The sequence below is a fragment of the Bidens hawaiensis genome, unplaced genomic scaffold, assembly GCF_021521415.1.
Source record: "Bidens hawaiensis isolate Kalapana, Puna unplaced genomic scaffold, B.hawaiensis_p1.1 tig00003698_1, whole genome shotgun sequence".
Taxonomy (NCBI): domain Eukaryota; kingdom Viridiplantae; phylum Streptophyta; class Magnoliopsida; order Asterales; family Asteraceae; genus Bidens; species Bidens hawaiensis.
This window is the reverse complement of record NW_027491212.1, coordinates 228385-300473: the sequence shown is the minus strand read 5'-3', so window position 1 is coordinate 300473 and position 72089 is coordinate 228385. Positions and strand designations below refer to the sequence as shown.

General features: G+C 35.1%; 3 protein-coding genes across 3 annotated transcripts; 2 read left to right on the top strand and 1 right to left on the bottom strand.

Moving 5' to 3' along the window:
- The first annotated feature begins 13655 nt into the window (after positions 1-13655).
- LOC143624140 (uncharacterized protein At5g01610-like) lies at positions 13656-15494 on the top strand. Its single transcript, XM_077094867.1, has 2 exons — positions 13656-14407; positions 14500-15494. Exons 1-2 carry the CDS (start codon positions 13931-13933, stop codon positions 14572-14574), a joined length of 552 nt encoding a protein of 183 aa, XP_076950982.1. The 5' UTR covers positions 13656-13930; the 3' UTR covers positions 14575-15494.
- Positions 15495-37701: 22207 nt separating this feature from the next.
- Positions 37702-40623, bottom strand: LOC143624178 (uncharacterized). The gene is made up of 5 exons (XM_077094901.1): positions 40556-40623; positions 39813-39951; positions 39611-39739; positions 38671-38761; positions 37702-37918 (listed from the first exon to the last, which is right to left on the bottom strand). Exons 1-5 carry the CDS (start codon positions 40621-40623, stop codon positions 37755-37757), a joined length of 591 nt encoding a protein of 196 aa, XP_076951016.1. The 3' UTR covers positions 37702-37754.
- Positions 40624-62367: 21744 nt separating this feature from the next.
- Positions 62368-63136, top strand: LOC143624139 (uncharacterized protein At5g48480-like). The gene is made up of 2 exons (XM_077094866.1): positions 62368-62649; positions 62736-63136. Exons 1-2 carry the CDS (start codon positions 62372-62374, stop codon positions 62959-62961), a joined length of 504 nt encoding a protein of 167 aa, XP_076950981.1. The 5' UTR covers positions 62368-62371; the 3' UTR covers positions 62962-63136.
- Positions 63137-72089: the final 8953 nt, after the last annotated feature.

Here is a 72089-nt window from a genome sequence, read left to right as displayed (position 1 = left end):
AAACATATATATAATTTTTAACCAAGATTTGGAAACGATTAGTTAATATGACGGTTTTATAAAACATTGATTCATTATTATATGTACAATATTAGTAATATAATTAAATCGATTTAGGAGCTTTAAATATAACAAAAGAATGATTAAATAAAAGAAACTAAAATTTCGGGCTGGGGGAGGCTTGAACCTGCGCCCCCAGCCACACAAAACCTTACGCGCGCACCCTTGTGGGCTAGGGGTTTATCTAATTACAACCCAAAACAAATTAAATATAACCAGACAGTTGATGCGCATAATGAAGAACAAACCCTAACAACCTTAATCGATGAATTCCTTAACTGAAGATTCGATTTACGTTAGGGTTATTAACAAGGAATAAACGGCGATCAGAACCATAGTTTTAATTACCTCAAACGATGCTTACTCAGGTGTTAATTTGGATGAAAAGGGCCGACGGTGCTTAATGACGAACAAACATACAACGGCTAAATATAATTCAATCAGATAGACAGTTAAGCATCGTTTAACTAGGGCCGTTCCAACGATGGTGGTGGGGTGCCGAGACTAGGGTCGTTCCAACGATGGGCGCCGATGTGAGTGTGGAGGTGGCCCCCCCTCTCCAACGGCTAGTTAACGTAAATCTAAAAAAAATTAATTTAATTATTTTCTATATAATACAAACCATATTTCCAATTTTTACTCAAACAAATCTCAAATTTCACTCAAATAACTCTAAAATTTCACTCTAAATTCTCTAAACTTTCTACCATGGATCCTTTGTTAAACCTAAACCTGAACACAATCTCGAGCTCAAACCCGAACCCGTGGTTATATTTTTTTTTGTTTTTATTTTAATATTTATTTGTTTTTAAATTTAATTTAGTTTGATTTTATTATTATTGTATTTAAATAAATTTGTTGGTTTTTTGGTTTATAAAAAAAATTAAAGGGGCATAGAGGGGCATCATTGGGTGAGACTTTGATGCCCCCAGTGCCCACGTGGCGCTGTGAAGGGACATCGATGCTCCTCCCCATAGAGGATCGTGTAATGTAAATAAAATTAAAGTGTATGACTTATGGATGACTTGGCAGCCCGCAAGCTAGCTAGCGGATTGTGACCAGACAAGTAGACAACCTTAATCTCACGCAGCCATCAACCATTTGGATGATGATTCTAATTTTTCCAAATTTCCAACTCAAGTTAATCTAATCTTCCCTAATTCAAATTCTAATCAAACTGAGTTCAAGTGTTTTTTTTTAACATTTACTAAAAAATCTCTTTAATATTTTATTTGGTTATTGATTATTTACTTAATCATGCGATTATTTACTTGATTAGATGTAGGGCTGACAATTCCTAAACCATTTAAAACAAGATTAAACATGTTTAACAAAATGTACACTATGTACAAATATGAGATATAAAGTAGTTAAAATGTTAAATAGCTAGTATTTAGGTTTGATACTTTTGTTAATCCTGTCATCCCTAACATTTTTAGCACGATAACACCTATTTTTCTAGCCCTAGTTAGATGACTATTTAGTAGATTTTGTATATCTATTTGTGTGTGTTTTAGTTTTTGTGTGTATTTTTGGATACTTGGGTTGAAACTTGTTTGTAGGCTTTAGATTATTATATTTAGGAAATATGAATGTGATAATGGAACAAGGCCCCCGAATAAAAAAAACATTAATGCTCAATAAAATTTTGGCTTGCTTGAGATTCTAGAAAGAATGCATATCATTTATTAAAGTCTATTTCGGAAAGGCTTTTGATAGCCGTAACTCGGATTTTTTGAATTCAGTGATGTCTCAAATGAATTTCCCACAAGTATGGAGACTTTGGATTTAAAGCTGCCTCTCATCAACAAAAACTTAAAAGTCATCACTAGGGGTCTCCAACACATGAACTCAAAGCTGAAACAGGTGTAAGGCAAGATCCTTTGTCACAGTGTCACCTTTCCTTTTCAACATAGTTAAGGAAACCCTTTGCCGTGGTATAATTTGTCACACACCCACGTTTGATAATTTGTTTCATTTCCTTCCATTTAATAGCAGCGATTAGTTTCATAAGTAGTGGGTAGGTATCAATCGTATTATGCAACGTTCTTTATAGATTCTTAACTATTGATTTTTATTTGGAATGAAGTTATGAATTAAGTCTCTTCCAAAAATCTCCGAATTCTCTCTGGTTCTTTCTATTTTCTTGGAATATCAATTTGGTACTCATCAGATTTCAATGGGATAAAGACACCCAAAAACAGTTTGTTTATTTCTCACTTATGTACATGGATGACGTAATGTTTTTGGCGAAGAGGCTACATCAAATATTTCAAACTTAATTGGTTAGAATACTTAGAGCAAGATATTCGAGGGTCGTTGGAGTTGAATCGATCAAACACGTATGTATGACTAATAATTTAGGTGCCAATTGGACTCCCTTCCCTTAAGGTACTTGGGACTCCCAGTTGGTACCAATATGAATCTTACAAATGAGAAACCAGTTATCAATAAGATTGGAAACAAGCTCTCTTCATCGATATCTTAAATGCTATCGTTCGAAGGTGAAATCACCAATTAGTTAAGGTTGATATGGACCGCTTATCTTTGTATTACATTTCCCTTTTCAAGTTCCACCACGGGTTATTGGTGTGCCTGAAGGAATTCGAAGGCAATATCTATGGGGAGGTGACACCCAACCCTTAACTTATGTACGTTGGATTTCAATGGATAGAATTGTGGCACCAGAATGATCATGGGTCTGGGACACTTCAGCTTCCTTCTTGGTTTGTTCTCCATGCAGATTGACTAAGAATTTATTTGGGCAAAATCATTACATTCACATTTGGTTCAGCTGTGGGGATCGAAATACGTAGATTTTTTGGTTGGAGACTCGCTCTAAACAGGTTGCCAACGAAAGAGGTGCTATCCAATGGATAACTCATATTAAACTTGATGGATTGTGTTTGATGTCCAAGTTCGGATGAGTCATTTGATCATTTATTTATTTCTTGCACTTTTGCAAAGGGTATTTGGGACAAAATTAGATATTGGTGTAGAATATCGATATGTTTGGAAGTTCGGTCTTGGAGATTCTCTATAACGTTTTCACTGGCTTCAATTTGTAGATGTTAACGAGAGTGATTCTGTTATCTGGAAGGTACGAAATGAAAAGATATTCAACAACAAATATAGTCATTCGGCGAAGATTGTAGAGGAGATAAAAGTGGTCACATACTAAGGGACCAAAAGCCGAGCAAAAGCTCATAGTTGATAGTTTAGATTGACCAATTTAGTGTAATTTGGCTTTCCAGTTTTACATTGTCTGAATGGTAGTGATGCATTGTACTGATGTACTCTGTTTAGTCTATTGTACTCAAATGTTAATGTAATTTGTTATAGTTATGTCAACCTATAGTCTTTGTATTAATTACTAGAAAATTTCAACCTATTGTACTCAAATGTGAATGTTATAGTTAAATGTTTATTTTTTCGCAACCAAAAAGTAGTTTTTTTTCCAGAACTATCTACACAAAATGTCATGTGAAATGTGAATGTGAATGTAATCTATATTTGAGTGGCATGCATGTGCAATTTTCAAACAACCAAATTATTGCTAACAATTGGGTTCGTTAAATCATTAATATGTCCAACAACAATGAATGATAACAAATTTTGTAGAATAAATCCAAGTCCATACATCTAGTCTACATTTATTAATATAACAACAAAAGAAAATTATATAGGGGTGTAATATTGTATAAAAGATTTTTTAAAAAATTAATAAAAATACATAAGATGTCATAATGCAATGCATGTGGGAGATTAGTAGGTTCTTCTGCGTCATAATTACACATAAAATTTAGGGATATTGGTTTTAAATACTCTCAACTTTGACTCATTGGTAGATTGCACTCCCAACTTACAAATTGTTCTCCAACACTCCCAACTTTTAACATATTTTCTTCTGGCACTCCTGGAGTAACGAGACACTAACTTCGTTAATGTTTTGGGTACAAAATGTCATTTTTCAAAGTTCAAGGATTAAATCATATTTTATTTATTATAAATTTCAACGTCTATCTCCACCCACAATGTAACATCCTACTTTCGGTTATAATAATAAAATAAACTTCGTCTATTTTATAGTGGGTCGTTATCGGTTTAGATAAATAGAATATAAGTTGGGCTAGCGTTGGGTTAAATGAGTATGGATTATGGACTTGGGTTATAAAAGAAAGAAGGAAAAACCATGGTCTTAAGCCCATGATCCCTAAATATATAAACCATAATCACCATTAAATCCCTCATTTCACACATATTCCATACACCACCAAAACACACACTTAAGATCTCTCTCTAGTTCTTCTTCTCTCTCTAGCCGAAATCACCAAGAAACCCGAGCATCAACCCGAGGTAATGATAATTTATTATTGTATGAGCTTAACTCGTTAGATATAGTCACGAAACGACGAGCCGACACCGTTAAACCGTTTAAGTCACGAGATCCAGGTGGAATTGGGTATAAACCGAACCTATGATGAGCTTAGGGATCACCCTAGCTCAGATCTGGATCGAATGGGACGAAAAACGGTGAAAAACGAGTTAAAACTCGTTTTTCCAGCGTGTTCGCGGTTTTCCGGCGGCAGCGCCGGAAAGGCAGCGTGTACGAGGAAGGGAATGTTAGAGAATGTTTCTGACATTCTCTGACCTAACCCTAGTTCGTTATGGGAACTTAACGAATTGGAAGGTGATTCGTTAGTTGATTCGCATAAGAGAGCACGACGAACTAACTCTAGTTCGTCTCTGATTCGTTAGGGGAAAAGGGTAACGAACTACCTTTGATTCGTTATGACCAGTTTGTTAAAAGAGAAAACGAATTAGATGGACTGGTTCGCTATGGAACTGATTCGTTAAGGAGTCCAGTTCGTTAAAGGGTCCAAATTCGTTATAGGAACTAGTTCGCTAAGATAAGCCAGTTCGTTATGAACCAGTAACGAATCAGAAGTTTAACATAATGACAAGAACAATCCTTGGACTTAGAAAAGAATGATTTAATTACAAAGAAACCCTTGAACTTTTAACTTAGCATATTTATAATGATTCAAAATTCTAATGGAAAATGTGTTACGACGGTTAATGGAAATAAAATTTTTCCAAGCTGACCTGGCAGCTCGACCCCAGCCAGGGGCTCTGCCCCTAGACCCCGCTGCCAGGAGCGCTGCCCCCGGACCCCGTTCGTTGAGGATAATAATTATGACTAGAAAGACGATATAAGTAGTGATAGTTAATTGATACGTGTAATTGTTATACAGTTAGTCGTGCACAACTCAAGAAAGGAATAACCATAAACGATGAACGTAACCGCATTCAGGTTAGTTTCTAGCCCCATTCCTTGTTATGTTTTCGGGGCTGTGTGCATACTCGATGTGATTAGTTAATATACTTATCCTAAGTGATAAGTGTATGCCATATATGTATTATGTGAAATGTATGAATGGTTTCTTGCCGGTACATGAACGATCTTCGGAATTGCATGTACTGCCAAGAAATGGTTGATGTTATATGTATGTTGTAAAATGAAGAGTGAATGATGTATGTATGTGCGAAACTTACGATTATGTATATAGAAAGTATGTTAAGGAGGCATGGAAGAAAGGGTACCGGACCCTAATAATATCCGAGGATGGAGGGTGCCGGACCCTAATAATATCCGAGGATGGAGGGTGCCGGACCCTAATAATATCCGAGGATGGAGGGCGAATGCTCTTTATAACGTGAGGTTAGTTATGTATGTGTATGAAAGATTGATGGGCAGGTTAAGTATGTAATGCGTACCTTCGGGCACGTATATGTGTATGTAAAGTAAGTTATGTGATTAACTAGAACTCACTCAGCGTAGCTGACTTTTAGTATGCACGCAGGCAAATAGGTTGAAACCGAGTCGGTAGAAACCATATAGGAAACACTCCGAATCAATCCCACCCACCGACCTTTCCGGGTCAGAATTCACCGACGCCACAAATGCCGCCGGAATATGGCCGCCAGAAAAACCCAATTCGTTATCATTAAAACAGTTTTACCTCCGATAATATGGCCGCCGGAAAACCCAATTCTTCATCATCGCCACCATTCTCCTCGTCGCCGCCACCATCTTCCTCCCAATCATAATCACCGCCGTCTCCCACCCACCACACCATCACCACTACCACCGTATCCCACCCAATAACAACAACCACCTCCTCGACTTCCCATCCTACGCCTCCCAATTCCTCCGATCCAACAGCTTCAACTTCATGGCCAACCTCATCCACGTCTCACCGGACCTCTTCCTCTCAACCTCCGAATCCATAATCTTCGCCATCCTGGATTCCGCCATGTCCAATCTCTCAAACCCTTAGTGGTCAGTGGTTGGTGGTTGTCGGCAGGAAACATGGAAGAAGAGTGGTTGTTGGGTTGAGATGGATGATGAAATATATAATAGATAAACTTTGATTTAATCCTTGAACTTTGAAAAATGACATTTTTTTACTCAAAACACTAACGAAGTTAGTGTCTCGTTACTCCGAGAGTGCCAGAAGAAAATATGTTAAAAGTTTGGAGTGTTGGGAAAAAATTCGTAAATTGGGAATGCTATCTACCAATGGGTCAAAGTTTGTAGTATTTAAAATCAATATCCCTAAAATTTAGGTGTGTGCACCGCAAGGTTTTGGGCAAAAGCCTAACCGAAAACCAAATTTTCAGTTTTTTAATTTCTCAAAACCGTCCGGTTTCATTTTTTTGGGTTTTCGGATTCCATTCGGTTTTTGACTTGGTTTTTTCGGTTTCGCTAATCGGGCTAAATTATTATGGGCCGAAAAAGGTTTGCCCAAAGATATTAAAATTGGGGTTTTTTTAACTAACTATTATTAGTATATTGAGCATTTGGCCTAAAATACTATGAGGTAGTAAAAGATACTTACATTCAAAGTTAAAGATAAAACTCATAAATTAACATAAGTCATAATAAAACCATCACCTATTCACCTAAAAGCCATTCTTGCAATTCGAGGTGTCAAAGTTTGCCAATGCGTGTACTGTTAGAGCAACCAAAAAAGTACAGACCGCCTCTTGGTCAGTTGCAAGTTCGCTGCTTACCCAGGCTGGTCCATAATCGCAGCATGGTGTGGGTTACATTGGTCTATTGATTGCTCGGTCAAATTTAACAACTCCGAGAGAAGACATCGTCGCATTTTCTTGTTAAAGACATAAAGAAGCATGCTCATTGGAATCTTTAATATACAAGTTTTTAAAATATCACATTCTTTTAAATTTATCTATAACTTTTATTTAACCTTTCAAGTCAAATTCTCCACCTCTACCTTTGTATTATCATATTGTTTAGTTATTTATTTCATGCTTAAGGTGCAAACCTAAATACTTTATGTATAAACTAAAATGATTGGATTACAAATCAAAATGCTAATATGGAGATTCATTATTACAAATATCTATATTTAGGATTGAGATAGAGTTGAAGGTGGGAGATTTATGGAAAATAAACAAAATTTAAAGGAAAAAAAAATACTTTTTAGTTAAATTATGGAGTTAGAGGTGAATATTTCAATGTAAATTAATACTCTAGTGGGATAGTTTTGTTTTTTTTAACAGCAAATTAGGATCACTCACGAACCACTGGAGTATCATCATGTCACCAGCAGAACCACGCGATCATATCCATCTCCACTAGGCAATAATGCCTAACCACCAATTCAGGAGGAAACCCAATAAATCTTGGGAAAACCCCCTTGTGGGATTCGAACCCAGGACCTTATGGTCCCTAAGCCTTATCCCACCACCAAGATGCCACTATAGTTGGTAGGGTTGTTTTCAGGTCTTTGTATGCCATGTTGGCGTCTAGCCTTATTCTCTTGTATCCTCATTCTATCTTTTCTTCGCTAGTTTTTAATTGCCATTTCAAGAAAAACACTATTAATGTGTGGTCCAGCATGTAAAGCCTTAATTATGGCCAGCATTGCCTCATCGGCACATGATGATGATGATGCCTTATTTGACTTACTTGCTCATTATATCTTCAATGTTATATTTTAAGAAAAATAGATTGGTGTGGTATTTAAGTCCACATTTGATTTGATAATCTATCGTCTTCTGTTCCTGATTATCATAGCACGTGAAAAAAAATATCCTATGAGGACGATCCTATCCACATTTGTTAAAAACAAATTAATAAAAGCAATGTTATAAACAGAGAGAAAATTAGACCATTCGTTGTATGAATATGATGTGAGAAATGAACATCTCATATAGACGTTACATAGCTATCTTGACCTGAAATATTTTAATCTTTTTTTGAATGATGATTTTTTTGTATTTAGGCTATCGCACTCTTTAAATTTGGAGAGCTCAATGTTTCACTCTGGCTAGACTATATTGTCTTAACCGGGCACACGTTGGTTTCAGAGTTTAGCTTGGGACAAAAACCCGGGTGTGCTCGGAATCCGAACAGACAGCCTTGAACAAAGACTAGCTCAAATATTTTATTAACAATATCCACCCAAAGTGAGACAAGATCAAACTTGAGTCTCCACTAAAGAACCCAAGAAACCATACATTCTACCACTAGACCACAAATAAGGAATAAATATTTTAATCATTAGACGGTTGTTATTAGTTGTTAAGGGTGTGCAACTTAACCGTCATAACCGTTAACCGAACCATAACCACACCAATTTTAACCGATAACCGTCATAACCGACGGTTTAATAAATTTTTAAAAACCACCAAAAACGGGTCGGTTTTGGTTAAAGATAATTCCAAAACCATCATAACGGAACCGACCCATTTATTTAACCAACAATATGTTTGAGATTAACTTCCACCAACATATTGTTGGATTATATCATCTTGATGATTTTGGTTCTACATTTGTTATAAAATTAAGTTGAACTTCATATTTGAATTATATAAAGTCATTCTCTTTTTTAATAGAGTAAAGTGCTATTTTCGTCCCTGTGGTTTGACAAATAATGCGAATTTAGTTCAAAAAGTTTATTTTTTGCATATGGACCCTCCGCGTTTCCCAGTTCTTGCCAATTACATTTTTTCAAATTTGAAACTACTGGACTAAGACTGCAAATTTGGACAAACCAGAAGGACGAAAACCGCAGTTCACTAAAATAAGTATTAAAGTATTATATAAAGAAAGAGTGAAAAGACATGTCTACCCCTGACTTAACGATTAAATTTAACGGGGTTAGTGATTTGGATGTAATTGGCAAGAACTAGGAAACGTGGAGGGTCCATATGCAAAAAATAAACTTTTTTGGACTAAATTCGTATTATTTGCCAAACCACGGGGACGAAAATGACACTTTACTCTTTTTAATAATTTGGTATAAATATTATGGATTATATATTTTGTTGTATTATGTCATATTGTTTTTTTGTAATAATTTGTGTCAAACTTTTAGGCCCAGTTACATTGTTTTGGTTATGGTTATCCGACCCATAACCAACCCACTATAACCTTTAAAACCAATTAACCGAAACCGCCATAACGGGTCGGTTATGGTTATGATTATCCATTAACCAACATGTCGGTTTTTGTTATGGGTTTGGCTCAAATCCGTCCCAAACCGACCCACGCACACCCCTATTAGTTGTTATCATTATATTTATTTATCACTTAATAAGAAGTATTTAAAACCATTTAAAAATGTGTCAATGACAAAAAAAACAACTAAAATTCAGTAATATCTTTTATTACTACAAATAATGAAAATGAAACTGAAATAAAAATAATCACAAAAACAAACACCTAAAATATTAGTGGCGATGTTTTAGACGAATAAGCTATTTGTGTTGCTCAATGCCCTTGGACACGTCCACCCAACTCCCAACATTGAGCCTTAGGGACACTTCCACTCAAGATTGTACAAACACTATTGAGTTATTGACTGATAACTAATATTGATAATGCAATTAATGGCACTCTAGAGTTATTGTCTTTAACAATCACACTTGCGTAATTAAGAAACATTTGCACTCGATTTTGCTTACTAGAATGTTTATGAATGTATATTCATTCCTTGTGAGTGAAATTGAGAAAAAAAACCAAGTGTAGAATCTATGACTATTATGTGAAAGAGATTGTCCTTGTCAATGAATTAACATTAAAACTGGCACCGATTAAATTATTAGTATGGATTATTATTGACAAACACATCTAGATTAGCTTATTAAAATCCAATTAAACATAAAAATGGTTTTCATGACCATCTGTGCATAAATAAGTTTATGTAAGTGTAATAATATATGAGTGTTTTCTTGATATTTTTCAAATTAATCTTGTATAGTCCACGCTTATACGTTTAAATTACTGTTTATATTATTTTGAAAAGTATAAAACCCTCATACACACGCATTTCCTTGCTTAAAGGCACAATGTGGGACCATTTAACGTTTGTGGTCTTTTAGATCATTCCAAAAGAAAACCACATGTGTATAGTGTAACGATTGTTTTATGTAGTACTTTTGTAGATTTAAAGTTAAAAAGACTTTTGACTTTCAGGTCAAACCTTTTTTTTTCTGGTACTCCTGTAAGAAACCAAATAAAATTAAATACCCGTTTTATTTTTTACTTTTTAGTTAGAACAAAATTACTTCATCACATAATCTTTGAGCCATATTTTGGTTAATTTGTATGGAAGGTACGTAAAGCTTTGGTGTTGAACAAAGTTATATATTCTCACTTAAAGACAATCAAAGTAATTAAAATACAACTATTCATTCTCATGGGTAAATCAGAGATTAGATTATAAACCTATAAGCTAGTCAAATTGATGTTGCTCCATGTGCCCTTGTTTTTAATGCATCAAGTTTATGTACGGTGTTTCCAGTGAGATTGATGTATCTTCAATTCGCATGTTACTATGTTATAAAGTTTTCCCTCTCTTTTTAAATTTTAATAATGTTCTACAGTCTAAACATATAATGAATGAACATTCATACAAAAGAAATTGTTATTTTATATCATATTTAATACTAATTTGAGACCCGTGTATTACACGGGTAATTATTGAAAATTTTAAACTTTGATCATTAAGTGAAATACATTTAAAAAATTGATTACAATTACAATTAAATTAAAATTACATAAATTACATAACTAAGATTACACAAATATGTTACAAATAGGTAAAACTTTCTTTTACACTACATTTGTGATTGTATTAGCAAGTATACATTGTTTATCAAAAATCAAAATCTTTAATCCATGTCTGTTTAGAACCAGGGTCGGCCCAATAGTTTTAATGGGCCAAGCTATGTCCTGAGATCTCCAAACAACAAAGGCCCCCATTTTTTAAAACTTGTTTTTTTAAATATTATTGGTTTTTTTTCTGCAATTGACGTTTAAACTGAAAAATGCTGAAAAGTCAACAAATATGAATATACACTCTGCTGAAATGGAAAGTGCAATTAATCATCAATCAAGTTAAATTGCAATTAATATTGCTATTGGAAATTGTTACTATAAAATATGAATCGCCAATTGCCTTCAAATTAATTAAGTTATACTCATTCTGCTGTGTAGCTCAAACTTCCGGTTACCAAATTGCCAAGCATATACAACCCTCAAGTAATTATGTTAAACTTGTGTCTAAATCTAATTATCTATTCAATTATGAATTATGTGAATTTCTTGTTATTTGTTACTTAGGGGGTGTTTGGCCTAGCTTTTTTAACCAAGTTTATAGCTTTTTTAGCTTTTTTTTACAAAATAAGCTTAATTTTGTGTTTGGCTTAGCTTTTTAAGCTTATTCTTATTAGCTTATATAAGCTCATTTGAATAAGCTTATTTGAAGATGGTTTTTTAGCTTTTTGATATAAGCTTATTTCAAAAACCATGTAAAGAATATTACTTTAACAAATTAAAGTAATTATTACTTTAACAAATGGTGGTGGATTAGTAATTATTACTTTAACAAATTAAAGAATATTGGATTTAACAACTTATTAAGACATATAATTAACTTGTAGAATATAAGATAATCCAAACATTTAAAAGAAGCTTATCAAATCATAGAAAAAAAGCTATAAGCTAATTTTAAATATAAGCATAAGCTTAAAAATAAAAGCTAGGCCAAACACCCCCTTAGTGGTTAGAACATTGTTAATTTTCTCTTTGCTTTTTAGTAGAAAACTTTAACATTACAAATTAGAACTTTATTAAATAATTAAAATTATTACTAATAATAATGTTGTCGGTATTAAGCTCAGGGAAACATGAGGATTTATATCAAAAAGGTTTTGAGAAAGGGCCCAACTTTTTACTTTGACTGTGGCGTCCGAAAACTTTGGGTCGCCACTTCCTGTAACTATTAATAAAGTAACATATATGCGTGCTTATAACTCTTGATATAGCCATATATAATTGTCCGTGTGACAAAAAAGGTTCTCCAAGTACATACCAACTCTAGATAAATAATAATATATATCTATGATACATAATAAAAAAAATATTCAAACACATATAATATCATGTCATTTGATAATATATACTCATGTTTATAAAAAAAACATGATTATCTCAAAAATCATATACATGAACTTTGATGATATAATCATCCTTAGAATCTTTACGATTTGAAATTGATTGACATTGTTGTTATCAATATTCTGTGTATGACAAATGTTTTAATTAACTTTATATTTTACAATTAAAAATTATATAATCAAGCAAAATAAAAACCAAAAATTTAAATATAACAAAATGATTTGTTTGTTTCGTATGAATGTAATTGTCAAGAAAATGAAAAATACATACTAACATAAAAACCATGTTCAAATAATAGTGATTATTCTGAGTTAGAAGAATATTATAAAATTTAAAGTTGCATAAAGTGAATGTAGTGATTCTTATATATAATTGTTGAAAGTAGGGCTGTCACTTTTACCCGTAACATGAAACCCAACCCAAGAAACCCGTACCTGATCCCAAACTAACTCGACCCGAGAAGCTCGAACCCAAGAAAATACTAACCAGAACCTGAACCGAAGTAATTCGGGTTGGTTAATTCTAGGTTTCGGGTCAACCTGAAAACTTTTAGTTTTAAAATCGTATGTAATTTTAGGTATTAAAGGCTAAGCCTTAGCCGCTGACGTTATCCGGATTTAGTCTAAGTTGATTCTTCTCATTCCACATGTTATGAATCGAATGTTTATTGTTTATTATTTTAAATATAAACCATAATAAACACTAATGACTAATCGTCTCTTGTCAATCCATATAAATAATACTTATTATATGTAGTAACGATTTAGTTGGAATAAATCTATAATTTTAATGTCATATATTGAAATGACTTAAAAGATAAGGACCATATATGAAAATTGGTTGGAAAAAGGTGAGGAGGGCTATGATGTTGACAAGTGACAAAAGTGATTGACTTTTATTAAAAGAGATAGATTAGAATTTCTACATCAAACATAATATATATTGTTTTAGTTAAAATCATAATCTTTTATATAAAATAATATGTCCGCTTAGCCTCTGTGATAACTAAAGCTTACGCTCTGGCTCAAACCCTTTATCAAACAAGCTTATTTTCATACTTTAACTCAAGCTCATTTTGGTTCGACTCGATTTAACTTTCTAAATATTGAGTTGCTCACAAACGAGTCTACTCGTATTTCTAGAAACGTTTCACAATATATTAAGTGATGACAGGAACGTCCACATGTACGCGCCCGATTGGTCATGGACCACCCAATCAAAGCCCTAGAATACAAGCATCAATAATTGATCATTCTCCTCCTAATCCCCTCTGTATTCTCACTGGCACACTGTCTTCTTCTATATCCTGAAAGCATTTCATCGAACACCTTGCCTGCACCTCTCAAATCATCATCAAACTGACACAAAAAAAACATGTCAAATCTTCAATCACCAATCATCATCCTACTCTGCACACTCACACTCGCCACCACATTCAATCTTTCATCCTCTGAACAACAACCCACCACCATATACGAGATCCTCAAATCAAACGGGTTGCCAGTTGGGTTATTACCCAAAGGTGTCACTAATTTCACATTCGACGATTCGGGTCGGTTCGAGGTGCATTTGGATCAAGCTTGTAATGCCAAATTTGAAGATGAATTGCATTACGATCTGAATGTATCCGGGAATCTGACGTTCGGGCGGATCGATGGGTTATCGGGTATTTCGGCTCAAGATTTGTTTTTGTGGTTCCCGGTTAAGGAAATCCGGGTTGATATTCCGAGTTCCGGGTTGATTTACTTCGATGTCGGTGTCGTTTCGAAGCAGTTTTCGTTATCGTCGTTTGAAACACCGAGGGAATGTGTCGCTTCTTCGGATCAGATCGTTACTCATACTGTAATTAAGGTGATCCCATCATCGTTGACTTTTTACCGTTGAGTTTGACTTTAAGTTTTTGATAAAGTTTTAATCTTTTTGTGTTATGATATGATATACAGAATCCATCCACAAAGTTGGGAATCCGAAAGGACCGAAAGCGCGACCGTAAAGAAGATTTAGTGACGCTTTTATAAATTTTAAGTTAAAGATGATTGGAAGTGCACGATTTCTCAATCAAGATATGGGTCTGGTTCTTGCATCTACACGAATGTCAGCTTCGGTCTATGCAACATTTTGGAGAAGCGCTTCATGGAAGCCAATGACGAAATGGGTTTGTTGCTACGATCCAGTGAGATTCAGTCCTAATTTATATAGATTCGTTAGAAAAAACACAAAGGATGCATGTTATTATACAATCGAGACAATAGCATGAAGGTTAGAAATAAGATGATATATTTTTATATTTTATATTGATGAATTCATTACAAATATGAAAATAAAACATTTGTTGGCGGATTAATTCTCTTTATAAGTTTATGTGATATAATAATAAATGAGAAATAAATAGGTTCTTATACAATGTCAAAAGCAGTTGGGTGGTAGGTTCATCTAACCTATTTAAACAGTTTGAATACTATAGGATAGTTGATTAGAAGTATTGTCTTTTAATAAGAAATCATGTTACCTTATATATTAATCCATATTAGTTGGGTCCTATGAGATAATTTGCAATGTTTATAGATGTCTATATGTTTAAGAAGATGTATATGTTTGAAGCTTTCTTCTTGTATCAATCATGACCTACCGTTGGGTCCAAAATATGCTCCTTGTCTAGGGAATATGGAGGAAATGGCGACAAGCTTTGTTTGGACCACATTGGAAGGGTTGCTTACAAGACCTTCTATTTTATTAATGTGAAATAAATTATTCAAAATATATATATATTTTTAAAGTAGTGTTTTTCGTATTGCTATCCGCAAACTGGAGAATCCATTTGACGTAACATTGGTTTGTGTGTGCATATAGATTAATATCGGGTGTTAAACTTGGAATTGTAGGAATTATAAATATTTAGGTTAAGTAATGAAATGTAGTGGATTGTCTAAATCTGAGTTTCCTAACCATATATGTTGCTTAGCCCTAATGTTAGACCAGGATTGAATAGAGTTGAGTAAAGATCTAAATAGAAGGGGTTGACTACTCAATTTTAATGAACACAGCTTGTTTAGTAATTATTATTGATTTAAATGAATTACGTAATTGCTCTAGCGTAAATTAAACAAACAATTGAAACAACTAAATAAGAGAAACCTTTGAATCTAGAACCATATAATCTTGACAAACTCAGAGCATTCACATCTCATCCCTTAAATTTATGTGAGGAGAGTATGTAAATTATAGGGTGAGGTTTTGAGTGGTTGTGAGTGTAAATTATAGGGTGGAGAGAAAAATGTAAAGATTTTTTGTAAATTTGGTGAAACATTTGGAGAACATTGTTTGCCCCTATTTATTTTTTAATATTTGTTGGAATAGTTGTGAGTAGAGTAGAGAGAAAACTGTAATGATAAAGATATAAAAAAATATTATTTAATTGAACAAGAGAGAGAAATGTAATTTATTTTAATGTAATTATAGAGATAAGGATGGAGAATGAGATGAGAATGCTTTCATATTTCTCTCTAAAGAATCTCTATTTGTTAGTATCTCATATCCCTTGAGGGCCATCAAATAAGTTTGACCTTTAGTATCTCTGTTTTAGTTGTTCAAAGTTTATTTGATTTGAATATTCTTGAGAAGTCAACATTTATGAGAATTTCTTTCTAGCAACGCATGTTGGCCTCTTCTAGGTTTTTTTTTCATCAAACAAGGCAATCGAGAGTTTGATCACTAGTAGTTGAGAAACTCATCGATGGTGGTCTTGGATTCATGATGGCTGACGTTGTGATGTGTTCAATTTCATGGTTTGCTATTGAGGACCATGAGGCATTCTAATAATATTTCAATATTTTAATGGAATGTTAAATTTCATTGAGCTAGGAAAGAATTCAAATTCATTCATTGTCCGATCAAACATTATTTTGATGAATGAAATTAATTCTATTTATGATGAATTCCAATAAACAAATATAACTAATTACTTAGAGCAGCATACAAGAGTTACATATCAAGTTTAAGGGAAGAATGATGTATATAATCTTGATATACATGATATTCTTTTAGATTGGGATAAAGGGCAGAAGAGACAATTATTATAAAGAGTTTTATTATTTTAAAAATATGTATTTGAGTCTTAAAGAATAAGTTTGGCTTTCTAAATTTTATCTAGTATAAACAGATTATGTATGGCTATGTATTATGCTGCGAGTTCTTGATTAAAACTACAAAGAAAGTCAATGTCTACATTTGACCCAAATCCAGCTTTTTATGTATGTAGCTTGATTCAATCTAAGTTCAACAAAAATCACCTACCTAACTTTATCTATTTCACAAAAACCATTTTATTCTCCACATTATCATTGTTATATTTATTTATTATAATAAATTTATTTATTGTGATAAAGTATTTATGTTCTTGATATCGTTTTAAAATTTAACAGTTTACGCTTAAATATCATATAATAAAATATATAACTGTTTAAAAAAATTGTTATGAGAAATTTCAAAAATTTAAGTTCAAACATTAACAAATAGTAGGGAGCACCACATGGCTAATCTATGGACGTCCATCCCCACAAACATGTACCAAGAACACCTAAGGATTGTATGTCCTTGGTATACTTCACCGTTACCGATTTCGAAGTTATATACTTCAAATACATAAATATTAAAATCTAAATGGAAAAAATGTAGTCGTAATTTTTTTTTTCTGAATTAACCATTAAAATAATATTTATTTAATAGAAAATCATTGCATTCAGAACAACAAATGCCTCTTAGTTCAACAAAGTTGTATGGGAACATGACAGAAACCACAAATCTTGTCAAGTCCCGACCAATATTTTCTTTCCGGGTAACCACATATGCATTACTCTTGTTCCCCTAATATGGTACAACAACTTTCTGATAGCATTAATCCATGTTGCAAGTTATCTTCACATGCACCGAGAAAAACGTTCACATCACAATTTACCGCTTCCGTCACTTGCGCTTCCGCCAAGAGAAGCACTGTCATTGCCACCAAAAGAACACCGTACACTGCCTTCATCTTTAGTTAATCGGGATATGGAAAGAAAGGATGGTGATGGATAACCGATAATGGATATGAGGTGACGCAATTATTTTGAAGTTTGTCACACAAATTATAGATTGTTTTGGGTTATCAGACATTAATTACTCGATTATTGTATTTATATCTTTCATATATCATTAGTGTGTTTATTTTCTTTGTTATTCAACATAAGTAATAAGTTAATTATTTATTTAGGCCTACTGGTATACTCTAATTCCAACAAAAATTAAGAAGACATGGCATTTTAAATATGGGTTAAACTACTCTCCACTTGTGTTAAAATGTTAAAAAGGGCAGTGGATTATGCTTTTCACGGCTTAAAAGACAAAGAACGATATACTAAGTTAAAAAATAATAGAAGTGAGATGGAGTTAAATGAATTAAATCATTCTCTTTGGATGAGATAGAGTGAAAAGGTGAAAAATTAATGATGTGATGCTTATGTGAAGTTAAGAGGGATTAGAGATAATCATGTAATTAATGTGTAGTTAATTCTTTTCCTTAAGAATAATCTCTAGTAAACGCATTAACCACAGGATTATTACTCTTTAGGAAAAGACTTAACTTATTACCCATATTAAATAACAAAGAAAATAAACACACTAACTATATAAGAAAGATATAAATACAATAATCGTGTAACTAATGTTGGATAACCCAAAACTTTCTATAAATTGTATGACAAACTTCAAAATATTTACATCACTTCATATCCATTGTCGGTTATCCATCACCACCTTTTCTTCCCATATCCCAATTAACTAAAGATGAAGGCAGTGCATGGTGTTCTTGTGGTGGCAATGGTAGTGCTTCTCATGACAGAAGCACAAGTGGCAGAAGCGGGTTATTGTGATGTGAACGTTTTGCTTAGTGCATGTAAAGATAACTTACAATATGGAGGAGTGCCATCGGAAAGTTGTACCATATTAGGAGAACAAGAGCAATGCATATGTGGTTACCCGGAAAGAAAAGATTGGCCAGGACTTGACAAGATTTGTGGTTTCTGTCACGTTTCTATGCCACTCTGTTGAACTAAGAGCATTTGTTGTTCTTAAAGCAATTATTTTCTATTAAATGAATAGTATTTTAATGGTTAATTCAGAAAAAAAAATTGCGACTACATTTTTTCCATTTAGATTTTAATATTTATGTATTTGAAGTATAACACTTCAAAATCGGTAACGATGAAGTATACCAAGGACATACAATCCTTAAATGTTCTTGGTATATGTTTGTGGGGATGGATGTCCATAGATTAGCCATGTGGTGCTCCTCACTAATTGTTAATGTTTAAAATTTCTCACAACATTCTTTTAAACAGTTATATTTTTTATATATGATATTTAAGCGTAAATTAATAAATTTTAAAATGATATTAAAAAATAAATATGTTATCACAATAAAAAATCTTATTATAATAAATAAATATAACAATAATAATGTGGAGAATAAAATGGTTTTTATAAATTTAGGTAGGTGATTTTTGTTGGACTTTGATTGAATTAAACAACATACATATAAAGCTAGATTTGGGTCAATTATCGACCTTGACTTTTTCTTTTTATTTTTAATCAAAAACTCACATGTTACGTTGTCGGCCCATGCAACCCATGCACAGGATCCAAGCCCGGTTCCGCTGCCGGATGATCAATCAAATACGAGGCCCGTTCAACTAGAGTAATTTCCAAGCCACTTCGTTATAGGAATTAAACAAGAAGATAAGTATGGAAGTTGAAGATTTTTAATAATTATCAAGAATCTATTTCTTGATATACAAGTTATTTATTTTAATTATGAGATTGTTTCTTAGTTTGATTTGGTTTCTCTCTTCTCTTCCTCGTGTTCTTTGGTGATTGTCGGTTGTCTCGAATAAACCGTATCAACCGGTGCTTTCATCAGATCTTACCATGCCTCCCCGTCGCGAAAACCCTTCTTTGGAGGAATCAATCGTCGCCCTTGTCGAGTCTTTTACCGTCGCGTCTGCTGCACAAACGACGGCGTCCGCTGAACAAACAACCAAGTTGGACTTGGTTCTCACCCACCTAAACGAGCAATCTAAATTGCTCCTTGCTGCCATCAACAAGCAAAACCACCCAGGTCAAACTTCAAAAACCTTACCCATTGATAACCCTTATGATATCAGACCACCTAAGCTCATCCTACCAACTTTTGATGGTTCTAACCCATTGGATTGGTTGTTCCAAGCCGATCAATTCTTCGCCTTCTATAAAATTGAACCCACGCAACGCTTATCTATGGTTGCGTTTAGCTTATCTGGGGATGCTCTGAGTTGGTATAAGTACCTCCACAACAATGGTTTATTAACCACCTCGGATGATTTTACCAATCTACTCGAACTCCGCTTTGGCCCGTCATCCTACGATAATCACCAACTACCTTGTTTAAGCTTCCCCAAACTTCCACAGTCACCGCATATGTCACAGAGTTTGAACGCCTTTGTAACTGTGTTGTCGGGCTACCACCGGAGGCATTACTCAATTGCTTTCTCTCCGGCCTCCGAAAGGACATACAACAAGAGCTTGCCATCCATAAACCTAACACTCTTCAGTTAGCTATCGGGCTCGCGAAACTTGTTGAAGACAAACTCAATGACCAGCGTTTTCGCTTCCGTCCAACACCACCCTTCCGTACCACCCCAACTTCCACCACCCTAACCCAGCCTACCTCGAATTCCCCTGCTATCACAAATACTCAGCCGCTATTACCCACCCAGACCACCACCACCCAAACCGTACCCACTACCCGCCTCTCTCACGAAGCATTACAACAGCGCAAGGCGGCCGGCCTTTGTTTCATTGCCCGGAAAAATATCACCGCGGTCATCGATGTAATCCACCACAATTTCACCTCATCGTCGACAATGATGAGCCACCGTTGATTGACCTCGATGACACTCACATAACCCAACCGACACCGCCACCTCAGGATACCTCTCAAGAAGCCTCCCACCTTCACTCGATTATCGAAAACCAATTTTGGGCACTTTCTCCGGCTGCCCTACTAGGAGTTTCGTCGCCTAAAGCACTTCGTGTCACCGGGTTCATAGACGGCCATCCGGTTATCATGCTAGTTGATTCCGGCAGTACCCATAATATTATACAACCCCGCATGGCCACCTTTTTAAACCTACCAATAACCCAAACTAAGGCGTTTTCGGTTATGATTGGGAACGGCGACCTAATTCATTGTACCAGATTATGCCCGGACGTACACATCTCGTTAGCTAAACACGTTTTTTCTCTTCCCCTGTTCGTGTTACCAATCGAGGGAGCCGATATTGTACTGGGTATCGCATGGTTAAGCTCGCTGGGTAAGATTACGGCCGATTTCTCTATACCTTCGATTTATTTTACACACCAAGGTCATCATATTACTTTAGTAGGGAAACCACTATCATCACAAGCTTCTTCAGCAACCCTATGTCACACCCCCAATTCGGGCCTAGGAGTGTGAACCATAGTTGGTATCGTATTTGTAAATAAATCAGAGTTCAGGTTTAAGCGGAAGACTTTATAAAAACAAAGGATCGTTATTAAAATATTTACAATACAAAAGACGAGACGAAAGTCTCGTTTTACTTGTTTATATGTTTTATAAAACCACCATATTTTATATTTACACAAAATTATCCGAGCCATCTGATTCTTGAGCTCCTTCGTCTTGCAAGCTCTATTCGTGATTACCTGCAAAATGTAAATAAAATACGTCAGCAACGAATGCTGGTGAATATGCTGACGCTAAAAATATTTTCTTTACTTAATCACCCCTCGAGACCACGTAAGTCTCGGCACATCTTGGCTTAGGAATAATCAAGTTAAACAATCATCATAAACTCGAGTCTCTGCACTAGGTCACCTCAGCGAAACACCGCAGCGTTTATGACATAACTTAGGTACCATAAATATACAAATGGCCATTCCCCACTCGGACGTAACTTAGGTCCGGCCCATCGTGGCTGGAGGTCGTAACCAAGCGTGGTGCGATGTGCCCACCGCGTTCCACATATGTAAGGATCCAGACAAACGTATACCATAGCCTGAGGGCTGGCTTATACTCTTATTTATAATGTTTTTAGAGACACGTAGCCTCATGTAAAGTTTTACACATAACACGTTTGTTTGTTTGAAAACAAGTTTATAAAAGTGGGGCGTATTCACCTTTTGATAGGGATCAGTTTCCAACACCGTCCGTGAGTTCTCTTCTTGCTATCTCGCACCTATAGTACGAGTATAACCTTTGTTAGTCGGATACACGATCCGGCTTAAGACCTTTAGTCTTATTTATCTCGATGAACCTTTAGTTCATTATCTCATTTTACTTTAAAACCTTTAGTTGAAAAGTAATATTAATAAACCTTTAGTTTATAAAACCCGACGTTTCTTCTTCATTAAGAAACGTATTTCTTTCTTTAAGTATACTCATAATACTTAAATAATATATTCTATAACAAAGAATAATTATATACTTATATATATACTCATATATATATATATATATTTTTTCTTTTCTTTCTTTTCTTTTTTATTTTCGTTTTTCTTTTATATTCATCGAGTATAATTCCGACTTAGGCATTAAGCCTTTATAATATTTTAATATTATTTTGTTCGGGCATTATGCATACCTTGATTGTCTTAGAAATATCCTTGACACTTGGGCAGCACTTCGACGCCGCTCAATCAACAGTCCTTCCTTGCAAACTCTTGCTCCTCACTTGGCACGCTTTTCGAGACACCAACACTTCTTGACACGCACTTCGAGGAAATCGCTGGGTCGTCGGGGCAGCACTTCCTTCTTGTTCGGGATGTCGAAGAATGGCACGGAAATCGAGGTAACGGGCACGGAATACGAGGTTTCAGGGCACGTTTATCGAGACGGATCGTGGGCACGCTTTACGAGGTGGTGAGAGAGTCTAGAGAGAGAGTATGTGTGTGAAAATTTGGTATGCTTGGATCAAACCCGGAGCTGCCTATTTATAGGCTGAAATCACTCCCTCGCTCCCCCATCGCGTATCGCGATATAGGGTTGTCGAGTTAGCGCGTAGACCTGCCACGTGTCAACACGTGGCAGGCGCCGCCACACATGGCGACACGTGGCGCACGTGTTGCCAATTGGTGACACGTGGCAGCAGGCGTTGCCACCGTGTGCCACGTGGCACACGTGTCAATGTGTGTCAGACACCCCATCGCGGTACGCGATGGGTGTCTTTCTTGACCCTGTCGCGTAGCGCAATGGGTTATTAAACAGATTTTACATTTTAGTCTCTGGATTTTGGAAATTGGCAGAATTGGTCCATTGACTTTGGAAACTTGACATTTTTTTTGCCCGAATTTTACGTGATGTTACACCCTATATCACCTCCTTCAAAAAGATGCTATCGCATCCATTCATACACTTATCTGCGAACGCCACCTAGAAACCGACCCACCTAGTCCCTCACCACCAGCCGATCCACAACTGCAACAACTTTTACATACCTATGGCCACTTGTTTCAAAACCCCCCCACATCGCTACCTCCTATCCGACAACATGATCATCATATCCATCTTCAACCCACCAGCCAACCTGTTAATGTTCGACCATACAGCTACCTGCACTACCAAAAAACTATTATGACCACTCTTATTAAAGATATGCTCAATGATGGAGTTATACGCCCTAGCACCAGCCCGTTCTCATCTCCTGTTTTGCTAGTACGCAAGAAAGATGGCACGTGGAGATTTTGTGTGGATTACCGTGCGTTGAACGCGTTAACCATAAGAGACCGTTTTCCAATTCCTACCGTGGACGAGCTTCTTGACGAACTGCATGGAGCTACAGTTTTTTCTAAACTTGATTTACGTGCCAGTTACCATCAGATCCGCGTATCACCAGATGACATCCATAAAACCGCTTTCCGCACCATTGACGGACATTATGAATTTCTCGTCATGCCATTCGGTCTTTCGAACGCTCCGTCTACGTTTCTAGCCGCTATGAACGATATTTCTCGAGACGTCTTACGTCGGTTTGTACTCGTATTTTTTGACGATATTTTCGTTTATAGTCGTTCTCATACGGAGCACCTACAACACCTTCAACAGGTTCTCCACACCTTATCCTCTCATCAGTATTTTGCTAAACTGTCCAAATGTGTGTTTGCTGTACCAGAGGTCAATTACTTGGGCCATGTCATATCTAGCGCGGGGGTCGCTACAGACATAGACAAAATTAGCGCCATTCAAAAGTGGCCTACTCCGACTTCACTGACCGCCCTTCGCGGTTTCTTGGGCTTAACAGGCTATTATCGACGCTTTGTTCGCCATTACTCTAACATTGCAGGTCCACTCACCGATCTTCTACAGGGTAACCGGAAAATTGTGTGGACTGATAAGGCACAACAAGCGTTCGACGCTCTAAAAACGGCAATGACATCCTTACCGATTCTCGCACTTCCAGATTTTTCTCTGGTCTTTAATGTTACAACCGATGCGTCTGATTTCGGCATTGGAGTCGTCTTATCACAATGTGACAAGCCTATTGCTTACTTTAGCAAAAAGCTTAACACCCGAATGTGATCCGCATCGGCTTATGTTCGAGAATTGTTTGCTGTAACGGAAGCGGTTAAAAAGTGGTGTCATTACCTTTTGGAGCGCCGTTTTCGTGTCTTTACGGACCACCACAGCCTTCGTCATCTCTTAACACAAGTTATTCAAACCCCTGAACAACACAAATGGGCTAGTAAGCTATTAGGGTATGACTTTGAAATTCATTACAAACCGGGTAAAGAGAACAAGGTTGCCAATGCCTTGAGCAGGCGCGATGAACCCCATCTTTTCACTTTATCGGTTCCATATTTTCCGTGGATCCATGAGCTTCGAGATTATTATACGGTTAACCATGACGGTCGTGCTTTTCTTCAGCAACTCCAGGATAAGCCCGAGCAGCACCCGCATCACCGTATATATGATGGGTTAGTCTACCACCGTAGTAGGCTCTTCGTCCCTGCTTTACCAGAATTACGGTCAAAACTTCTGACCATGTTTCACTCCAGCCCGTTAGGAGGCCATTCAGAGATTACAGCTACTATTAAACGTACTATTAAACGAATCCAGGCGTCTTTTTATTGGTCAAATCTCATAGCCGAAGTCACTCGATTTATTGGTGATTGTCTTGTCTGCCAACAAAATAAATCCTCCACGCACAAACCTTATGGGCTTTTACAACCACTTCCAATTCCTAATCAGGTTTGGGAAGACATCTCTATGGATTTCATCACCCATCTTCCTCCTTCGAATGGAAAAACGGCGATATGGGTCATCGTGGATCGCCTCACAAAGTTTGCCCATTTTATTCCCTTACCGACTAAGTATACTGCCAGCCAACTTGCCACTATTTTTCTGGATCAAATTTATAAACTCCATGGGCTTCCCAAAACCATTTTATCCGATCGTGATCCGCTGTTCCTTAGCAAATTTTGGAAAGAACTGTTTACAACGCTTGGAACGCACCTTCTTAACTCAAGTGCTTACCACCCACAAACGGATGGTCAGACAGAGGTGGTTAACCGAACTTTGGAAAGCTATTTACGATGCTTTACGTGTGATGAACTGCATCGTTGGACTCGTTTCTTGTACCTTGCGGAATTTTGGTATAATTCAAGTTATCACATTGCCATTAATATGACGCCATTTCAAGCTTTGTATGGACGTCTTCCGCCGTCTATACCGCAGTTGCCACTCGCCGAGTCCGATTCCTCTAATCTTTCTACCGCTTTGGTGACTCATCAGTCCATTGTCAGTTTAATCAAACAAACCCTCCTAAAGACCCGCCAGCGGATGGCTGATCAAGCTAATAAACATCGCCAAGATATGAAGTTTGAAGTTGGTGACCGAGTTCTTTTACGTCTCCGGAACTATTGCCAGACTTCAATGACCCGCATGCATTCTCCTAAGTTGAGTCGTCGCTATTATGGGCCATTTACAGTTCTTGAACGTATCAGGCAGGTTGATTATCGTTTGGAGTTGCCGCTGGGTTCTCGTATTCACCCAGTCTTTCATGTTTCCTTATTACGGGCTTGCCAAGGTAATTGGGTTTCTAATTTTGCGTCATTACCAGCTGGACTTATTGATTCGACTGCCACCGGTCTTGAGGACAAGCCCGATTTTGAAGGGGAGAATATTGTTACGTTGTCGGCCCATGCAACCCATGCACAGGATCCAAGCCCGGTTCCGCTGCCGGATGATCAATCAAATACGATGGCCCGTTCAACTAGAGTAATTTCCAAGCCACTTCGTTATATGAATAAAACAAGAAGATAAGTATGGAAGTTGAAGATTTTTAATAATTATCAAGAATCTATTTCTTGATATACAAGTTATTTATTTTAATTATGAGATTGTTTCTTAGTTTGATTTGGTTTCTCTCTTCTCTTCCTCGAGTTCTTTGGAGATTGTCGGTTGTCTCGAATAAACCGTATGATCACACCATAATACATAGCCATGCATTATCTATTTATGCTAGATAAAACTTAGAAAGCTAAACTTGTACTTTTAGACTCAAATACTTATTTCCAAAACAACGAAACTATTTATAATAATTATATCTTCTACCCTTTATCCCAATCTAATAGAATCTCATGTATATCAAGATTATATACATCATTCTTCTCGTAAGCTTGATTTATACATCTTGTATGCTGCTCTAAGTACCTAATTGTATTTGGTTCTTAGAATTTAATATAAGAGAAAATTATGATTTGTGCCCATGTGTTTTACGGGCAATGCACACTATATTGGTCTCATTGTCAAATTGAGTGATATGTGTTATCGTACTTTTCCTGCGGATTTTTTGTGCCACTCCGTGTGTTGACCGTCATTTGACTTTGTGAAATTACTATCCTACCATTTAATAATAAGATGAAAGTACCATTATGCCCTTTAATAATAATAACAATAATAATACTAATTAGGAAAATTGGATACTAATAATCCCAACTATTAAACATTGGCTAATAATAATCTCAACTAACAATGTGACTACCAGCAGTCCCAACTTTCACTTTTGCATCCAATAATCTTAACTTAACAGACTGTTAATCCCGTTAAATTTCTGATGACGTTGTGAGTTAATGTCCCTACTTATTTCATCTTCTCCGACCTACAACCCCATCACCACCCAACTTTATCTTTGTCCCCCGTGGCAGCCACTCCTCACCACCAAAAACCACCATCACCACCGGAAACCACCATTACCACTGCCGGAACCACCAAGTTAAGTTCTCTCTCCCTATTCAACCCATAAACCGTTCAGCTTGTTAGTTTCCCCGATTATAATATCAGAGAGTATACGATGCTCGTTAAAGATCTAGTTCGCCGGAAAAACGAATCGGCTGGAAATTGTCAAACACACCACCTCTCCACCCGAAATCAACACACCACTGCACCACCCGACTGACTCACAACAGTCGTCATTCTTTATTGCGGGTCGCCGGAAAACCTGCCCACAACAGTCGTCATTCTTTATTGTGAACCTCCTTTTAGATGATCTTGCCAAGGACTGTATATGTAACAATGAAGCTCCTCTTAACATAAATTGTTAAAATCATCCCACTGTTATGCATATGATCTTTCAGTGATGCACAGGGGGATTTTGAAATTATTAAATTAATTGCCATGAAGATGAACTATGTTCAGATCTACTAGAAGGTAATTCTCAATTATTATTCGATTTTACTAGCACCTCGTCTTTATTTCCTTTGTTCCTAAAGATAGATCTCTGCTCCAGGATTTCATATTTGTGTATCAAACTATCTCCTAAATAGAGCATGATGCAATATCAAACAATAGTCTGTTAATTTGTTCCAAGAGCTCATCTTACGATTCGTTTTTCCGGCGACCCGGATGAAGATTCTGGTGAAACTCGTTTTCCGGCGAACTCGATCTTTAACGAGCATCTGATATTGTAGTCAGGAAACTGACGAGTTGAACGGTTTTCAGGTTGAATATGGAGAGAGATATTAACTTGGTGGTGATGGCGGTTTGCGACGATGGGGATGGTGGTTTCTGGCGGTGGGGAGGTGGCTGCCCTGGGAGACAAAGATGAAGTTCGGTGGTGATGGGGTTGGGTTGGTGGGGCTGTATGTTGAAGAAGAAATTTAACGGGATTAACGGTCTGTTAAGTTAAGATTGTTATTGGATGCAAAAGTGAAAGTTTGGACCGTTGGTAGTCACATTGTTAGTTGGGATTATTATTAGCCAATGTTTAATAGTTGGGATTATTAGTATTCAATTTTCCTACTAATTATAACAATAATAATACTAATTATTATTATTATTATCATCATCATCTCCAGATTCATCATCATTAGTGTCTACACCACCACCATCTCCATTCTTCCTCATCATCTATGCCCGTCACTCTACCGTCTCTTTCACCTCTCCCTTCACTGTCGTTCTTATTGTTTTTTGTCGATTTCAATGGCATATGTGATGATCTAGATATGTAATTTGTTGAAACTGATGATCGATTGTTGTTAGAGTGATGACTACGAGATAATTTGATGTTATTTCACTGAGCGAATTGAACTAACAAAAGTCCAATTTCATATTTGAGAGTTGTGTTCGTTCGTTAGTCAACATCATATCCAAAAAGTTAAAATCAGTGCTTGTTAAATTAATGGATGATTCTGCTTTAGTTTTAAATCCAAAACACCTTACAATTCAATCCAAAGCAGCTTACCGTTTCAATCACTAGCAAAAACCAATTCCAAAAGTGCATAGATTTGGGCGATTGTGGAAGATTTCGGTTGTAATGGCAACGAAGCAACAAGACATGAATAGAATGTGAATGAGTTAACCAGCAGTGAACGTAGATATGAAGTTATTAATTCTGATTTAATTATTTCGTCAAAAAAATGAACCAGTCGCTGGATAAAACTGCAACTCGTTGGAACCCATCGTCGGATAAACCTGCAACTCATAGTGATTTGAGCCCGTAAAAACAGGAGGAAAAGAGTGATACATGCATTATATGATGATGGGGTAATGATTAATCAAGTTCCATAATTTGATTCTTTATTCTGCCGAAAACATGCTGCTTTTTTGGGAAATAATATTTGAAGTAGTTTGTATATATGAAAATGGTGGTGAGTGACACCAATAGAAGTTATTTAAATATGCAAATTGAAGGAGAATTGAAACAAGTTTGTTTTCCCACCTGGATCGATGAACGACTTTAATTGGGATCGTAATTATGAAGCTAAAGTAAAGTTAAATATGAAAATAATAATATTATTATTATTGTTTATGTAATTACCAAATTGCCCTCTCTATGGAAGGTAAAATTGATGGTCAAATGACGGTCAACAGATGGCAGGAGCCATAGTGCACCCGTTGGAAAAGTACGATGACATAGAGATAATTAGGGGTGTGCAGATTCGGGTTTGACCCGAAATTACCCGTATAAACCGACCCGACCCTAATGTATTGTAGAGAATGTCGGTCCTGGAGTTTATCAAGTTCGGTTATCGGGTCGGTCTCGGGTCGGGTTGCTTGAAAAACCTTTAAGAACCGATACCCGATATATATGAGACAAAATTCTTCAAATACGGGTTTATTACTTCGCCTTGTTGGTAGATCCAAAGCATTGGAGATGAGAAAAGAAGAGTGCAATAAGAGCCATATTTTCTGATTGCCGGCCACTTGCGTTCCCATTTAAGTTATAATATGATGAAGATAACATAACCTAATGAGTAATATACTAATATCAAGATTTATTGGGCCTTTTCAAAACTAAGCCACGGCCCAAAATTTCCTCTCAGTCAAAATAAACCTAAAACAAAAACACATGTCTACATTTTACAAGATACATACATGATCTAATATTTAATCTTTTAATGATTAAATTTTAAAGACTTATAACAATTTAATTCTTTATTAAATATGTAACCTTTCTAAGATATTTTGTATTATTTTATTTTCTAACTTATTTGTTTATTTAATTTTGTTCATTTTTATTAGGTTTTTTAATAAGTCTGTTAATTTTTACTTTGTATCTTAATCGCATTTTCTTCATATAATAGATATATCTTTTTCTAAAAATTATTATGACTTTCTAAAATATAATGTAGCAAATTTTCTAACTTAATGTTAAAAGAAGTCGACATTCATTCTTGCGTATGTAGTACGTCGATTACTTAAAATAATAACCAAAACACGATTAAGAATGTAAAAAAAAAATAATTATATGGACCCTCCACTTAAAATTTTCTCTATATATTGAAGTTTTAAATAAATGTCGAGCCCAACCCCATTAAGTTTCATACAAGCCTATTATCAACTAATATTTAATATCGAAGTTTTATATAATTTACTATATAAAACTAATATTAAATCAAGCTTTAATAAGTTTAATGATCTTACCTTCATGATAGTTGCTGGTGTTCTTGAGCTTAATAGCACCTTGGACTTGCCTGCCAAGTTTATCTAGAAAGTTAAAAGATAAAACTTGAACAAAAAAATATATTAACATGCTCCAAAAATATAAGAAAACTATTTACAATCCGTAAGCGAAACCGTTAGTAACGTTTTCTTAATTACTGACAACCGGAACTAAACTGTTGAAAATTACACTACGATATGATAACCTGCAACAAAAGCACACCAATCTTAAGATTCTACATATTACGCTTATAGATATATTTCATGAAATCTAATTAATCCGGAAATGCTTTTAATATGAAGTTTCATGCGCCTAACTTAAATGTGCACAACACCATCAAAAGCTTAATGAAACTAAAAAACCAAATCTTATGCACCATTCTCAAAAGCATGATCTGATGTCACATAAAACTAAAAAAGAATATGTAAACTAACATATACAAATTAAAAATGCTACAATTATAAAAATCGACTGCGAAACCAAACAGATGAATGGTTTGGGTGTATCACGGTTTTAAACCGAACCATGAATACCCAAAGCTGATAAAACTTGTTCTAAAGTTACACAAATCAAAGTCACATGAATACTTTCTTGTTTCTAGCACTGTCAATGATATTTAATTGTTAATTATAAAGATGTTAACTTTATTAACAATTATTGTTTATTTGAAGTTTATTACTGATATGAAATGAAAGCCAAGCATTAACAGAAGTCAAGAATGACTCCCATTCTATAGATAATGGGCTTTTTAACTATTTGTGTCAAGAAGGACTCCCATTCAATTTCCCATTTTCCAATTCCTTATATGTTAAAACTGAAGATCACCACACTGTTATATGGAAGGATGGCCACAAAGGAATTTAGGACAACTTTTATGTTAATATTAGTTGCTTTATCCATAATCAAAGTATGATGGTCAACATGTGAATACCTCGATCGAACATCGAAGAATCTAAACTTCTCACATTGATGTGGTTAGCAAGCTAGACTTATTATCGAATGACCCGGGTAATAACAATCTGGTAATACCACCAGATTGTTTCATAGAGCATACACAACTGTCCATGTGATTAACGCACTTGTTACAACAGTTGCCACTTGCCAATGTTGTGTGGTATAACCGCGTAAGTATTCACATATACAGGTTTTTACCCATAAACTGGACTGAACTTTTCAGAATTGATGAATAGTTTATAAATCAACTACTAGAAGATAAAAAAAATCCATGTATAGAGACCATTTAAATAAAGACTATTAATTTGTAACTGAGCTCTATCAGAATAACAATTTTTTCCCCAATTCTCCCTACAACCATTATCAACAGAAATCAAAAAATGCTAATTTGCCACATGTAAATTTGTATTGAGTTGAACCCCTAATAACAAATTCAAACAAGAATCACATTTAAATCACAAATTCACTCGTCGTGTTCATCAATTTAATTAGTAAACGTAAAAAGACAAGCATTTTTATGTAATTACACAGAATATATATATTACCTTTAAAAATGATGAAGAACAATACAAGGGGTGGAGAACATGAAGATTGAATGTTTAATTGCAGACGTTGTTGTGTTTGAATCGGGTAATCGGTCGACTTCATCGGTTAACCGATCTCTCAAATTAGGGTTTGATTTTAAGGTATTCTCAAATGCACACCCCTAGAGAGAGATAATACATGTATATTGCCCTCGCCCATGAAGCACAAGGGGCACTAATCATATAAATAGAATTAATTTCATTGTTTGATAAAGTCAATTAATTAATTAATTTGAATTCTTTCCTAGATCAATGAAATTTAACATTCCACTAAAATATTGAAAAATTCCTCATGGTCCTTAATAGCAAAACATGAAATTGGAACCATCACGAATCCAAGACCACCATCGGTGAGTTTCTCAGCTACTGGTGATCGATTGCCTTATTCGATGAAAAAAAAGCCAACAAACATTGCCAGAAAGAAATATTAATCAATGTTAACACCTCTAGAATATTAAAATCTAATAAATTTTGAACAACTAAAACAACAACAGTTACCAAAGGTCAAACTTATTTGATGACCTCTGGGGATATGAGATACTAACAAATAATAAAGATTATTTAGAAAGAAATATGTTGTTCATAATTTTAAAATAAGTTTCACATAAAAATGAGTTTGTTTAGATTATACGGTTTCTCTTATTTGGTTGTTTCAGTTGTATGTTTAATTTACGTTAAGAGTAATATGCAATTCATTCAAATCAATAATAATTACTAAAGAAATTGTGTTCATTGAAATTGAGTAGTCAACCTTCTCTATTTAGATCTTTTTATTTAATCTTGGTCTAAGCAACCACATAGGGTTAGGAAACTCAAATTTGGACATCCTATTTCAATACTGAACCTAGATATTTATAAACGACGGGGTCTTTTGGGAGTTGGAAGCCTAAATGCAACAAACATTGCTTTGCTGGCTAAATGGTGGTCAAGATATGAAAATAGAAACTACCGGATTATTTCATATGTGCATACTACTCCTCAAACGATGGGTATGATTCCAGTGACAAAAAAAATCCCCTGTCAGTACATATGAGTAGAGCACGAGGATACAATGGGTAATTTGAAGATGGTGGAGAGGTTAAGGGTCCAATTGGGGATGAGGGATATATCTAAATTTTGTTTGGATTGGGGATCAGCCATTATGTATTGTGTTTCCACTGTTGTTTGCTTTTGAAAGAAAAGAAGGATATCATGGTTAAAGATTTTTACTGTTGGGTACGTAATAAAATACAATGGAACTGGAGATGGAGTAGATTATCGAGATCGAAACAAGCTAGAGATGAATTTCAATCTTATTTGTCTTTGGAGTATGGTGTTAATTTTACATTGGGCACGGATAAATGGTTATGGAAAAAGATTGAAGGGTATGTAAATGAGTTTATGGTAAAACCTTGAGGTGGGACTTAGATTGACGGCGGAATTTTTGGTTGAATGGATACCTATTAAAGTTAATTGCTTTGCCTAAAGGCTTTTGTTAGATCACATTCCTACTAAAAAAGACTCTATTTTCAAGGGGCATAAACATAGGTGATGATGCATGCATGTTTTGTGAGTTGCATACGGAATCATCAGATCATCTTATGGTTCATTGTCGAGTAGCCAAGTGGGTTTGGTCAGTTGTTCATAGTTAGGTGAAATTACATGTTTTTAGCAATTTTGACACTATGACTTGGTGATGGATGTTTTTGATTTCCAGGTAAGCATAAGAGTAATAAAGTCGTACAAGCTATTTCGATGGTTACATGTTCGTTGATTTGGTATGCTAGAAATGATCATATCTTAAATAATAAAGCAATTTTGGTGGACAATTTGGTGTATGAAATCAAAACTACCTCTAATATATGGGTGAAACATTGGAGCAAGAACTTGACATTAGATTGGAAGAAGTGAAGTAAATTTAATTTTATTAACTTTCCTTTGTAAATTTGTTTCCAAGACTTGCTACTTTGGTTGTTTTCTTGTTCTTCTCTTATACGTTCGGGTCACTTGCAACTTGCAAGTGTTACTTTTTTTCTATTTTATATAATTTTGGTCATTTGAAAAAAACTATGGTAGAAGGAAAATGTTTCTATATGATTTTGATGATAAAAGAGGACTTAAAATTCGAACTCCCAAAATTCGAACTCCTAAACCACGATATTTTGAATCAAAATATAATATTTGCCAACTTGAACAAAGAAATATTTTCATTTATGTTGATGTATCTTTAATGAGTTAGGTTACTTTAACGAGTTAGGTTAATCGTACATATGTTGTGTACTTTTTATACCCTCTTCCTTAGACTTTCAATACATTTTACAATTTTATTTGACATATTATTACTCTCTAATATTTGTTGTTATTTCAAAACCCTCTTTAAAATATCAAATAAAAAAATCTTATAGCTTATTTTCTTTTTCATTTTCTTTCTTTTTGGGTTTATTGTTCTTTATCATAATAATAATAATATTTATCATTAAATGCTTTATAAAATGTATTTAAAGAATAAAGATATAACGTCTTTATAAGAATGATAAAATGTTTTGTATATTTTCATCTTATCATATGTCTTTCACGGACAAAAAAAAATCATTTGAATATTTTTTTTGTTAGGTTTGGGTGCTTAAGATAAATGTGATATGAGAAACGAACCAACTTGTTGATCAAATGATATGTTACCTAATCTCTTTTATTGATTAAAAAATGTGATTTTTATTAAAAAAAAAAGGGTAAGCTATCCCTAAAAGTTAGTTTTTTAAAAAACACTTAGATAGAAAATAGTCTTATTAATTAAAGAAACGTTTTGTTTTTTTTTTTTTTTTGCAGAAACAATTATTTTGGTTATTTTTAAAAACTAAAAAAACTGTTTTATAATATGCAAATAATAATAATAATAAATAAAAGAAAAACTCTTTAAAGTGTACTATTTTTAAATAATAATCATAATAAAAGATAAAAAAAACGACAAAAGATAAACAAAAAGGGTTAAATCGTATTAATGTAAAACTTTAGAGAGATTGTATGTTTAGTAAAACTGAATGGGAGATGTGCACGTTTAGCAGCACTCATCTTTAATACAAGTTAGTATTAGTTTTACCTATCACAAAAAAACAAATGCTAAGAGATGTTTTTTACAGTGAAGTGGCTAAAGTTTCATTTGTGTGATCGGACTAGTGTTTAAAATTTGAGTGATAATGAACAATTGTATATTTCCTCCTCTTTAGAGCATTTCCATCTCATCCCCCGTAATTATGTGAGGGGGATTGGTAAATTATAGAGTTAGGGGTGTTCATCGAATCGAATAACAAATTTTCAAGTTATTCGAATCGAATAATTCGAATAATTTATTTTTGTGTTGGTATTCGTATTCCTTTAAAAGTTGGATTATTCGATTCCTATTCGTTTCGTATTACATCCCATATTCAAAATTCTATTCTATTCTTATTTGAAACTCGAATTCGAATCGAATTTTAATAAATTTGAATTTATTCAAGTTTACATATGTCAAAAACTTCAAAATTCATAATCATCAATGTAAAACACATAAATATAAGTTTTAAGTAGCTACAACACCACATGAAAATAAGTTTAAAATTAAATATTGGCAAAATTAATAAATATTAGTATGGGTTATTGGGATTTATTATTATGTTTTGACATTTATTATTTAAGGATTTGACCCAAATTAATAATTTAAATATATATTAATATATTATATAATTTGAATTCGAATTTCGAATCGAATCGAATAAAAAATCATGAATTCGTATTCGATTACCATACTCAAATACGAATCGAATCGAATTCGAATATTTTGAAATCGAATTCGAATCTTCATATTCGAATTCGAATCGAGTCGAATTTCGAATGTTTCGAATTCGAATCAAATTTTGAACACCCCTATATAGAATGGAGTTTTGAATGATTGTGAGTGAAATTTATAGGATTGAGAGAGAAATGTAGTGATTTTTTGTAAATTTGGGGAACTTTGTTTGCCCTATTTATTTTTTAATATTTGTTAGATTGGTTGTGAGTAAAGAAAAGAGAAAATTGTAATGATAAAGGTATAAAATATATTATTTAATTAAATCGAAGAGAGAAATGTAGTGTTTTTTAGTATAATTATAGAGATGGGGATGAGGGATGGGATGAATGCTCTTAACTTATATAACTTACATGCATATTTATCCAGTCCTTAAATTTAATTGCAAATTTATCTCTTCCTTATTTAAAAAAAATTGTAAATACATTTTGATTGTTTTATTAAAAAATAGTTATAGAATGACCGTACTGAGACTTAAAAAGAATTCTTCTTTACACATTTTAATAAGTTTTTTTTTTGGGGGTGTTTTATCCTTTAATTGCGTTTTTAGCAATATTTTTTTTTATTTCACTAATCATTTATTCTTTTTATTCGTTTTTTCAATTGTATTTAGATAAACAATAAACATGTTAATTGAAATTGGAAATAAACCCCTAATAAAAGTAAGCAATCTTTATATATTTTGTTTTGTGGAATAGCCGATGCTCGCCCAACACCACTAGTTAAGGTACTTTCCTAATTCACATATTTTAACACGATTTGGATTCTAATTCACATGCCAATAATTAAACACTGAGCCTGTGAACGAATCCAGAGAGAATGCCAATTGCCAAACGAGTTCTGGACCAACCCTACTTTGAGCAACAAATGGTGATCAGTAGAGGCAACCCGACGAATGGATTTCTGCTGGTGGGCGTGACGGACGATGGTGCGTGGAATTCGGATGGTCTCGTGATAGGGACCCATAGAGTTGGTTGGCTCCAAGATAGTAAATCCGTTGAGTTGATCAAGCTCCAAAGAAATAAGAGAAAGAACAAGACATTTTACTTCATAATTTTCTTCTTAATTTCCAATTGTAAATGTACGGTATTTTAAGAAACAAGGAACAAACTACCACTAACATGAAAATAGAAAATAATGTAAACATGGACAATTGCATGCACTAAACTAAGGCAACGTGACCATGAGGATCAAACGTGGATATGGGATAAGTATCATCTCGCCATGTACGTTTATCGATTGAAGTTTTTTTTACATGAGGGTTTTAATGTTTAAAGGACAATATTGTCAATATGAAAATTTATAATAAGGAAGGCGAAATATGCAATTAAATTAAGAGGCCGGGTAAAAATACATGTAACAAGTGGGGAGGTGGGGGTACGCAATTGTCCCTTGTGTTTTATACATCGAAAAAGAGTTGATTAGAAATGCTAGTCAAAAAGATGTAATGGATTTTTTCAAAATGTAAAAACCCGTAGTAAACAATTATAAGGATATCACCTTTTTATTAAGTAATCTCTAATGATGTATTTTTATTTTGATGGCTTCGGTATTATCTTCTATAATGTGACATGGCCCGAACTAACCAAATCAACCGAACTTTAACACAAAGTATGAGATGATTATTTTCTCTCCCATCCCCCCCCCCCCTCTCTCTAGTTGTCAGAAATGGCCTCTGTTTTGCCCCCCCCCCTCTCTCTAGTTGTCAGAAATGGCCTCTGTTTTGCAAAGCTTACGAAGCCATTGTCGGAAGGCCGCAGGCAAGGACAGGGTGCACTAGAGATGTTCAACGAAACCGGTTCCTGGAACCGAACCGGTGGACCCGAACCGGTTCCTACCCGTTTTTTGTAGGAACCGGACCCTATCTGATTCAACCCGATGATCCGTGACCGGTTCTTGCATTTCTGAGTGGGGGCGGGTAGGAACCGGAACCGGTTCCTAACCGGTTCTAGCCGTTGGATCGAATATAGCCGTTGGAAATCGTTTTTTTTGGCCGTTTTTTGACCGTTGGGGTCAAAAATAGCCGTTGGATCGAACAGGAACCGGGTTAGGAACCGGTAAGAACCGGTTAGATAGGTTAGGGGTCCGAGGGTGGGAGAACCGGTTCGGTTCCCTAACCGGTTCGAGCCTGGAACCGGTTTAAAAGGGGGTTTTGAATATAGGAACCGGTTCCGGTTCCTAGTCCCAAACCGTTTTGAACATGCCTTGGGGTGCACCCCCTCTGTTTGATTGTTTACAAAAAATGCAATGACAATTACAATAATAATCGCAATGACAACAAAAGTATGATAATAAAACGGAACTATTTCGATATGTAACAAAAAGTAGCACGTAATGCTTTAAAGTAACTAAACAAGATCATCTAGTCAAAAATTCTTCGAAGCAACTCTCCCGGACCGTGTCCTGTCTGTACTTATAACAACAAATGGTAGAAAAGAAGGGATCATAAATGCCACACCCAAACAAACAACTGCCAGGATCACAACCCACAACGCTTCGTGCGGGATACCTAACACTAGTTCATTACAAACTGCCATCAAAATAACCAGAAAATGAGAAAATCATCAGATGGTGGTGGAAAAATGTACGAGTCCAGTGGGTCTTGATACATACTCAAAACGGGCCAGTTTAATTTTCTAGAGATATTTTGAGTCAAATATGGCAAAAATGTTACATTATTTTATAAAATAATCGAATTTTATAAATAAAGTGATTTACTAATTTAGCAGGTTTAATGCATAATATATACATATTTGGATGATTCACTACACAATTTAACCCGTTCAACTTATTTTACTCAAAGGTAAATTCATAAAAAAAATGGGTTGAAATTGCCAAATCTACAGTAAATAAAGTGTAGTGTAATACGCACCCAACTTCCCTACGGGTGGGTTGTAGGGCTGGACTAAGGGTGTTGAAAAGTCTCATGAGTTTGGGGAGATAAAGGGGTGAGGATGCTATAGAGTAACCACATCATTGTTAATACAATTAGGTCTGTTTATATGTTCGTGTTTTAGTTAATGGATCATCGATGTTTATGTTTAGTTGACCTGGTTAAAATCCTTGTAACGGGAGATCTAATCAATCTCAAATCGGATTATTTGGAGAATAGCCCATCTTGAATTGGACCAATTATCCTTGTTCCGTCTATTTTAATCAATCAAATGTTGAGTTTTTATCATTGTGTGTATTAAACAATATGACCAATATAACATATTGTGATGTGTGTGTTATGAATAATAAAAGTATGATCAATTTATCAGTTAATGAGACGAACGTTACCTATGTTATAAATGACCACTTCCCTCTCCTTTTCGTTAGGTATTGCAACCACCCCTTCTGGTTCAACAGTTAGCATGACAAATGTTTCACTCTAGAACAAAAAAATCATAATTACTAGCTTTTTCAAAACAAGCATAGATGCGGTATAAGGTGAGCATGTGACCAAAATAACCGAACCCAATCCAAAAATGAAGGTTTAGTGTTATCTGTTTTTTTTTTTCAAAAACAGAATATCCAGTCTGGTTTCGGTTTTGCATGTACCGAAAACCGTAAAAACCAAACCAACTTTTATAAAAACCTAAACAGTCGGCTTTTGTTATTGACGTTATGGATTATAATTTTTTTCTTTTTTAGTGTTAAGTAATTTATAAATAAATAATAAATGGTGTGGCCCAAAAATAAAGTTGTAATAACCAATTGATCATTAACTAATAAAAAGAATTTAGGGCCAAAGTTGCAGTGCCAAATTCATCAATTTGGGTCATTTTTTTGGCCCAAAATTTGACGCCCAGATGACAAAACAAAAAAAGAACCAAAATTGCACCGAACTCATTGTGATAAAATAAATTAAAAAAAAATGAACTAAATGATTTCAAAAACCAAAAACTGAATTTTTGGTGCGTTTGAGCCCAAAACCGACCCATGCACACACCTAGATGCAGCAAAATTGGCAGGCTGAGTCAGGGATCAGTAGGTCGACCCGCGAATATTTTTCCCAATTTTTTATATGTGCATAATAATATAATGATTACAAAATTATACTATGAATAAAGTGAATTAACACTTTTGTCAAATTTCAAGTTTCAACCCATTTGACCCGTTTCATTTTTAGGAAAGTTAATATTATTTGACACGTTCGACCCATTAGAAATAAAACTTAACCCATGAAGCAAATGGGTTAAAATCGCTAGCTGTAAAAGCAATACAGGAAAAATAATACCTGGTCATTATGCAGATCTGTATCATCATTCTTGAAAATCAACTTCTCAGTATTCAATAACTTCCTGTGGTGCTTTAGCAATAAATCCGAGTCTCCTTTCTTCAGTTGTAATGAAAAGGAAGCAGGTATCTGGTATAAAATGCACCAAGATTAGTTGAACTACAAGACACATGCATAACAAAATGATGCTTATTGTACCTACAGAAGCAGGATAGGATATCTTGACTTCATACCACATGCTCGGTCTTAGCCCTTGAAGTTGGTAGATACGTGACCCGGTTTGTAACAGTATAGTTTCCTTTTTTAGTTCCTCGCCAACTTTCAAAATGTTCCCATAAGCCCTGTAACATTTACAGCATAAAAATAAGAAAGTAGGGGTTGCAATTGTGTTGGGTTGACGGGTTAGCGGGTTGCAGGTTGAATTGTTCAACCAAAACACAACACAATGCATATCAACACTAGCCGCGCACACTTTAAGTCGTGTAACCCGAACACAACACATTTAACAGATTTATCTAAATGTGTCAAATGGGTTTGGCGGGTGATAATCAAGTTGCAAACGTGCTAATCGAATTGGTGGGTTGAATCATCAACGAGTTTGTCGGTTGATCTGTTCAACTAAACGGGTTAAACATGGAAACCCGAACACGGCCCGATTAATTAAACAGGTAAACCCGAACACAACCCGTTTAACCAATCTATCTAAACGTGTCAAAAAAGTTGGTGGGTGATAATCAAGTTGTAAACGTGTTAATCGAGTTGGTGAGTTGTAAAAAATGGGTTAAACGGATTAGTAGGTCGACCTGTTTAACAAAACTGGTTAAGCATGCAAGTCCTAACACGGCCTGTTAAACACGACCCGTTTTTCAACGGGTCATATACGCCAACCCAAAACCTGATCATTTTCGGTTCGTTTTGGAAATTGCCACCCGTACAAGAAAGTACCTGCCGATGACTTGTAGTGTAATCAAGCAAAGCAGAAAGTAACGACCTTGAGTACTTGCACGCGCCATTAAAGTGATAGTTTGTTTGAAAGCCAAGTTAATAATTCTGCTGCATTCAAATATGTATGATTTCTTTTCAAATCCAACTTGTTGTCCACATCAGCAGCAGCTCTGAAATGTAAAGATCCAACAGAAAGATTACCATTTAACCCTCTGATAACTTGTAAACTCAGTTCATTATGCGACCATTAAACAATCCGAAATCATGAGTAACAAAATGTAAGGTAAGATATCAAAAAACCAAACCATGAATGTGAATAAGTAATAACAATGAACAAATCACAGGGGTATAATAAATGTGTGTTACTGCCTCAAAAAATTTGGTTCAGTTTATTCGGTTAATTTTTTGGGTTTTTGGTTCAGTTCGGTTGATAACCAAAACCAAAACCAAATTTGGGCTAAATTTTTTACTTATAAATAAATGAAACGGTGGTATAAAACATGAAATGCAGATATAAAAGCTAGAAATATATGAAAATATGAATGGTTTGGGTTTCGTTAATTTCGGTGGTACAAAAAGTAACCAATAACTGTATTTCAGTTAGTTCGCTTATCGGTTAATTTCAGTTTTGTTTGTCGGTTGTTGATTCGGTTCGGTTATTGCCTTTAAAAACTTGGTAAGAAAAATATAAAATTTGGAGACGCTGTAACAGCAGCAGTGAACACCAAACAACAATAGTAATACCAATTATAATATGGATCGTAGATGCACAATCAACCAAAAAATATACAGGGCTAAACTGAAATACACGAACAGAAACAATAACGTGAAATTGTTAATAAAATATTCTAGTCGCCGGAAATACTTCCAAAACTTTAATTCTAATTGCATATGAATAATTATTGAGAATTAACCTATGAATGAAATGAATGGTGTGTTTGGCAGAGAGTCACCGATAGCTGCTGTAGACGGCCGTAACTGACCACGTTGCACGATTCTCAAACCACTCAACGACTTGCTTTGCTAGTTGCTACGTGGGAACGGTTGGGTTAGGTTAATAGCCTCAAATCAAATTAATTTATTCCGTTATTTTTTCACTTCGGTTAATATCTAAAAATCAAATTTGAACAAAAAATTTTAGTTAGAAATACATGAAATAAATGCACAAGTACATATTAAACTTGTGTCGTTGTTTCTGACTTAATAAATTCGAGCGTTCCATATTAAACATTGTGAGATTAATTATGTAATTACTGAAACCTGATGATTGGTACCCATCGGTAGCTAGCTACGCAAACTTGCCATTGTCAATACCGAGCTCAATTTCATCTTTCACTGTGTTGTGAACCTGAGCTTCCAAATATAATTCAAGCTTTCAACAATCATTTTCTTAAACATATAAAAACTAAATAACTATCCTATAACTTTTACTTTCACACCATTTTTAAACGCTACTCTCTACAAAATATATGCTTGTTTATCTTCGCCAAATTATTCTATGGATATATTTAAAGTTTCGTACGATAATTGATCATCATCCTCAATCAGCGGCTTCATGAATTTTGCTTCATATATTCAAAATCATACACGGTGATTAAGTAGAAGTTAAAACACATTCACCATACATGTCCGACTAGGTCACCTGGTTAGTGATGACCGTCGTTTGAGTCATGAAAAACCTAATTAACCTAAGTAGCTAGGATAAGTAAGGTATCATATCCACCAGGAGTATGTGGTCAATGCAAATCGTGTAAACAAGTTCAATATTATGAAATAGCAAGTTTTAGTAATGATCACATAAGCAAATAATTTTAGTTTAGAATTAAGCACACGAGCAAGCAAACAAGTTTTAATCAAATATTAAAAGCAAATCGCACCTGGGACTTCAAGCAAGTAACTTACAGTAATCTCATGCAACCTAACAGATTAATCATTAACGATTAACTACAGACTGATCAACTAGACAAAACCTTAGGCATCAGTAATCACTTTACACACGGCACTGGTTATCAAACAGTCCCTGCCAGTGTGACTCAGTTAAGGGCATACTTTATCGTATTCAACCTAATCAAACAACCCTATGGTCAATTATTATATAAACTGGTAACTAATCGCTCATATCAACGTAAACCTAAACCAATTGAACACACAGACATACTAAACATCAATAACCATAGATTAACCATAAACAATTATACATAAACGGTCTTAGTCACATGAGAAAACTAAAATCGTTACAAACTTTACATTCTCGGGTGAGATTCTATGAGTTTAGCCGCGTCTCGGCATCGTAAGATCTTCAATAATGATGAAATAGAGCATGTAGGTGGTCTCGGTATGATCCGGTATGGTGGAATCGGCCTCCTTGAGCTCTGGACATCGCCCGGTTCGAAGTATTATAAGATAGGGTCAAGTTATGATGAAATTGATATAAAACCCTAGCACCCCGTCTGCACTACCCATCGCGATACGCGATGGGTTCTTCTGTGGTCCATCGCGATAGTCAACCCATTTAACTACCCATCATGATACGTAATGGGTCTTCAAGCATGCCCATCGCGTATCGCGATGGGGCTTGTCACCAGCATAATTCTTTAATTTTTCTCGTTTTACGTGCTAGATGTCCCGGGTCTTCATCACGTGCCTCAACAGGTCCAAATTAGCTGCTTTAACGTATATGACCTAAAATACAACAGACATGTATGAAGTATCGAACTTCCTACAATAAACGATTAAAACTAATAAATAAGCGAACTAAAACGCATACAAATTAACCAACCATCAATTAGCATCATGATTAGGTGAATAATTAATGGTTAGCGGTGACCCCTCAATAATTTTAAAAACTTGCTACCCAAAAGACCTATCATGTGTAACATATTCACATGACAAATCAATTGTAACATTCGTCAATTTCTAGTCAATCGAATTTTCGTTTCGTATTTTTTATTATGTAAACCGACCCGTTTTATAAACCGAAACCATCAATTATATTCAAAATGGTGGATTTTAGGTTTCATATTTGTTTTACACTTGTTGGGTCTCAAAAACATCATTTTCGGTCCTCAAAACGCTTAAAACGAACTTCGGGGGCCAAAACGGCCAATTTTCAAAGTTGAGATCACCCAGCCACCCACCCCATAGCATGGCGCGATAGGGGAGCCTCATAACCATCACGTGGCGCGATGAGGACACCAGGCAGACCTGCATATTTGTTTTCTTGTTTGTACTTTTATCCAAAATCCGGTTTTACCCTCTAAACCTCTTGTTTAACCCTCCAAACCTTGTCCTATAAATACAAGACCCTTTCCTACATCCATCCCTGCTCTCATTTCATTTTCTCACTCAAATTCATTTTTCTTTAAGGTTGTTTTTCATTGTTCTTGATAAGTTTGACTTTCAAAGTCAAACTGACCAGGTCTTGCATTTTAATTTGTTTATTTAGTCTTAATTAATTCTTGAAGCTTATGGCACAACATATATATATAATATACACCTCTTGTTACCTTTGGTGGTCACTTCCCCGGTCTCGGTCGGTATTGTGTCGGGCCTCGTAAGGCAAGGCTACATGGAGAACTTTCGTGGTCCTTGATATATACATAACTATATAACTTGTTTATACATATTAATCATTCTTAACTTCTGCTCATTTTAGTTTGTATATCATATTTATGAAGTTCTATGGTTATGGGTTTGTAGAGACTAGCCTCGGTTTAACCATAAATAGATATAAACCGTAAACCGAACTTTGTTTACTAGTTTTGTTAAATAATTGTTTAAACATGCTTATTGTTAGATTTAAGTTTCTAAAATCATTTTTATAAGTTCTATGGTTATGGGTTTGTAGAATCTTACCTCAGTCTTAACCCGAAACAAGATCCGAACCGAAAACCGAACTATCGTTTAAAGACTTTATTGTTAACTTTTTGGTTGTAAAACTTAAGTATCTTCATTTAAAAATTATTATGCAAATTCTTTGATATTTGGGCATGTGGAAACCATCTATGAACTTATTGCGAGATGAAAACCGAACCAAACCGAACTAAACCGATTTTCACTCGTTTAAGACACACAAATGTTTTTAGCTATCAAGACTTGTATAAATCTTTAAAAATACTTTATAAACTGATTTTAATTATTTTCTTATGTACTTGGGAATGTTGGATCCAACTTGATCTCATAGCAAAGTTTGGACCGACAAAACTGAACACTCGTTTAACGGACGTTGTTAGTTCTAAAACAATAGAACTACATACTTGGTTAAATCTTATTAAATTTTATTTGAGTTATCTCATGACATTCATTATTTTGGAAAGTTGACTTTGGGTTTGACCAATTATCAAGACCCGAAACACTCGTTAAAACCCGTTTTAGTATCTATATTATAAAGGGACTTGCATTCTTGCATTTTTACCCACCTTATTACTTAACATAGGTTGAGTAAAAATAAGGGCTAGATACTTTAACCCGGTTTCGAGAAAACTTATATTTTTAAAAACTATTATTATAATTTCTTGAATATTTACATTTTAAACCTTAAACTTTAAATTGTTTGCATTTCTTATCATTTGTTTTATTTAAAGACTTCCTAGACAACCTTTCTAATACAAGACTTCGTTTTATCTAGACCTTGATCGTTAAACCTCATCCTTCCGGTTACACGTCATTTTCCCGATTAAGTTTATTACTTGAATGTGAGTACCTTTCATACCCTGTTTTCCATCTTTCGTTTTGGGGGTGATATTGTATACTTATTCAATTAAATGTTTTATACTTGAGTTTTAAACCACAAACTTTATTGTATACTCTACTTAAATAAATGCTCGATTTGGTTTTATATGCTTACATGCTTATATGCTAATGTGTTTACCGCTTTTGGTTGGTTGATTCATAAAATCCGAATTTATTTGGTATTCTCTTATAGACGGTGCCATTAATGTATTCTTATTAACGATCTCATATAAAAATCTGAATTTATTTGGTATTCTCTTATAGACGGTGTCGTTAATGTATTCTTATTAACGATCTCATATAAAAATCCGAATCTTTTTGGTATTCTCTTATAGACAGTGTCGTTAATGTATTCTTATTAACGATCTCATATGAAATCCGAATCTATTTGATATTCTCTAATAGACGGTGTCGCTAATGTATACTTATTAGCGATCTATTTTATCCAAATTGTTGCTATTACTAATTGTTTTGTATACAAGTTGTTGAATTTCCTATTATATACTTATTGTTCAAAACTATGAAATTTCTCACCAACCTTTGTGTTGACAAATTTTATTTTATGCAATGTTAAAGGTTTGACTTTAGTTGACTCGAGGACTTGACGAAAAACGTTATCAAGACTATTAGGATATTAGCAAAACAAACAATATATATTTGTTTACTTGTATTCAATTTGTTTCGTGTGAACAAGATGTGTTGTTTATTATTTATGAAATAAATGAGTTGATTAAATATTTTCATGTTAATAGTGTCTTGTGTTTTGGGCAATCCATTGCACCCCGGCATGTTTCGCCGCCTTTGGTTGGGGTGTGACGTCAATCTTATGGCTCTATGAAAACAAACTCCTACATACATTTCCTCTTATTTTTTATAAAAGAATCCAAAAAAGACTTATGTGTGCTTCATAACCTTCATCTTGATCTTTTAAATATAATATGTTCTTAACATATGCATTATTATATTATGGGAAAGATTCAATACATTGTTCTACAAAGACAAATTTATAAATATACAATATCAGGGGATATTGTGCATCAACAGCTATACATCTTGCAATGAAATATGTACACCACACCACGTGTATAGAGATAGGGTAGCAAAAAGCCTCGTAAATCCATAAAATAACGCCCGCAGACCGATCAGAACTTCCTCAGAAGACACCCGCGGACCATTTACAGTACCCGCATAATATATGGAGAATACACACCAAAAGGACACAAGTTCAAATAGCTATCCTAAAGAATAAGAAACCTCCCGCAGATGCGGAACCCTCACAAATGCGGGAGAAGAATTGGATGACGCTAGTAAAGGAAGTTGTAACTAACTTCCTTCTAGAATAATGATTGAAATATTCTCTGAAAGAGACATCCCACCCCCCCCCCCCCCCTCGTGAAGAGCACGTGATAGTGCGGCCAGTCAAAGGACGACGACAAGACCGTTTTTTTATAACAATGCACATGGCTAGCTCTCATCTCCTATCAAACTTCACCATGTGTCCTTTTAGGTGGAAAGGGCATCTTCTAGATAGTGGCAACTACACCAATCACATTCCCCTTCCCGTCACGAGCTCACGGTGGTTCTATTTTGCTGGTCATCTTCGTCGAAATTGATTGGCTCTAGACTTAAGTTAACCTAATTCTCATATCATAACCCATATCCGGTGGCAATGTTGTAAAACTCGATAGGCGGTCCCCAGGTGGCCGACCTCCTTATAGGGAGTACTCGGAGTACTCGGCTTGTACTCGGACATGATAAATATAACATAGAATAATTATTGGATATTATATATATATATATGTATATATATATATATATGTTAAGATAAGCATAATTAATGTCAAAATAAGCATAATTAAAAAAAATCATGTTTTGTTGTTATTTTTAGTTTTTTACTAGAAAATAAAAAAAAAAAAATAGAAAAAATAAAAAAAAATTGGCCGAGTTGACCTTGGAGGCCGAATAATCCCGAGTACTCCGACTTTTGACCGAGTTGGCGAGTAATGGTGGCCAAGTTGGAAAAAGGTGGCAAGGTTGATGTCCGAGGACCTTAGAATCGCCGATTCAAAGGCCTTGGAATCCGACTTTTACAACACTGTCCAGTGGAAATATAGATCTAACATATCCGGGTTCAGATATGTGTTTCTTCAACATCTAATCCATCGCTTTTTCTTCCAATTTGTTAGCTGGTTTATTGCCAGGTATCACCAATGTTGGTACGTGTTCTCATTACTTGTTTTGACATTTAGGCTCTGTCTTCTCTCACTACTTCACCATTTCTCTCACTCACTCACTCACTCACTCTCTCTCTCTCTCTCTCTCTCTCTCTCTCTCACTTGCTCTGGTTTTTGCCGACGATCCACCGTTTGAGATTGTGAGAGTCGTAGATGGTGTTCCCTGCCGTTTCCGGCAACGTTGTACATCTCGTCTTTCATTGTCGTCACCACTGTTGTTAGGTCCGGTTGCCGGAATTTTGGTGGCAGTGATGTGGTGTTGACGGTTTTTGTCGGGGTTCCGTTTAGGAACCCTAGGCGATGGCGCACAACGGTGATCGTTGTTTGGCCGGTAGTTGCTTGCTCAATCTTGCTTCATCTTTTATAAGTTAGTCGTATTGGTACTCAATAATCTTCCGTTTACATGATGATGATTTCCCCCCTAAAAAGTATGCCGATGAAAAGTTTAGGATCGCAACGGTGATTGAACATTACAATTAAAGTTATTCATCTATAGTAGCTTGGAACAATTACTTCTATATTTGGACTTTGGAGAAACACTAATCATTGATTATTTGTGGTTATTTTTATTGAACCCTAAGAGCTTCCATTGAATCTTTGTAATGTGTTAGTTACTGATATCATGTTGGGATATTGTGTGTGCAACGCAACTCGATGAGTGGATTTGTATCGTGGCTATGATGATTGGTTTAATATAAGGAGCGAAATCATATCATGGCAAGGAAAGATCCTGATGGCATGGTCATGGACTATGCAACTGTGACTTTACAGCCATTGTGATTCCCCAGTGGCAGGTGCAACGGCAGTGGCAGATCCGAGCCTCTGCCATTGGCATTCGGTTATACTTTTTGCAGATACATGTGTTGCTGATTATGGTACAACCATACAAGAGGTTATGAATTGATGTGTATGCCCCTAATTGAGATTTCAGTTTAATGGTTTGTTGGTTAAAATTTTTAATTTTTATTTTTTTTAAAGATTACAATAAGGTGGCAGGCAAACGGGCAACAAGCTGCGGCGCAACCCCTTTTGAATAGCAAAACCAATCCTACTAGAAGCGAAGTTTTGGGACCTGATGGTCGGTTATTTTGTATATATATTAGTGTATTAATGATGTAGTTTTATTGAGTATACTGTTAGAACTTTGGTACTTCATACGTGCTTTTGTATTTCAGGTCATTGATCGTTAAAGATGCTAAATGAGAGACTTGTACGAGCATGGAATGATATCTCGGGAAGACCGAAGAATGATTTGATGTCTTGGGAAGTGTTACAAGGATTCGTGAAGAGTATGGATGAGAAATCATAAGCCGATGCTAAAACTGAACAAGATGGGTTGTCAAAATGCGACCATGAAGTAAAACAAGCATATCATGGGCTAGAAAATGAGTTACGGGAGCCATAATATATGAATTTTGGGTTTCTCGACGAGAGGAATCCAAATAGGAGGTTTCCTTAGGTCGCGATACGTGATGGCATGAGGTTATGGCCATCGCGTATTGCTATGGACAGAAAAGACGGGAAATTTAGGTTTTAATCATATTCTTCATCATAAACAACTCTAACTCTGTTTTGACGACCAAGAGGCGATTCCAGGAGCTACAAGAGGCGATTTTCACCACCATAGCTTGTGCCATGACCCTACATATGATTCATATCATCCGTATTGAAGATCCAATGATGTCAAGGCTCGGCTAATCTCCTAGAATCGCACCCGGGATGTATAATTTGTAATCTTTACAGTTTTTCTCATGTGACTAAGAATATTATTGTATTATTATTGATGACTGATATATGATTATTGATGTTTGGTATTTCTGTGTGTTTGGTCGGTTTAGGTTTACGTTGGTCTGAACGATATGTTAACAGTTGCTAGATAATTAATCATATGACTGTTTGGTTAGATTGAATACGATAAAACATACGATTTCCCTTAACTGAGTCACATTGGCAAAGACTGTTTGATAACCAATACCGTGTGTAAAGTGATTGTTGATGTCTAAGGTTTTGTTTGATTGATCATTCTTTAGTTAATTATTAATAATTAATCTGTTAGGTTGCAAGAGATAACTGTAAGTTGCTTAAAACTCGTTTATTTGCATGTTGCTTAGTTCTCTAAATTCATTTCAATTGCTTGTGTGATCAGCACTAAACACTAGTTACTTCATAATATTAAATATGTACACGAATTACATTGACCACATACTCCTTGTGATACGATACCCTACTTTCTCTAACTATTTAGTTTAAATTGGGTTTTTGATTGACTTAAACGACGTTCATCAAGATGGCTCCGTTGCCGGGGAGTTAGTGCGCTTAGTGTCTTTCGTGTTAATTGATTTTTTGTGTGTGTTTATTTTAGTTTTAATTTTAGCTTTTAATTTTTTGTTTTTAGTTTAAACTTTATTTTTCTGTATTTTACGCGGGTTGTGTTAGTTGTGCAGATTATAGGTTTATTACGAGCCCGAAATCAAGAGATTAGCTCGGCAGAACCGAGTACAAAACAGAAATTCAGATATGGAAAACTAGAACCAGAACCAGAACGAAAACAAGAACCAGAATGATAACCAAAACCAAGACCCACTCCCACAAAATAACGCGTTTCACCCAGACAACATACCTGACCCATCAAACTTCAATAACCAAAATGACCAAAATCACTCAGCTCGTGCTTCCAGAACCTGAAACCAAAACCGAAACTGAAACCTAAACCTCAACTTTGACCAAGCCGGACCATCTGTTCCAAATAATAACCTCAAACGCCGAGTTCGGATAAATATTGATGATATTCAACCGAGTATTTCCACAGAAGATGAAGACAATGGGGAAAATAATAATGGGAACGAGGGTTTTCGGGCAGTTGATAACGAGGTAGACTGATGGGTTAGAGGTAATCGGGCAGTTGAGCCCGAGAATGAGGCTGTTGAGCCGGAAGACGTGGGTGATGATAATTGGGAGGAAGAGATGGAAGAACCAGTTAATCGAAGATGGGTTGAACCAGTTAACAGAAACAAAAGGGGTCGAGACAGGGTGAATTGGGCGGAACAGCCCGAAAGAGTTCGTGGTATTCAGGTTAACCTGGGCGGTTTGGGAAACCCCGGGGAGGGGGGCTTAGGAGGAATTATATGGCCCGCCCCGGTTCACGGTGTTAACAGTCGGTTCAGACCGGCTATCTCAGATGGAGCATATCCGTTGGTCCCACAGGAACGAGTGCCGGGACAACAAACTTTTAAGTCCCGACCATCCTACATTTACATCGTTCCTCATTTACACGGGATGGCTTCGGAAGACCCGTATTCTCACTTGACCGATTTTTCGGCTATTTGCGGGTCTGTTGGTGATGGTATGTTTGATCAGGATGAAGTCCGATTGCGATTATTCCAGTTTTCTCTAAAAAACAAAGTAAAACTCTGGTTTAATTCGCTGCCGATGCATAATATCAGAAATTGGGCTGAGATGCAGTAGGTGTTTCTAAACGAGTTTTATTCACAGTCGAAGACTAGCGAGGCCCGTTAGGAAATTCACAACTTTTCACAGTTATCGGGCGAATTATTTCATGAAGCTTTTACCATATATAAAGACATAATCAGAAAATGCCCACATCACCAAATCGAACTGTGGGAACTGGTAAAGTGCTTTATTGATGGGTTGTCATACGAGGACTGAAAGCATCTTAAGGCCTCGTGTAACGATCAGTTGTTGAATCAGACTGAGGAAGATGATTGGGATTTTTTAGAGTTTATGTGTGAAGATTCCAAGGCAGCAGCAGCTGAGAGACGAAGACGGGGTACTTCATCCAGGTCAGTTAAGTCAGTTACGAATGAGTCTGAGAGAATTGCTGAATTAGAGCGTGAGCTGACTGGGTTAAAAAAGGGTAAAAAGAAAGAAGTCGGTAAAGTCGGTGTTAAATTCCCAGTTTGTGAAGATTTTGGTGAACTCGGGCATAAGGCAGAAAATTGCCCCGAGTTTTATGATGACGAGAAGGATGATACCGATGAGGTTAATTATGCTTACGGGGATTCCAAAGGCCAAGGGTTCAATTCGAACACATATCACCCGGGCCTGAGGAACCACCCGAACTTTCGTTACGGGAACACGTCTTCTCAGTTGAACCCGAACTTTCAGGGATCGAGCTAGAACAAATCGCAGGGTAATTACCGCCAGAGCGGTTATCAGCAGGGTTCGTATAATTAGAATCGGGGGTATAACAGAGACGGTAACCGAGGTGGAAATTCTTCGGGTAGTCAGGATCAGCAGAAAGGGTCCTCGGGAATGTGGATGAGTCTGTCCACTTAAAGTTGGATGCATTGATGAAGATTATGACATATCATAATGCTGAAACGAAGAAACAGTTTGAGTTACATGATAAGTCAGCAGAGGCAATGTCAAAGCAGATTGGTCAGCTCGCAGCAGATATGGCAAAGTTGCAAAAGAGCGCAGGTCAACTCCCGAGCGATACAACAGTCAACCCGAACCATTACTGCTCAAGCTCCAAGAAGGGGAACAATGTACACATCAACGTTGTAAGTCTTTTACCTCATTTTGAAATTTATGTTGTTAAATTTGATTCACCACCACAGTTTGTTGAGGGGGTGGTGGAAGATGTTAGTGGTGAGAGTGACTGTTTCGGTCAAAATGAATCAATTTTCCAAAATGAATCAAAACAAAAAACATATGAAATGTCTTTTTGTGAAAATTGCACATGTGAAAATGTTTAAATGGTAAATTGACCAACATGAGAGATGAGGAGGTGGGGAATAATACCACCTCAAGTAAACTCCAAGACCCAGGAGTGCCGCTTTTATCAATTCAAGTTGGGAAATTTAAAACTGATTGGGCACTTCTAGATCTTGGAGCATGTGTTAGTATCATGCCCGGTAGTTTATATGATCAGTATGAATTTGGCCCATTAGAAAGGGTAAACACCACCGTGGTGTTGGCGGACCAAACTCATACACTTCCCCGGGGCATAGTAACTAATGTAATGGTTTAGGTGGAGGAATTTTTCTACCCAGTTGACTTTCTTGTATTTGACTATGCTTAACGTGTGAATAATACACAACCACAAGTCATATTGGGTAGGCCATTCCTTTCCACAACACATGCGGTGATTAATTGTGCTAATGGGATATTGGAAATTAAGTGTGGAGATCATGATAAACGATTACCATTGTTTGAAAATGCTACTAACTATGTTGTTGACAAGTGTGAATCCTTGAGCAAGGATCACACAAAAGATAAATGTTTTGTGACTAACATGAATGAGCTAAAGAGTAGCATGAATGTGAAAGGATGGAATGAGATGTTGCATGGAGTTAGAGTTGGTGAGGAAGAAACAACAATAAAGGGAAAGAAGATGAAAAAGAAAAAGGTAAAGAAACCACCAGAAGTAAATGAAAAATGGCAGGATCCTGGCGTGCCAAAAGGTTAGGAGGAATCTCTTAAGGAGCGTGCATGTAACGAGAAGGCTGCACGGGGGCAGGCCAGACGCCCACCTTGAATGTCATAAAATTTTCAAAAGGGTGGTATTTGTACATTTTGTATATTTTTAGTTTGCATTTTTTTTATATTAATAATTGTATTTCAAGCGTACCATCATAGCAAAAGCTAAGTGTGAGGATATCGCACCACGAGAAAAGTTGGGATTTTGATGCGTTCGGTAAAGTTTTTTTTTCCCCGAAAATGAGGTTTCAGTTAAGTGACCCTGAGTGCTTTCATGTTTATTTTGCTCTGGTTAATCCATGTACGTGTATATCATGTTGTAATCGAACTTTGTGGGTGTTGTTCACTATAAACCCTCACGAGACCCCACTCGTCCTCCCGGGCTACCGGGAGGTTTACAGGGCTTGTTGCATACGCTAAATGCATTCGTGATTCCTACGAAACTGAGTTAGGTCTTTTAACGTTTTTAACTAATTTAACAAAATTTATTATGAAACGACTGAATTCGGCTCGGTAATTGTATTAATAAAATCAACAAAAAAATCATTTTCATAACTCTTAAAAGACCTATGTCTTACACTTGTGAGAAGCTTGCTTCTACACGTCTCGAGATTTTGCAGGTTCGATTGTCAGTTTGGTAATTGGATGAGACGATAGTATACGAGTGTTTATGAGGGTTCGCGAGCCGACTGGTCCTCTTCCAGTCCCGTTGATATCAGGTGATTTCAGTTTCATAATTTATTTTGTTTATATTACTTTAAATGTTAAAAGTGTAATTGTATAATTGCTAGTTGAACCGCCACATTTGAGCCCCGAATTTTAAAATTGCTTAACAGTCAAAAAGTCAATTTCAACCCCGTCCCTCAAATATTCATTAATCGTTTTATCTATTTTAACTTTGAGGACAATGTTTAATTATTCTAACATTGAGGATAATGTAAACCTCAAGTGTGGGAATGGGGGAAATTTGAAAATTTTAACCCGATAGTATCTCGAAGAGTATTCAAAAACCAAAGTTGTTAACTGCTAATTATTCCCATTAATGTTAAGTTATAGGTTTCTGGTCATGGTTGGTTTTTCAGCTTCTCAATAGTCTTACTCACAAATGTTTCATAATGAGAAGTTGAAATGGGGTCGTTTAGGCGGGGATAAGGAGTCATGGGGACATGTACACATGTTTATATCGTCAACCCTATTCCTCAGGTAAGTGTGTGAGTTGACCCAAATATATATAATACACATATAATATATAGTACACACATGCCATTTGAGTGCTTTCATCGATGTTCATGGATTACGGGATCGTAGTTGACAAAATGCAAAAGTGATAGAGGCAATTAGGTTAAGCCTCGTCTGGATGAGCGAGAGTATGGGTACTGGGGGGTTGGGCCTCATACATTATACATATGAGTAGGGGTAATGTGAGGGGCGGGGGGTTGGTTCCTTTAGAAAACATTTCTTGGACCTATTTTTCATTTGATTAACCCCGATATTATGTTACGATACGATCCGGCTTAATAGGTTTCTTTGTATTTGTATTTGTTTTTGTTTTTGTATTTGTAGTTATTCCAGTATTAAGCATCTCGTTTATTATCCTTAAAAAAACAAAAAAAAAGCCAAAAAGATGTCTGTTTATATTCAGTTACGTAATTAGTAGTTCGTTTGTGAAAAAAAAAAAGATGTTGAAATCAGTATGTATGTTAGCCTTGCGTATTTAGAGGTTTTGTAATAAGTTAATCAGTTTGTATTGTAGTTTTGTTATTTAGATGTTTTGTAATAAGCCGGGTCGGATCGTTGAGCTACTTAAATATTTCCCTTCCATATCCTTACACCTGGCCCTGTTACAACCCTTTTCAGACCTCTTGATTTGCATTTGTGTCAAAGCAACTTTATGGATGAATATTTGCTTATGAGTGATACTGAGAGCAGAGTGATAACCGAGATGAGAGATGTTATATTATGAGGGGTATAAGCATATGTGCCTTAATCGGAAACAAAATACACTTGTCTGGGTGACTCTATTGTTTTTATTATAGCACTTAACTGTATTTGTGGGATATCAATCTAAAAAAAATGTCAGTCTGGGAAACTGGGTATGGCCTTAAACCTTACTAGTATTAATGGCGATATTCTACATACCTATGATGGAGGTTGATGTTTGCTTTAGAGTTTGCTTGAGGGCAAGAAAAATATAAGTGTGGGGATGTGATGTTCGATTATTTGTATATATATCAGTGTATTAATTATGTAGTTTTATTGAGTATATTGTTAGAACTTTGGTACTTCATACGTGCTTTTGTATTTCAGGTCATTGATCGTTAAAGATGCTAAATGAGAGACTTGTACGAGTATGGAATGATATCTCGGGAAGAGCGAAGAATGATTTGATGTCTTGGGAAGTGTTACAAGGATTCGGGAAGAGTATGGATGGGAAATCATATCCAATGCTAAATTTGAACAAGATGGGTTGTCAAAATGCGACCATGAAGTAAAACAAGCATATCATGGGCTAGAAAATGAGTTACGGGAGCCATAATATATGAATTTTGGGTTTCTCGACGAGAGGAATTCAAATAGGAGGTTTTCTTAGGTCGCGATACGCGATGGCATGAGGTTATGGCCATAGCGTATCGCTATGGACAGAAAAGACGGGAAATTTAGGTTTTAATCATATTCTTCATCATAAACAACCCTAACTCCATTTTGACGACCAAGAGGCGATTCCAGCAGCTACAAGAGGCAATTTTCACCACCATAGCTTGTGCCATGACCCTACATATGATTCATATCATCCGTATTGAAGATCCAATGATGTCAAGGCTCGGCTAATCTCCTAGAATCGCACCCGGGATGTATAGTTTGTAATCTTTACAGTTTTTCTCATGTGACTAAGAATATTATTGTATTATTATTGATGATTGATATATGATTATTGATGTTTGGTATTTATGTGTGTTCGGTCGGTTTAAGTTTACGTTGGTTTGAACGATCTGTTACAAGTTGCTAGATAATTAATCATATGACTGTTTGGTTAGATTGAATACGATAAAACATACTATTGCCCTTAACTGAGTCACACTGGCAAGGACTGATTGATAACCAATGTCGTGTGTAAAGTGATTGCTGATGTCTAAGGTTTTTTCTGATTGATCAGTCTTTAGTTAATCATTAATAATTAATCTGTTAGGTTGCATGAGATAACTGTAAGTTGCTTACTTGAATTCCCGGGTGTGATTTGCTTTGTTAACTGCTTAAAACTCGTTTATTTGCTTGTTGCTTAGTTCTCTAAATTCATTTCAATTGCTTGTGTGATCAGCACTAAACACTAGTTACTTTATAATATTAAATGTGCACACGAATTACATTGACCACATACTTCTTGTGATACGATACCCTACTTGCTCTAACTATTTAGTTTAAATTGGGTTTTTGATTGACTTAAACTAGGAACCGAAGAGGTACCATGTACGACACGCTGAACCCTACTCATAAAATTCACAGTCTCTGGGGCAGAAAACCAAATGTATCAAAAGCAAATGAAGAAACACATGTTGATTCTCTAAACAAGTTTTCTCGTGTTAAAATTTTGTTGTCAATTATTGGTGGCAGTTGTCTGTTATGGTGGGCAATTGTTATCGTTGTTGGGTCCGATTTGGAAATGTAAGCGGCCATGATGTAGTGGTGTTGGGCGTTTGTGTGTGCTCTATCTCAATGATTGTGAACATATGGTTATCTAAAAGGTGTTCGGATCTAGACTTGATGGTTTCAGTTACTAATGAATATTAACCCTATCTTTTTTGGGTGTTAAGGCTAGATGACGGACCTTGGCTCATCTTAGCCGAGCCACAATATGTTTTTGCTATATTTTGGATTTTTGGCTATGTTTTAGCTTTTATCTCAATGATGGTGAATGTAGGGTCATCTGAGAGGTGTTCGGATCTCACTTGAGGTTTTTTTTCTTTGTTAATGAATGCATCCTATCTATTTTGGGTGACAAGACTATGATGACGGACACCAGTTCATCTGAGCCACACTTTTATTCGCTTTGATCATCTTTTGGGTAGTCTTATTTGCTATGTTAATCAACGAGTGATTTCATGGTAATGTATACATGGTGCTGAAACGTGTAGTGCACATAATGATTGCATTATTACAAAACCGTCAAGTTGACAGGTTCATTTTTTAAGTGTTGTTATGTTTTTATTATATTGTTGGGAAACTTAGTATTATGTTTTTATTGGTTGTTTTCATTTTCAATGTTGTGAGCCATTTAATTAATACTTTATCATTACCTAATTGTACATGGTAATTGACTAATTGTTGGTTCACAAAATAGATTGGTATAACCATCAGTTAAACATGGCAAATGCTACCGTTGTGATGGTATTCTGAGCTTTATAGGCGATGATATCAGTTTAGCCTCTCTGGATTCGTTTTTTGATTTCTTCAGTGTGTAATTGGGTTAAACGTGTGAACCAATTGGCTTAAACTTGGTAACTTGTTGGGTTCAACCAAATATTGCCTCTTTAGCTATAGGCGAGGAGACATGGATATCATCTACGAAAGCATAAATCAAGAAGTATATATGGTTATTTTTGGGTTTATCATTGACACCAAAGAGCCAAAGATAGAAACTTTTCAGCATATTCAGAAATGTATGAGCCCATTCTGTTATCTATGATTGAGAACATTGTTCCGGTTTGATGGGCTACTTTAACCTGTAAAAAGTCAAACACGGATTTATTGTATACCTAATGTATATTCCTAGGGATGTTTAGAATTGGTGATTTCAACCCATTACTAACGAACGAGCCAGTGGGTCAAATGAGTAAAATCTTGAGAAGTTGGCTAAAAGGAGACGTCAAACGGGTCAAACATTTTGACATTTTGGGTTTTGCAGAATATTTGGCAAGGTGAAACATGCTACTCTTGCTTATCACTAAATTAGTTGCTGTTATGTGAGTGATTTTATGGTTTTTTATTGAGGAAAATCACTCACCTTTTATAGAGTATAGTCATTGCTATGTATATTGGACTGTTTGGGCTTCTAAGTATACTAAGTTTTAAGGGTTACATACTTCATTGAATGGTTCGGGGTTGAATTCATTGATGTCATTAGAGATGTGTGCTCAAAGCAGATAAGTGATAAGTTTGTGTTTTCGGTTTCACGACCCCACACTCAAAGCAAATAAGTGATAAGTTTGTGTTTTTGGTTTCATGACCCGTTGCGGTGGGTCTAAATACTAGTTTGGGTCAAAATCAACCCTAGTACGTTAGAGAAAGGATGTTCAATATATATACTAGGTTAGTTACCCGTATAACACACGGGTAAGAACAAGTAATTGTTTTTAAAATAATAGCATAATGTGAAATACAAAAAAAAAATGTATCGCATATATAAAGATATGTTATACAGTAAAATAATTACACATTACGCAATTGGAAATAAAAAGTTGTTAGAAAATTCATAAATCATAAATTATTTCTTTGTTATTTTCTACATCAAAACTTAGTTGTAAATGACAACTTTTTTAAACCAACTCGTAGACCAAAACTCATTCTAATCTTAAACTGTTTTGACCTGAGCATTGTTTGATACTTAAATCGATTAAAGAAACCCACCTGTTTCGTATTGGTTACTTATAAAAATCTAATATTAATAACTAATTCAATACATTTTATATTAAACAAATTAACATATTTATGATGGTATTAATTCTTTTAAATTATGATGGAATTATTAAAAATTGAAAATGAAATACTAAAAAGAGAAAGGTAGTTAATATGAGAGATGAGGGAAAATTTTGTAAGGATCAACATAGTTAATATGAGAGAGATGAAGGAAAACTATTAGACTAAAACGGCAGATTTTGACGAACCATAGAAACGAAAACCGAAGTTCACTCAATAATAATAGATTGAAAAGAAAAAAAATAATAAAATATAAAAGTATTAATAAGAAAAAGAAATATATATTTAAAATGAGAGAAATGAGAAAATTTTGTAAGGATCACTCATGTGTAATGACATATGGCATTAAGACCCGTGTAGAACACGAGTTAGAATAAAAAAAATTTGTTTAGATAATAACACAATGTAAATATGTTCAAATGATATAAAGATATAATATATGATAGAATAAATTACATATTACGCAATATGGAAATAAAAAGTTGTTGAAAATTTATAAATCTCTAAATATTTTTTTGTATAATATATTTGTAATTTTAACCTACATATCAAAATTAGTAGTTTTGCTTTGTTTTTTATTTCAACTTTAGATGATGAAACACATAACTTACCATGTGTTAAAAATGTTGTCTCAAATGCAAATTAAACCATCTATAGTGATTGACTTTAGCTTTTATTAATCTTCATTGCAAAACAAACATAAAGTTAAAAAAAATTATTTGAAATTAATTATTTTAGCTAATCAACGTGAAAATTTGTTACTTATAAAAGCTTAATATTAATAACTAATACAACATATTTATATAAAACTAAATAATATATATATGTTGCATTAAAATTTTAAATTAAAAATAATTATTAAAAAGAGAAAATAATTGATTAAGAAGAAAAAAAAGTTAAATATAAAACTATTAATAAAAATGAAAATGTATTTAATAAGAGAGAGAGGTGATAAAATTTTGTAAGAAGCTATCTTGTGTGATGTCATATGGCATTAAGAACCTTTATTTATTATATAGTATAAATATGTTTAAATAGATCAAAAGGAACCTTTATTTATTATATAGTACTCAGTTGAACGTTTTCTCATACATTGTTGCATGTCATACAACAAAATTACAACTTTTTATGATTGTCTCACATTTCTCTTCCTCCTTTTGTTTATCCATCTCCGATGATCCTTTATGGAAACACTAACCTTATTTTACATTTGAAGGTCTTTAAAATTTTGAGGCATGAAACCTTATATTTGTGGCACGTGCTTTAAGAAAAAAAATAAATTACTAAATGTTAGCCTAATTACTGGATTATTACTTTCACTTCTTTCCAACAAATTATTAAATATCAACTATTATCCTCTGTTTTTTTTTCTTTATAGACATCTACTTATTCCAATAAAATAAAATAATTGTGACACATGTTATTTTGTGGTTAATTCTCACGAAGTTTTTCCCTCCAAAACTAATATATGGCATATATCAATGATTATTCATTTTCCTTTTACACTACATTTATATTATATCTAATTAAATTATTCACTTTTCTTTAAACTCTATTTGTATTATATCTATACACATTTATACAAATAAATATTTACATATTATACTAATGTACATTGTTAGAATATATTTCATCAACAGAAGAATAAATGATTTTGAAGAGAATTTGATAGTGAAAATTAACCTCAGAATGTCATGTATCTATAATTATTTTATTTTATTAGTATAGATAGATAAGACTGTTGTAATAGTTGAATAACAATGTGTTTATAAGGACAACATGAAAACTGCTCAAAAAGAAAAATCTGATGTCTTTTTTGTCTATGACCGGGTATGGAATGTATAGCATTTTTGTGAAATATTTTAGCTTCATTATTATATACCGATGGTAGAACAACTCATTCTCAATTTAAAATTCAAATATATTTGATGACATAAAACGACTATTTGTAATACATTTTTTTTACATAATATAAAAAGACTTAATTATATTTTTTTTTGTTTTAAATTATTCATTGTAATTCATACATTAGTTTATCACGTGTAACACACGAGTTTCTAAAGCTAGTCATATTAATAACAACAAATAACTTTTTAATACTGTAGATAAAAATCCATACGTCGTTGCCACATAAAATAGATTGCTCTTTTAATGTTCTTTATGGTTTTATATGTGATTTTTAATCAATTGTGTTTGTGTGGTGTGTTGGTATTTATATTGTTTGTTTATACCTGAGCCAATTTTGCAAAGTTAACCAAAGTTCGAGGCATGGATTTCTTTAGCTTCTTTTATTATGTGTTATATTTTTCTATTATTTTATGTGTTTTTTGATTTAAATATTTTAATTTGACGAATTTGTTATATGGGTTTATTTCTTGAATTCACATTGACTCGTTGTCGCAATATCTGAGTTTTACCAACAGCATGGTTTTATCTATCGAATACATTTTAAAAATGTTATTTTTGTGTATTATTAGCAACACGAGTGCAACCACTATTATGGGGATTTACTAACTTACTTTTAGGTTTAGTGTCGGTATTGTAATGAACCTAACCGATATTGATCAAATTCATGTCATTTTGATCATAAATTGTACATTGCCGTTACCTTTTTGGAAGTTTACAGATTTATCCGATTGATTTAGTGTCGGTGTTGTAACGAACTTAACTAGCCCCGACCAAATTTGTGTTGTTGCGCCGCGCAACGCGGCGGGTATTACCTAGTTTAACTAAAATTTAATGTCATGTTTCCCCATGCAAATAAACAACTTTTCTTTATTTCTCTCTTGGCTATTGATGTCACAAAGGTCGACCAAGTATTTTCCAAGGGACCTACTTTAAAGAAATCAACTTTTTTATTACCCAGATGAATCTTAATGAAACCATGCCCCGCTCGAAACATATAGATCCACCTACATGAGGTGGAGATGATGTAGCAAGAGGTGTGGGATGTAAAGATGCCTCAAAGAAGGTCGACAAGGAGTAGGACGAAGTGCAGTGAGCGGGAACACCTTTGCAACGTTTCTAGACATCAAGATAGAATACGATAGAAACGAGAGGTAGACAAATTAACAAGTAGTTCCTAACTCTTGAGAACACAGTTTTTTTCTAGAAACCGTTTTCACATATATAATCAACCTCAATAAGGCCACCCGTAGTGGGGCGTCATAGAGGTGCAAAAAGCCCTCATGACGTCAGGAAAACCACTCCCGAGAGCGCTATGGGGTGCTTTGGACTTCAAAATCTCTTCCAACGTTTTGTATAAAACACCCCTAAATTTAGAGGGTGATACCATTATATATGAAAACAAATGAAATTAAAAGAGGGGGCACCATTGCATGATGCCTTCATTAGTTAAAAAAATATGTAACAAAAGTTACATAATTTTCTAGACAACCCCAGATATGAAAATGTTTAAAAATTAAAATAAGACTAGTACACGGTAACACCAAAACAGTCTAAAAAAATAATATATTCCCCATTTGGTGGGTTGCATATGAAATACCAATCTGACGCGTGTATGGTAGGCTTGTAATTAGACCCGAAAAAAAGGGCTAATACCAAAGTCCAGTTCAAAATCAAAATACAAAATACAAAACGGTTCCGATTCCTCGCTTCTATAAAAGGCCCACCTAACTTCCCATTCCCACATAATCTCTCACCAGCACAAACTTATTATTATTATTATTCTCTCTCCTAGGGTTTCATTTCATCAACAATGGCAACCACTGAATGCACCAACGAATCAGCCGCCGTGGAGAAGAGCAACACCACCGTCACCTTCACGGCCATGAAACCACAGCTGTTCGTGGAGTCGTCCAAGGCGAACGACGCCGTTGCGTTTTACAAGTCGGCGTTTGGAGCCGAGGAGATGAGCCGCGTCAGTCATCCCAAGCGCAAAGCCGATCAGGAGCTTCCGCTTCTTCTCTCGGCTGAGATCAAGCTCGGAAACACTACTTTCATCGTTTCCGACCTCTCAGATGATTCAACCGCTTCGTAAGTCTCATTATTTTCAACTATATTAATATATTATTATATAGATACAACAGATCTTCTGATTTTGGCGCTAAAATTATGTGTAGTGTGAAGACAGTGAGTACTGGAGTGGTGTTTTGTTTGGAGACGGATGACATTGAGGCTGCGGTGGAGAAGGCGGTGAAGGCTGGTGCGGTGGCTGACGGCGAGATTGGCGAGGGTGAAGGTGGCGCGTGTTGCGGTGGGCGCGTGGGGAAGGTGAAGGATCCGTATGGCGTGGTGTGGGCTATTTGCACTCCGGCGGTTAAGAAGAGTGATGACGTGGAAGCTTAGGGGCTGTTGGATCTGGAGCGGTTTTAATTTGGTGGTTTTTTTAACTTTTTTTTTTTTAATTTTGAATGCATGTTTTTAAGACTGGTAATGTAGGAATGGAATGGATTGTTAGTGGTGGCTGGTTAACTGGTGTTTTGAGATCTTATTGAGTAATGACGATCTTATCTTTTTGTTATTTGTGATCAGTTTTTTTTATTTAAGTGGTGTTTATTTTTATAAATATAATATGTAGATAATAAGTTTTATGGATTTAGGATAACAAAATTTTAAAACGAAAGAATATCTTTTGTCGACATGTATGGTCTTTGGAATATTAAACGATGCTATAGAAGTTTATGGATAAAGAGGCAGGCAATATACTATAGCACGTGATTCGATAAATGCCTTTTTATATAATAAACTTGAGAAAATAAAGAAAATTTACCTTTTCTTATATACATGTTTGGTGTATAGCTGCTTGTTACGTTAATGAAAATGCTGATTTTGCTATATTTTTATGGCTAAAAACCCTCGTATAGTTTGATCCTACCATACAACAACCAATATTATGGTAAAGGTGATAACCAAAAATCTCGTGTGATTATTTAAGACCGTTTATGATGGAACACCAGACAGAAGGTGGACAACTGGACCCGACAATGTTTTGGTTGGATTGAGTTTGGTCACCAAAATGTGTTACGTTTTTTTTGGTAGCTTTATAGTTTCAATTTCATTTTTTTTTGCCAAAAGATGATGAGACATTTTTTTTTTTTTTTGTAAACCAACTACAATATATAGAAACATAGATATTATATCAATATAGCAGGTATGCGGGCAACAAGCTGCGCCGCCACTCCTTTCTGAATTGCAAACCCTAACCTGCTAAAGACATACCCCTGCCCCTTTGGAGTCGACACATTGCTATACATAACCTGTTGGACCCTGGTTAGGAAATGGATAGCTTTCGGTGCCAAAGAGCCAAATGTATCAAAAGCCAGAGGGACAAAAACATGTTGGTTCTCTTCGCAGGCTTTAGCATGTTTCTCCACCTTCTTCGTTTCAGCCCTTTTCATTGCTTGCCCAGCTACAAACCCATTATCCCTCAAACCAGCTAAGGGAGATACCCCTGTGAGGTCAACACAAACGTGTTTTCCCCCAGCCCAACCAAAGACGAGCAAATCTGCCGGTCGTAGAGTGGATCTCCCTTCCGAGGGGTCTGTAAGGAAGTTTACGGGGGCTTCCTTTTTAGCTGATATCCCAGCTCACCTTAAGATGTCCCAAAGAACGTCCCGCACCCAATCATGTCGGTATTTGAACCCAGGCATTTCCTTGCAATGAACCGCATGCTCTCCGAATTTATCCAGGCAAGCGTTACGGCAGATCGGACATGTTTCGTCTTCTGAGTACATTGGGACCATCAAACGGTACTTAAGAATGGCCCTATACTCGACCGCAGACATGCTTTGGCCCAAGCCATCAATCGGGATAACGGTCAGAAAATCTTGGGCATGAGGTGTATTGTCCGTACACGTTCAGTTAGTTATTAACTACTAAATAGCACAACTTTTTGTGTTCCATTCTCATGAGATCGAGCATTCAAGTGTTGTCACTTGTTATAGATGGTAGTATTGGTTTAAAAAAACAATTAGAGTGTGTGCTAATTGTTAAAACACTCGGTAATTCAAGATCTTAAATGACAATTATATTTTTTGTTTATTTGTGTCTATATATCATTATATGTTTATATTTTCATCTTAGTGGCTCTTATTTTCATTATAAATATGCTTTTATTTCGTTAAAAAAATAAAATTATAGATTTATGATGTTAAATAAATAAATTTGCCTTTCAAAAGGTGTGGGTACTTGAAGGGATGGGTGGGGGTGGTCAACATGAATGTGTGACAAAGAATATATACTCTATTGAGTTGCAACAATTATGGTCTTCACTGTTTTGAAAGATACTATAAAAAAAATTGTGGTCCCCTAGCAGGTGGATAACGCGACACTAATAGCACGTGATTAGGCAAACTAAAGTTATGAAATAAATTAATAAATTGCCGTTTAAAAAAATTATTAGATATGCTACTTGTATCCCCTTTTATGAATTGTCCAATCGAATCTCGTGCAACAAGCTTCGAGAATCCATTATTTTGTCTCGCTTATATCACCATTATTGTTACATTATAGTTTATAGACTCCTTAAGGAAGTGAACTTAACATCCCATTGTTACCAAAAGTGAAAGCACTTTCGATATACACCTATAATTAATCCTTGAAGCATTCCTAAAAGGACATGATTGATCATGAACCCACACGTTAAATCACACTTTTAGATTAGATACATTCTTCAGACATTTGACTAATAGTAGTCCCACAAGCTTCCACCACAAAAACATTACATGCTATTTTTATTTTGGTAATGGCATTCATAGTGTGATACCGGCATGCAACAATCATTCCTAACTTGAATTGGGTTCGTGGAAACTCCCATCCACTAGAGATCCAATGCAACAATAGTCAGACATGTCGTTTCCCTTTGGTAAATACACTACACTTTCTAGCGGTTGTTGGTGCATTTTTTGTGTGACAGCATCTTAATAGATAGGACATGTTTGTAATTGAGTCCGTAATACGTTTGTGTTTGAATGTTATGTAAACGGGCTTGGAATGGCAACGGACTTAACACGCGAAGTTGTTAAGTTCGTCTCTAATGGGCCATGCGAACTTGTCTAGTATATAAAGACATGTTCGGTTTAGGTTTAGAGTTAGACATTACATACACTTCCAACCCTATTCAGCCGTCCAGAGGGATAGATGAACTGTGTGTTCGTGAGTTCCAGTTCTAGTGTTGATTGTAATTTGTTTATAATCAATGGAAGAATCGTTTAAAGTGAACTGTTCTTGTTTCTATTCATTTACTTCTCATTAGTATTAATAAGAGGGATTCCACACCTCGGATAGTAAGTATCAATCTTGTATCGATCTATTCCAGGGACCTACAACAATCCAATATGGGAGCCATTGACTAGCTAAAACAACACCAAATGTTTGAAATGCAAACATTGTTTAGGCGAAGGGGAAGGAGACTGGGATAAATAAACATCCAATCCTTAGGATGTTGTATCAAGGTGATTAGTTGTAAACAATTTGAATTTAATGGAACCCTCTATGAGTGTACTCAACAAAAATTTTTTACATCGTCAAAATTTTTGCTTTCCTTTTAACTACAGAAAAGGATCACAATTTATTTTGCTTGGATGAGTCGGTTACTAAAATGTTTTGGGGTTTTGAGTAAACATAAGCTTTTCTGTTTGATCCGGTCGTATTATGGTTTATAGTGATTTCAATTTTAATTTAAACTTTAGTTTTTCTTTTAAATTGTCTAGGATGAAAGTATTGCCCGTCACGTTTAACATATCAACTACCAATACAACACAACAAGCTAGGTTCTATCCTAGTTTTTGCACACTAGAGGTCCCACTTTTCCTAATGCGGTCTATTTTTTAGTTACTTTAGTGTCAAACTATGATAGAAATAGAAACAAAACGAGAAGTATATATATAAAAAAAACGAGTCATTTTAATAAATAAATAACATGATTAGTTTAACCTTCGGCCTAATTACTTAGTCCTTAAGTTAAGGTTAGTCTTTCCCACAGGGGTGGGTATAATCCGGCTGCCAAGAGTAAAATCACATTCAAAACAAAACACAGTGAGCTCGTTACAAGAAGGAAATAGGGGGGAGGGGGGGGGGGGGGGGTATTTTCATAACCACCCTCCGACGTGAGAATCAGTACGAGAGATTGAATATAAATAGAACACAACTTATCGTGGAACACATGTGAGTAGGGGTGTCCAAAATACCCGAACCCGATACCCCGAACCAGAATAAGCTAATTAGGGTCGTGTTAAATAGGGTCAAAAAGTATTAATCGGGATATTTGGATTGACCCAAATAACCCGACTTGTTAATAGGGTTGGGTTTCGGGTTAGCCCGAATTACCTGATTAGTGGTGATACTTTACTTCAAATACAATCATGAAATGTGAAATAAACACTGTAAAGTCAATACTGAAAGTTTTATAGAAGAGTTAATTATTCTGTTTGTTCACGAACCGTTCGAATGCAAGTTTATTTAAAATAAACAAACGAACATGAACAAATGTTTCACTAGTTCATCTATGTTTGTGAACATTCATTTATGATCGCTCATTTAAGTTTGTTTACGTTCTTTCATGTTCGTTTACATATTAACAGAAAATTATTAAATATTATTTGCATTTAGAAATTATATCACCCTAATAAGTTTATATTTGTTTATTTGTGTTCATTTAAATGCGTTCACTTATGTATGTTTGTGTTCGTTAATGTATGTACATGTTCCTTCATGTTCGTTTATCTTTGTTTAATTGTGTTAATTTATGTTCTTGAACTGTTCGTTTAAATTTCAAATGAACAATCATAAACAAAGACGAACATGTTCATTTTTTAACTAACAAACATAAACACAAATATTTGTTCGATTAAGTGTTCGTGAACGTGTTTGTTTAAAGTTAATGAACGAACACGGGCATGCCTTTGTTCATGTCCGTTTGGTTCGTTTACAAGCCTATATGTAATTATAAGATAGTTACTTGTGAAAGAAATTGAAAATTGAGTGGAATGAGAAATTTTGCAACCCACAAGTTACAAGCATAAAAATCAACTTAAAGTTATAAAGCAACATTGTTAACCCGATTAACCTGACCCGACTAGCCCGAACCTTAATAGGGTCGGGATTCAGGTTATACATTTTTAAGAAAAAACTCGACTAACCCGAAATCCAATCAGGTTGACCCGATGAACACCCTTACGTGTGAATGTTCTCGCTAACGAGTTGAGATCCTTTTACCGATGGAGGTCTGGTGGTATTTATAGTTATGGGAGGAGAGAATGTATGGGTCGCCTACCATGTTAGGAAATCCACCAATTAGAGATCTTGCACGCGCTCAAGGATAGATAGTGAATAAAGTAGCTGACTGATGGCGACATTTGTGTTATGTAGTACTATTGGCGATGCGCTGTCAGCTTCCAATTGGTTGGAAGTCCTTTCCGATGAGATACTTCCTTTTTGCACCATACCCAGAAAGATCTTTGGAGTCAACCTTCCCCCAATGTCAGAGAATGTTTGATGCACGAAATTTGTCCATCAGCACCATGTACTTTTGTACTTAGCACTTGACTCTCTCTCTCGTAATTGTTTAGGTCTGCTTGTGAAGGCTTCTGTTGTCTCTTTTAGGTGGGCGTGAGACCCAACCTCTTCACTAGTCCAAAAATTGTCATATGCTATTTCCATCGCATAACTTATTTTGAATGGATCATCATCCAAACATTACAGGGACAATCGATATCTTTTCGCACGATATTAAAAATATTATGCAATAGTGGATTTGCATCTTTCAGTCTGAGGTGGTTGATGTTTTGGGATGTGTATTGCAGTTAAGAAAACTAATTGTGGTAGTTAGTATATGAAGAAATAGATGATTTATTGTGTGTCACCCATCCAATTAGCTTTATAATTTAAGAAAACATGATCTTTCTTTTTAGATTTTTTATCCGTTACAACTATGGGTCATATTCATGCTATTCTTTTTTAAGAAAACCTGGCTTTTATTTATAAGCCTGACATGTAACATGTTAATATGTTATAGTGGTAGGGACTAGGGAGGTCGATGGAATCTCTGGCTTTGCCCGAAAACGAAGGAGACTGACTGAAAAGTGAACTAAACTCAATTCTTTTCTTTTCACGTTAGAAGCTAGGATAAACAACTTGATTATGGTATTAGGAAACTTTAGCTTGACTTGGGTGTGGCTCATTTACTAGTTATTAATTAACTTTATATATTTCTAATTATCTTTTATATATTTCAACTAAAATTTTATGTAAAACATAATATATATTATTTAACTATTTTTATTTTTGTATATTAATAATGAGTTAGGTTATCATACAATAATATTCTTAACGTACAAAAACGTATGCGAATCACGCTCAAGCCAAAAACACAAAACGCTCAGTCGAAAAACAAAAAACGCTCATACGATCAAGGCAACTCAGTTACACTCATGTCAAAAATTAATTCAGTTGAAAATCCATATGTGTTTGTTTGAATGAATTGATGATTAATTAGATATAGGTTGATGATTTCGATATCATTTGATGTGATTTCACATATTGATTTCAAGAAAACGCTCACACGCTTAAGGAAACCCAGTTATGCTCAAGTCAAAAATTGATTCAGTTGAAGTCCAGATGTGTTTGTTTGGATGATTGGTGATTAATTTAATCAGTTTCAAACCTTAATTGATGAATTGCTAAAAACAATTGCTTAAAACAAACTTGTGAACAAAGGTGGAGCAGAGCTGCGATTTTCCGATGAGTTGCCAGACACTCATCGTCAACACTAGTGATGGTGGATTGTTGATGCCGGTTAGTGGTGGACAGTGGTGGTGGAGATGAATTGACGTTGAGGATAAGATCGATGGTGGAGGAAAGTTTGATTTATAGCTTGTGTGTTTCTGAAATCCACGGATCTTGTAGTCACGTACGTTAATGTATGCTATATATTTTTGTATTATATCTTTTATCTATTATATATATAAAAATAAAATACAAATTATATAATATTTTTTTCTTGAAAAAGCCAAATTTATAAAAGAAACAAGTAACTAAGGTCCAAAGGCAAAGAGTACATAACGAAAGCAAAATTTCAAACACATGGATTTACAAGAACCACGAGTTTATTTGAACAATTTCAACTTTCTTTTTTTTTAAACCCGTGTTTATTTGAAGATCTAACAGGTTGTTTATTAATGAGCAGTCCAACGGGCCTGATAACCTCAACCATTGTGATACCATAGCCAAACCAAAGCCGCACATTCACACTTTACCATAACACGCTCCCTGTTTTCCACCTCCTTACCATAAAATACACAGTTTAATTTGTCAAAACATATACCCAGGCCCGGCCCATGGGCAGGGCAGGGAGGGCACAGGCCCCATGCCCACTTCTCTTTAAGGGCCCGTAAAATTTCAATTTTTTTGTTTATATATACATATAGGGTAGGGTCAACGTAAAAAACAATAGTTTTGTGAGAAGCATAAGAATAGATCTAGGCCATTGGATCTAGGATCTAGTGGTTGAGATTGGTAGTTTTTAAAAATCGTATAGTTTCCTATTTACATGGTAGTGTCCTATTTAGGTGGTGTGCTTTATTTTAAAGTCTTCTCACACTTCTCACAAAACAATTGTTTTTTGTTTGAACCCTTATATATATATATGATTGATTTCTTTTGAGAACCACTTTGAGTTTTAAGAACTCGAAAGAACTCAACGTAATAATTTTTTTTTTCGAAATTTTTTTTACACGTGTAATACGTAAGTGTAAGTGATGTACAAAAAATTACGGTATTTTTTTACACACTGAATCGACTTTTTACACATGTGTAACTAACGCATAAACTTGTGTAATTATCAAAAATACTTATTCTCTCTCCTGCTTCATTTTTTAATTGAATTTAATCTCAGCCACATATTTCATATCATTTAATTAAATGTGTGGTTCAAAATTGAGTTCTTAAAGTTCTTAAAACTCACAATTGTTCTTAAAATAACCCTCCCCTATATCTAACTATCTACATAATTGCATACCATGAAATCCTACGTGTCGCTCTCAGGTTGTCCCCCCAATTCTCTAAAGTCACCAAATTGCTAGATTTCTAAATGGAGGCTTCTCATGCGTTTGACCCGAAATCGCGGGTATGGGTCTTATCAAACCCAGATAGTCTTTAAATGGGTTATAACATCTCATTTATTTGTGAAACTCTTTCATAATCAAACAATAATTTTCACGGGTCATGGGTTTCACCAAACCCGAATAACCCTTAAACGGGTTATAACATCTCATTTATTTGTGAAATAACCACTTAATCATCAAAGAATAATTTCCACGGGTTATGGGTCTTACCAAACCCTAATAGCTCTCAAATGGGTTATAAGATCTTATTTATTGGTAAATACTTTCATCCTAAACCCTAATTTAATTTATCTTCTTTACATGTTCTCTATTGTTGGTCTGTCATCTCCATTGCCGGTTAACTTCCGATACTACCCGTCATCGTCAACTTCATCAACGTCCCCTTTTTCATTAGACAAATATTTGTGTTCATGTTTGTTCATTTAAAAAAATAAACATGTTCGTGTTCGTGTTCGTGTATTTTTGTTCGTTGAAAATATGAAAAACTTACACATCTCAATTGAAATACCCAAACGCAAAAAAAATATAATAACAAACTAATATATATATTAAAAACGAAAGCTTAAATAAACTCCCGTAAGGCCAAGTTTAGTGGGGCGATGAAAAGGGCGAAAGGGGCAAAATCTTGGTGGAACACCGCCCCCCTCCGGCGATTTTTGGGCGAAAAGGGGCGGGGGCGGATTGTTTTTGTCGCCGTGGAAGAAGAATAAATATTATTATTTTATTTTGTTTGTGTGTGGGGTATGTATATATATATATAATATATATATATATATTATAATACTATTTGTAGCCCCTACACCATTACACCCCAAAAACAAATTCTCATCCCTTGCGCAATTCGCCCCCATTTGTAGCCCCTCCACTACGCATAGCCTAACACGAGAGGATCGAACTAGTATATATATATATATATACTATATATATTACACCAAACAAGGGTAAATTAAGACACCCATTTTTAAGTAATTTACAACACTTAAAGCATGAGGTACATATGTTAGTAAGGGTAAAGTTGTCTTTTAAACAACAATTCATTCAACTTACATGTTTGGTCCCTCATCTTTAATCATATTATGTTTTTAATTTAAGTTGTAAACTAATTTCCCACCCATGATTTTTAAACGACTATAGCCTTTTCAAACGTTAATATTTTAATAAAAAAATTACACCATAAAAACGAGCATTCTATTCTCTTTAATTTGGATATGATATTGTTATATTTTTTTTCATTTTAAAAAAATTAGTATGTTACGTAGGGGTGTTCAGTGCCGTTTTGATGGTTTTTAAGTTAAACTTGTGAATCCAACTGTTAATACTGATTTTTTGTCGTCCAAAACCAAACTCAACCAT

Excerpts from the sequence above, each read along its gene's own strand:
- LOC143624140 (XM_077094867.1), top strand. The coding sequence starts at position 13,931 with ATGTCAAATCTTCAATCACCAATCATCATCCTACTCTGCACACTCACA. Across the intron at positions 14,408-14,499 it reads TTACTCATACTGTAATTAAG|AATCCATCCACAAAGTTGGG; the intron begins GTGATCCCATCA and ends TATGATATACAG.
- LOC143624139 (XM_077094866.1), top strand. The coding sequence starts at position 62,372 with ATGGCAACCACTGAATGCACCAACGAATCAGCCGCCGTGGAGAAGAGC. Across the intron at positions 62,650-62,735 it reads TCAGATGATTCAACCGCTTC|TGTGAAGACAGTGAGTACTG; the intron begins GTAAGTCTCATT and ends AATTATGTGTAG.
- LOC143624178 (XM_077094901.1), bottom strand. The coding sequence starts at position 40,623 with ATGGCGCGTGCAAGTACTCAAGGTCGTTACTTTCTGCTTTGCTTGATT. Across the intron at positions 39,740-39,812 it reads AGATATCCTATCCTGCTTCT|ATACCTGCTTCCTTTTCATT; the intron begins GTAGGTACAATA and ends ATTTTATACCAG. Across the intron at positions 37,919-38,670 it reads AGTGGTCATTTATAACATAG|TTTGTAATGAACTAGTGTTA; the intron begins GTAACGTTCGTC and ends TTTTGATGGCAG.